Below are 72,089 nucleotides of genomic sequence, written 5' to 3'. Positions count from 1 at the left end.
GTATGAGGAAGTCAGGTGTAGCTGAAAAGTATGTTAGGGTGGTGCAGGACATGTATGAGGATAGTGAGACAGTGGTGAGGTGTGCAGTTGGAGTGACAAATGGTTTCAAGGTGAAGGTAGGGTTACATCGGGGATCAGCTTTGAGCCCCTTCTTGTTTGCAATGGGGATGGAAAGGTTGACAGATGAGGTCAGGCAGGAGGCTCCATGGACCATGATGTTTGCAGATGACATTGTAATCTGTGGTGAGAGTAGAGTGTAGGTGGAAGAGAATCTGGAGAGGTGGAGGTTTGCACTGGAGAGGAGAGGAATGAAAATCAGTAGAGACAAGACAGAATACATGTGTCTGAATGAGAGGGAGGCAGGTGGAAAGGTAAAGATGCAAGGAGTAGAGGTCGTAAAGGTGGATGACTTCAAATATCTTGGGTCAACCATCCAGAGCAATGGACAGTGTAGAAAAGAGGTGAAGAAGAGGGTGCAGGCAGGATGGAGTGGGTGGAGACGGGTGTCAGGGCTGATGTGTGACAGAAAGATAGCAGCAAGAGTGAAAGGGAAGGTTTACAAGACAGTAGTGCATCCTGCTATGATGTATGGTTTGGAGACTGTGGCTCTGTCTAAAAGACAGGAGGCTGAGCTGGAGGTGGCGGAGATGAAGATGCTGAGATTTTTGTTGGGAGTGACAAGGATGGACAAGATTAGAAATGAGCAGATCAGAGGGACAGTGAAGGTGGAGCAGTTTGGAGATAAACCTCAGAGGTAGACCTCAGAGAAGGTTTATGGATGTAGTGAAGGTGGACATGGAGATGGTTGGTGTAAAAGTAGAGGAGGCAGTGGATAGGGCAAGATGGAGGCAGATGATCCGCTGTGGCAACCCCTAAAGGGAGCAGCTGAAAGAAGAAGTCTGAGTGTCACCATAGATGTCATTAAGTACCATTATGAGGAACTATTTATTCTTGTCAGCTGTCAAAATGCATGATTAATCCTCCATCAGTCTCTTCAAATTGCTGCTAGTGACTTACAGTAGAGTGTAAAAGTCTGTTTTATATGAATGTAGAAGAATAGAAAAGGTCTATTACATCTAGTATATCAACTGTGTGGTGCTGACAGGGATATGCTTGGTTTGATTGGAAAGATATTGGCTATCCTGTTTCCTGCAGACAAAATACCATCATGATGCTGAGAAACTGTAGATATTTACCACAGCTTTAAACATGGAGCCAGCATAGCTCATGCCACAGGGCACTGTGACAAATATAATAACGCCCCATTTACCTTCTCTGTGTAAATAAATATGGTTTGCAGAAGCAGAACCTCTGCACTCACTGTATTGGATCATATGTCTGTGTTTTGAGTACACAAAATATTATCTTAAACTCAGAAATTTGGGATGCAAATGGAGGTTTAGAGACAATCAAAATCAACAATCAAATGATTCAGTTGATTTTGATAAAACTACACATCAAGCAAACATCCTAATGTCATTTTGCAAGACTTGTTTACACCAACTGCTGTTCTAGAGAAGAAGCTGCTACCACTGTTATCAGTGGTTTGGGAAACAAATTCCCTCATGCCATCAATGGCCATTTTTAAAATCCTGTTTAGGTCCTTTCAAAAATAAGTCAGTTGAATCTGATGCTTCAATATTTTCTATTTTAAGTGTGAATCCAATCAAATTTCTTTGAAACCCTCAATAATATTTTGTTTTTTGAAAGCTATTGTTTGGGAACCGTATGTAACTAGAACAACAAGCACAGACATGGAGGGTATAGGGATAAATCAGTGGTGTTTGTGTCAAATCAGAGACTGCATCTTGCCTCTCTGTTTGAATGAGAGGCATGAAAAGTCTCTTTTGAGGTGAATGGATCCCAGATACCACACCATTCTATTGCTTTCAGTTTTTCAAAGACATCTGCAGGGATATTTTTCCATGCCTTTTGTAAACACCACCAAGGTTCAATCTTAGAAGATGGTTACATGTTCTGCTTCCCATGATCCAAGAAATCTCAATTACAAATTAGCTCTCATCAGTCCATGAAACGTTATACATTTCATTTTGGTATTATAGTGCCAATTTTCTATTTCCTTTTCTTAGTGTCAGCTTCTTGACAGCTACAGACCCTTTCAGTGTTGAGTTGCCTTCTCACAGTGGAAAGATGGATAGAAGCATCCATGGAATTTTTTAGATCAGAATCTGGATTTTATATGATCTGTCAAAATTACTGTATAAGTATCTTTTAACTTAACCTAGTTAGTTTAGTTTAATTTTTATTTAATTTGTTTATTTATCTGATGGTGGCAGCCAATCACAATCATGATTGTTTTCACTAAGATAAATGATAAGACTCAAATGACTGGAAGCTACCGTGTTAAGTCCCTTACACTGTTAGAAGTAGAGATACTTAAGAGACACAAATTTTATTTTAATTTTATTTCACTGTTTGTATTATACTGTTACCCCGGACTCTGTATTTTTGTTTATTTTTGTATTTTTTATATTATGGCAAATAATGTAAAACCCAATAAACAGTTGATAAAAAAAAGAAGTTGAGATACTTTATAGGTATATTTTTCATCGGGCTACAAATAATACCTCCACAAGCACAGGTAACAGCTGCAATTCACTTGGACTGGACAAGTTTCTATATGTAGGTGACATCAGTGTTCAGTCATTCTTGCATCAAAGAATTGCAGTTTGCCGGATTTCGTGGTGTCTTACTCATTGTTTTCAAGAAGATTCAAATCTGGGGATTTTGCAGGCCAGTCCAGATGTGTGAATGCTCCTGAATGCTCATCATGCCAATCAGTCACATTTGCAGCTTTGTGAACATGAGAATTCTAATGAACAAGACCATTCACAAACAAGCAGAAACGAGATTCATCTGACCAGATCACACGTTTCCAGTCATGAACAGTCCAATTTTTGTGTCTTGTGTGCCACTCTGCCCCATATGTTCATGGTGAAATTGTTCATGGTGAAATTGGTTGTGAAGGACCTGTGTTGACTTCTAGAAGTAATTCTTGCCTGGAAGTGAAGCAGTTTTTATTTACAAGCTGACAGCCCCTGTCCATCCATTTTGTCTTTTGGCCAGAATTCTGACGAGAATTTCCTGTAGACTGGGATTTTTTCCACTGCCAGTAGACCCGTATGACCATACGCATCGATGCACCCGCACATTCAGCTGCATCACTCCTTTTAGTCAATCATTAATATCTGCTTTGAAATCCATTTTCCACACAGTAAACGAGACATTCACTGCACTGTACCACCTCTTCACAATCTATGAATCATGTCGCACAACCTGCAGGTATTTACATCCTTGTGCAACCATCTGGAAGTTTATACCACTTTAAACACGCAAGGTGACTAACTTTTTGTCCAGGGAGCTTACGTTAATAGGTACTGCATAAGATTGTGCCAGAAAAAAGGTACACATTTTTGAATCTTTTCTTAACCTAATGTTTTAAAACAGAGCAATAAAATGAAAAGTCTGGAGACGAGGTGGGGTATGTGGAGTCAATACAACTTAAAAATGTTATTCTAGTGGAATGTGGTATAATATGGTGACAGTTTTATACCTTTTTTCCTGAGAATGTAGAAAGGGCAGCAGCAGTTGGAACCATGGACTAGCAGACCATCATAGGGCCTCTATTAAAGCAAAATGGTTGCTGCTGGTCTGGCCAATGATGTGCCACTGCACCCAAGCCCAGTTGTCTGGAACATCTAACAGGGAAAACCACTGAAGGTGGTAGTTTGACCATATGCTGTCGAACAGTTCAACCAAAGCTGTCCTATTTTGTCTGAAACACCTCACACTCACCATTGTACTTGCTTTGAGAGTGACTCCATCACCTGGTGGAGTGACTCCCATCACCTTTGTGTCCACGCCTTTTCCTTTGTTAAAATAGTTTTGCCACCTTTCATTATCCAAGGCTCTCTACTTGTTTCCAAGGCTCTGCCATTTTTGTCACCTATATTTATTGTGTAGTCCCTCCCATTAGTCATTTTTCCCAGTTTCCTTTCACACCTTGAGGTGTTTCTTTGTATTTGTTCCTAACCATTAATCCCATTTCCTTCCTTTTTATTCCCTTTTTCCCAGAGGATCCTTCTGTGAATCATGGGAGTTGTGCCAGCACCTATATGACATGCCCAATAAAGATTTTAGGAGGCTTGCTCGCCATGGGCCTGAGTGTGGTTGCCTCTCTGCCCCCTCATAGTTACATCACTGAGACAGACAATGGCAATAACCAATCATGTATAGCAAAACTACAAAACAAACAGGATGAGGACATCAATCAAATAAAACCTCACTTGCAGCAAATAAATTCACAACACAAATTAATGCACTTCAAGTAAGAGAAGTCCAAAATGTCTCAAGGCCGTATGGCAATGCTTAGTGAAGAATATGGCTTCTAGATCCTTAACTTTTAGACCCTTAGTCACACCCTTTCCTCTGGAGTTTTTGCCTGCCTTCCCAAGGTAATTTCCAATACATACATTAGGACATTTTTTTTTCTAGTAACCTGGCTCAACCTGTAGTTATGTGCGGTTATGTACGCATGTGCGGAGGTAAGCGACTTTTATTGAGGGCAAATCCGGGTTCATGGTCAAGACAGTCTTGGATAGATTGAGGTTCAGACATGACAAACAGCCAAATGCAACAAACCAAGCAAACTTACAGAAACACAATGACCAAACAATGACCAGCGAAGACAAAGGGCAAACACAGGGCTTAAATACACAGGGATAACGAGGGACAGGTGCAAACAATCAGGGGCGGAGTTACAAAACCAAAACAAATGCACATGGCCAGAACTGGAAGGGGCCAATCGTGACACATATAATGATTAAAGTCTGGCCATCTTTTCGTCTTGGAAATGGAAAATCTGGACTGGACTGTACTAAATCTTTCTTTTGGATATTGAATTCATTGAATTCATTTGGACAAAACCAGACAGAACAGATAGTCAGTCCTCTGGATGAAGTACAGGTGTTCTGTATGGGGGATGATTTAGTTGTAGCTCACTGTGAGAGACATACTTGGGTCTTGAGAGGGACATGGTTAGAATCTCTTCATCTCCATAATAGTTTCAGCACTGAATGGTGAATAAATTACAGTTCAAAATCTATAAGGACTGTTTAGGACAGAGCTTCAAACAAACAAAAAAACAAAAGGTTAATAATGTGCTATTCCTGAGGCCTTCAAATGAAAAGTGGAAATGTTAGAGTGGGCTTCCTGGACAGCTGTGGATCTCTACTGCACAAGAACTTTTCATGGAAATCCCAACACCAAAGATATTAGGCTTATTATAGAAAGAGGATTTTCGTGTGGTCCACGACATGGCAGACCTCAGTCATGAGGTCAGCTTTTTTTCATTGAACCCTCACAGCGTAGGCTGTCTTAGCTTTTTATGGCTGAGGTTACTCTATGCCACACAAAGAGCAGCTTTGTCACCTTACCTGAAGGCAGCACTACAAGCTCACCGCAGTGCATGGACCTCCCTATTCATCCCTGGCTTCTGGTCTGACCATGTTCTGATGGTTTTGATGACTATTACACCATCAACGATATAGGTAGTGACAGACATACAGTATTCATATTGTGCAGGCTAAACTACTTGTCAGGTCTGTATTTCACTGCGATAAATTATCTTTTAATTTTATGTATGAGAATTTGTAACTGACCAAATAAAATAAACACTGTATATATACCCAGCAAACTCATGACATTTAGTACATTATTACAGCAGGTAATCATTACACTGATGATAGAGTCAAAAAACTGGAAATAAATTGTCACTGGGGTGGTACCCATCATATCGCTGGGGTAACATAATTGCACCACATTCCATTGCAAGCAAATATTTTTGTAAGTTGTCAGTTGCACTGACCCCATACACCCCATTTTATCTTGCGGTTTTTTATTTTACTTTACTAATTTAAAATTTTAAGCTATGAAAATATACAAATGGCCCTGGATAAGGTAATATATGTACATTTAAAGTACACAGATTGACATTAAGACTATAAGTACATCAGGGGTGTCCAATCTCATCTACAAAGTGCCAGTGTGGCTGCAGGTTTTCATTCCAAGCAAGCAGGAGCACACCGGATTTCACTTCTTTAATCAGTTGGACTCAGTTGGTCTTCAACAGTTGATCAGGTGTGCTCCTGCTTTGTTGCAATGAAAACCCACAGCCACACCAGCCCTTTACAGATAAGACTGGACACCTCAGTGTATCTCAGTATTTTCTTGCAGAGCTAATGAAGCCCTTGAAGCAGACCAGCTTTACAGTAGTCGTTCAGATCAAGTTGCTAAATTGTGCCTACATCCTTACTTTTTAAACAGCCTAAGATTAAGTTGACACAACCATTATTTCATACTGCTGAACCAAAATCGTTGTCAAAGCCAAAGTAGTTTAATTTGAGAAGAGCATTCTTGGTTAAATGGGCTGATTGTTAATAACAAGATGATTGGATGGCATGGTTCACAGAGCCACAGAGGCAGGGCCCATTTTTATTTTAGTACCTTTACACTATAATATGTAATTCCCTAACTCATTATCTACTTTCCTCTCAGACTCTCAAATACCTCTGTCTTTTTCCCTTCCCATTTCTTCTGACCTTCCCTGTACTGCTTGCATCTTCATAATTGAGGTCACGTCTGAAACAAAAGCAAAATTATGGGTCTGGTTTGGCTTGGTGCAAGAGGAGTGACCCTGGCATGCGGTTGCATGAGCCAGACCAGGGAGAGGTGAGGTGGAGAGAGGAATTTGTGTGAATCTACTCAGTATTTGAAGAAAGCCCAACCACAGCTAAATTAAATGTGTTATTAACAGAAGGTTGATCTAAACTGGTTCTGGCAGAGAACTAGGGAAAAGCCACATATTCCTAAAGACATCCCCTGTTTTTCCTCCTTTGTTGAGAGATTCATAGGGCAGTGGTGAGGAACCCTCCTATCCCTTGCACATACACTGTACTTAACACATCATAATTTTTTTACGCTTTACTCATCAAGCTCATAGAATTACTGTACACTAATAGGGTCATTACTCCAGTTACTGCTATTGCTGTCTATTGGAAACAACTCACTAAGACATTTTACAGGGATGACAAGCGTACCACATATTTGAGATGCCATTTTGAGCAGGAATGTAATCCGTTCTGGAAAGCAGCAAGGTCGTAGCCACAAAAGAGCATCCCATGCGATTAGTGACAGAAATAGATACGACTTGAAAACACTGAGAATTCACAGTGCTCAACTAAAAAAAGCTTGTATTTGATTTACTGACAGAAGACATGGTAGAGATCCTTATCACACTGTTCAGTGATTTAAAAATGCACACTCACTCTCTAACACACACACACAGATGTGTAATGTCAGATGGTAAGGTCTTCAGATCCTATTTGTATCCTGTGGGTGACCACAGCTCAATTAGCTCACTACACATAATACAGAAGGAAACCAGTGAAATTCCCAGTGGATGGAATACCCTCCGCATGTTTACATCTGTCCAGGAAAACCATCTGATCCCCAAGGTTTTGGGGTGATTGCACGATATGAATAGTATCAAGATCTTACCACGTGACAGTGATGTTTAGGTGCTTTAAGTGCAGCCACATTTGTGGAAAGACTTCTTTCTAGCACGACTAGAGGCTAAGAATAGGTTTGTTAAAGTTGAGCCCACTGTACAATTTATTTCATTGAACTGTACATCTTTTACACAGTGTAAAAATAGAATCCAGGTGCTGGCGTATTACAGTCATTTGCTGGGGTTTAGGGATTCACACAAATGTAGTGATGACAAGCAACCTCATCTTTGTCATTCATGGTTAGTATATTATTGAATAGGGGTGTGGAGGAAACTCGATTCTTTGAAGCACTGGGATGCGGATGTGGACAATTCTGAATCGATTCACAAATGTCAAAAATTGATTTTCTATATTTCAAATGATAACGTAATGTTGACAGAACATAAAAGGTGGAACTTGGAAATGCAGTGCCCAGACAGTCTGTGGCGGCACATAGCAAAAACACAACTGGATGAGCGAGACAGGTCAGGAGTCACAATCCAAATGTTAAGAAGAGTCATTTTGTCCTTTTAACAAAAATCAAACCATCTTCGGAGCCACAACATTTTATGTCCAGTATGTCTCAGTAACGTAGATTTACTTACTAGTAGGCTTAGCTCAGGGGTTGGCAACTGAAATGTTAAGAGGAGCCATTATGTCCTTTCAACAAAAATGAACCCACCTTGGGAGCCACAACATTATATCTCCGTTTTACCATTTTGGTTGTAAATAAGTCCCAGTGTGTGCTAATATCCTAGTACTGCTGTACTCTGCTGTAAGCTTTAGCTCAGTTATAGCTGCTTTCCTCCCCTTTCTGACAGGAAAATTCTCCTCAAAAGTTGAAGAGTTCTTGTAAAATGTCTCTCAAAGTTCGACTGTTTTATGAAGCTGAAGTTTCTTCTCGTTCTCCAGCTTCTTGTTCTAATTTTCCCGTTCCACCTTAAATTCTGCCTGAGGCACCAAATGTAATCATGGAAGCATTTAAGATAAACCAGGAAAATTCAAAAGAGAAGCCTATATCTTCACAACTTCTTAGTGTTTGACCGTTTCTCATTGCAGATGTAACGTATGAGGAAACCAACTGCACTGCTTATAATTGCAAATAAGTCCATTTCCAACATTCTCCAAATGTTCAAGCAACCGTTGTCAAAAGTTCCACCCAAATTGGAAGTGAATTACAAACTCTGCTGCAACTTGCACTGCGAAGGATTAGGGTCTGTTCTGCATCGTTGAGAACCAGGGCTTTTGCACTATGCTGTCCACTTTGGACCTGACATACCCCCCCAGTTATGTACAACAAAACCAAAACTGAAAAATCACTGAATTAAATAATGAATAGGATGGCTGTAATGTGATGTGCGGACATCCACTGTATTTGACTGTAACTGAGCATAAGCATAAGCAGATAAGTGGCAGCAGCGTCTCATGCTCCAAACAAGAGCAGCAAATGAGAGTCTCCCGTTCATTTGCCACATCACTTCCATTTGTTTTATTAATAAAACATATTGGAATTAAATTGATTAGGTACTATTACAAATACTTTGCTTTGAAAGTACAATGTTGCATGCTTAAATTTGTAAGATACAGAGATGTTAACAAATTAATATATTAAGGCCACATGACCATGAGAAACTTAACTCATGGCTTTAATATATATCGGCTCGTGGTCTAAATATATTGTGCTCCCAAGAATCAGTGTGGCATCATTACATGCATGATCTTTTCAGTGGCATCCTTTTCCATACGCCTTTCAAAGTTGTTAATCATAGAAATGGCAGCCTTATCAACTGGGAATTCAGACCATAGTGGATGTTGTTACATGTGAGTCTAGTGAGGCATTTACATTTTAAGAGCTGGCAGAAGCAGAAGACCAAACGTTTAATTTTGAGGCAACCATAAAGCCATATCATTTTAAACCATAGACTGGCAGAGTTTAGCCTGGTTTGTATTTGATGTGTCATGACCATCACAAAAATCTCCATGGATTGAAAAATTGTTCTATCAGCATTTAAGGAATTGGGGTGGTTGTCAAGTTATATAAAACAGAAAACCTGATTCAAACTTAAAAAATAAGGAACCTTATTACCTTTAGAACAAAGTTATGTTTATAATTGTAGTTTATTTTGCATTCTGAAACATTTGAACAGCAGAGAGACATTATCAGAGGACAAGCTAACTAACCAGAGGTTGGATTCTCAAAGCTATTTGGAGGTAACTAATGATCTAATGGACTTATCACTCTCTTAACCTAGTACCATTTTGTGAAAAAAGAGAAGGAGAACATTTATTTTACATAATTGTTGATGGTTTATGTGAACGGCTATTTAAATGCGAATGCATGATTGTTTCTGTTACTGCAAATACAGTATATGCATAAATAAAGGGAAAAAGTTGATGTGAACTGGTCATTTTTACAAGCAGGCCTTTGACAGATCATTTATTATCATCTGTTATTTTAATTCCTTTCTTTTTAAAAGGGGCTTCATTAACTGTGCTCTTTAAAAAGTCATATGTAATTACAACTTCTTGGTCCTCCTGTTTATCTTACTGCAAATAAGCAAATTCAACGTTAAGATAAATTCTCAAATTGTTCTTTAAAGTTTTTTTATAAAGACTTTTCATTTGAATTTTTCATAGTTTTATTTAATCAAAACTGGTCTAAGGTGAAATTTTATTTCTGTCACAGTCACAGATATAACAGATGATGTGACACTAAGGAACCTGAAATGTTTTGAAAACAACTTAGTTAAGTTCAAGGTTCTGGAGATACAATGGTCCTGATGTGTTATGACTGTCCTAAGTGGTTTGCTGCTAGCTAATGTTAGCTGCTTCTGCAATTTTGACCACCTTGTGAATAGCAGAAAATTACTGCATCACTTAAAAAACCCATAAAATTCTGTATTATATACTGTAGGCTAATGTCAAAGTTTGCAAATATTTGATTCTATGCCTATGTGGAATTGAAAGACTGGCCAAGCAAAGCTTTGAGTAAGGCTGACCTATAGTAGTTCTGATGTGGAAAAAGTAAGACAAGGTGGCTTCATAGTGTTATTCTATGAGTTGAACAGAATCTCTTCTCTAGAAGCAGGAGAGAAGCAGCCTTGCTTGCCAGGTTGAGTCTTTTAGTGGTATGTGATGAAGTGGCATGTGATGGCTTTGCTTCCTGCACACTCTCCAAAATAAGTTAATATTGACAAAAAAAAAGCTTCCTGCAGATTGGCAAGGCTAAGTTACTGACTCACAGTAGGTGAGAATCCAGTAGTCCTGTGGGCTTATTTGGGTAAATTGGGTGCATGGCTATATTTGTGCCATGTCAGCTGTTATTATAATCTATTATTTTAAGGTTTAAGAATTTACATAACCCTGCACTGATCAGTTAGCACCTCATATAGTGGTAAGATGTTTTGCCATACTTGCATTAGTGCCGCAATGACATGGACATGATTATTTTGTGGGAGCAAGGCAGCTTCCAGAACCAGATGTTGCAGTTATTTTTAATGGACTGTGCAACCCGAAAGATAGCTTGCTGTTAACAGAGCTTAGTCCTCATTGTCTAAATGCATTGCTTACATCCATATGCCATGATGCATTGCTTTTATCAAATTATTGTGGTCTCAGTTATCTCAGTTATCAAAGGAGTAAACACTCCTTTGTCCTTTGACAGACCTCCTTAAAACAGTCTGCAGTGAGAACGGCGCTGGTAGTAAATTAGTCAGAATTATGAGGTTAAGAAATGATGCAAAGGTGTTACTGAGAAACTCTTTTGATTTCATTACTGAAGTTTTTGACTAATAATGTTTTGTACTATATTCTGTGGAAGACCACGCTCAGTGTCAGCATTACTGAAAGGCAGACTTTCCTGGCTCAAGGTAAGCTAAATTTTATCTGAGTAACTGTATTTGTTAAAAATAATTTGTCTAATGACAAATAACATTACAGACAAATGTTAAGATCAGTTAGTAAACTAGGTAGATTTTCATAATTTATTTGCCAACAGTTATCTTAATAAATCAGTCAATTCACGTAGGAATTCACAGCACTTACAATTGTGATTAAAGACATAGTGTGTAAATATTAGTGCACTTCTACGCATGGCATTCTTTTTATTGTTTCATTAAGCTTGCTGAAAGACCTTGAGGAAGAACTCATTCTCCCAGCATGCATATTCATGTGGTTTATGTGAGTGATGAATAGAACATTGCAATTGTGAAATGGAAGATATAGTTCATTAGCTGGCTGGCATCGGTTTTGACATTTTGTTTTACTGGTGTTTTGACCTCAGTAGAAAAAGAGCAAAATTTGTTTAACTAGGTTTAGTTTAATTAGGCTTAGTATAGCGCAGTAGGTAAAACATTGAAGAACATCATCATAAGTTATTTTTGAAAAATGTATTTTTTAGAAATTTGTTTTAAAAAGGAACACCACTGAGGCTTTTTGTCTAGTCCATCTAAACCTCAGAGAAGTGAAATATCATAGTGCTGATCATGTATTATGAAAATGTCTCCAAATATCACAATGCTATATTTTTGCTATATCTCCCACCTCAGGAGATTTTTTCAGAATTTTGCAATCAATTGTGCATCAGCGAGCCCTGAAGACGAGTTTTCAAATATCAGTGATATCAGGATCTCATCTGCTTGTTCGAAACAGTTCAAATTGGAGGTCTGACTGTATTTCTTCCCTCTTCCTGCATTTAACCCTCAAAAAGAAGTTTTGAATGACATTTTAGATTAGAGACATCACTTTTCAAAGTTAAATCTGATATCAAATTTGAAATTGAATTCCAAATGAATCCAAAACAAATGTGATTCCTATCTATCTGTAATACAAAGTGAAGTCCATTATTTGAATTTGTTGTTAGTCTGGTATCCTTGTCGGTAAATTTACAGTCTGTGGATCATTAGTTGTTCTTTAAGGGATTTTCTGTCCTAGCTCGAAGGATTGTTTTGGCTGAGTTGTTGGTGTTGGCTGAGCCGGACAGCCTGAGAGTGACCAGTAAGCTTTAACTGCTCACCACTGTCCCTCATGCTGGTCTGGTTCTGGCCAGTGAGCACGGGCCAGAACGTGCCTAGAGCAGGGTGATGTGTGTGGTCTTTACTGGTCCAAGGTCAGTGGAGGCCTTGGGCCAAATATGCAGCAAGATTCCAGAAGTAATGACACTTTCTCGAGTTCAGAAATCATAATTTAGCGGAGCCATGTGAAAAACATAAAGATTTTTCAGCTGGTTTTATGAAAAGATGAGACCACAGACTATAATTATCCAGGCCTGTGTTTGCACCTCGACATACCCTGACCTGTGTGACATGGTCTGACATTACGCTTTAAATATTACCACTTGTTAGACCTGACCAAAGACTTAAATTTCTGATGCAGAGTCTTTGAATGTTTTCATAGGCAGTAGATCTTAGGGCTTTCATCAGATAAAGAAGAATATTCCATATAAGACTTAATAACCAAACTCTATTCATCTTGATGCATCTTAATGAAAAGTTTATGGTTAGTAGTTACATAATTGCTTAACCATTCTATGAACCAGCCCTCAGGATGTCAGCAACTTGTGCAGTCTGGGAGACAAAACCAGCCTGCGCTCAATTGTGGTGAAGAAGAACTGGTGCAAGTTTCTTTCTTCTGAAACAAAAAAGAGGCTACAGTAGTTTAGGCAGACAGGATTTTCCAGCCACAGAGCAGAACTCTACTCAGAATCATTGTCCGGGAATTTGAGAAATACCAAAAACCCCCGAGTAGTTTTAGAGGACTCATCTACACGGACAAACAGATACAGAAAAACAATCATTCTCTTTAATTGAGATGGCAGATGTTTCTACTATAGCTGAGACTTTCAAGGACAGTCATGGACAGTCTGAAAGACAAAGCGTCTGGGAACAGACCATGACTCTCCTGCGTTGGTGTTCTCATTTTAAAATGGGGGCCTGGGGTAGAAACCCACAACACTCAACACAGGCCCTGAATGGGTCTGAAGTGGGTCATACATGCAGCTGGTGTGCAGCCATCTTCAGGGTCATGTTCTGTTTTTCATTTGTTAGTGTTTTATGTGATTTTCTTCCTGCCATAAGACAAACAGGACATAAGATTTAATGCCTATCCTAAAGACAGCGTTATAAATTAAAATTAATTTACTTGGAATAATCAGCATTGTGTTCACAAAACCATAACCATGGCAACAGTAATAACAACTAACTCTTATTATGTGTTGCAAATGTTTAGATCACTCTAAACATATTTTTCTCAGTACCTGTAAGTTGTAGTAACATAGTGAGCACAGTTTAACTGAGTTTTCATTTTTTTAACTAAAGTAAACTAAGTCCATACATTGTGAGGCTCCCTAGGTAAGGGTGGCTTCATTCAGAGCTGATTACTTTGTTCCTTTGTCTGAGGGGGTGAAGGAATGTGGTTGCTCCAAAGCCACTCTGAGTCAACAGAGTGGACGGTCAGAGTCCTACTGCCAGACGACAGGGAGGAAGTGATGGAGGTCTTGGCCCCAGTGAGTTCTAATAATAAGGTTATGCATTAACTAGTCTGCCTCTGTGCAAACTGGTACCAAAACAAAAACATATTGATGGATATCATTCGGGTGCAAGACAACAAAAGAAACCAGCACCGTTTTTCAAAAGCCAATTGCAGTATATCAATAATCTTTGGCCATGGCATGCCAAGTCTTTGTTTTGGTGAAGCAATTACTCATGGCTGTTTGTTGGCTTCAAGGGGCCTGGAGTCACATATAGCAAAGGACAGCCCTTGCCTCTGTCTCTGTGTGGTGGTTGGAGGTACCAATAAAGACAAGGTTATGCATAAACCAGCCAAAGCTGCAGCAATTAAGCAGGAAGAGAGAGAGAGAGAGAGAGAGAGAGAGAGAGAGAGAGAGAGAAAGACTGAGTGAGTGAGTGAGTGAGTGAGTGAGTGAGAGAACTACAAATACCAAAAATTCTACCTCTGACACAGGCTGTTCACTTAGGTTTCTGTCAGGGTACCAGCATTGCTACATTGGACAGCTTTCTCTCTCAGCATTCTCAGCCAGCCTGAACTCTTTTTGAGCTCCAGCTCTTGAGTTGAATTCAGAGACAGTGGTATGAAATATATTACTTTCAACTTTCAATGACTGCGTATCCTTGGCTGAATAGCTCTGCATGCATTATACCTTTCAGTGCAGAGTAATATTTGGAAGACAGCGCTCTGTTTCTTCTATCCCAGTTTGAATTCTTCATTTTTTGCATCCAAACTACACTCTCTAAAATGAGCAATTAATACATGAGAGCTGTCTTTGTTGCAGAAGAGATTTGATTAATTAATACACATTTAAGAAGGTCTTAAGTGTAGTTTTAAGTTAACTGGCAGACTAGAGTTAATCGGGTGAATAGTTTGTCTTACATGTGTGATTTTTCCATGTGTTTCTTTGTCATATGCTGATAATTCCTGACTAGAGCTGACAAAAGATTCAAATAAAGATTGTATATTGCAATTAGTTGCATTTGGTTTAATTCAGGCGTGTCAAACTGGGGACCTTCTGGGCCAAACTACTGTGGAAATTGGGGCTTACCATGATGGTAATGGTCTGAATTCAGTTTGAGTGGCCAAATTAAATTCCAACGGAATGTATTTATAGCTTTCAGTAATTCTGTTTCATGAACCAGAACATGAAAATCATATGATTTTTACCAGTTTTCCAATTTTCACCACTGACTGCATGTTTAAACTCCTGTGCTAATGCAACTGATATTTTTGGCATCACTGCTGTGTTTTGCTTACTGAACACTCAATGTACTGCCATTCTTGACATGGCAGTAGCTGGAAACAACGAGGATACAGTCATAGAGTCACAGCAACTGCATGTGAACAGCTTTGTTTCACCATGGAACTATGGATGATTTGAATGGTCAAAATATAAAAATGCATTACTGCAGTAAAAAAAGCACGTGCAGATCTGTGAAGTAAAATGGTATCATTCCAACCTTGTAAGGGTTGTTAAAATATTCATAATTGCATGATTTGGGTCTGCTCACAAATAGGCTTTTCTTCATGTAATGACTCCCATTAATATAGCATGTCCTCAGATAACACATCAGAAGAGAAATTTAATCAAAATCACCCAATAAAACATGACAATGATTTTATTATTACAAAAATCCCCTTCACAGGAAATATGGATGTTCTACAGCATTAATTAACTTGTCCAATGCCACAACCTGTGCCCATCACAAAAGAAAAAAACTCCTTGAGCACATGCAATAGTCCTCACCACACAGCAAGTTTTATTGTAAATAAGTGGCAGATCTATCCACGCCAGCAGGAAGTACTCAGCAGCTGTCCTTACAAGCTTGCAAAGAAACCACAGTAAAGTAGCGAACACTGAACAATTAGCCGACCTCTTTAAACATGGAATGGAGAAAAAATAAACAGCTAATATAAGTAAAATAGAACAAAAAGAAAAATAACTATTAACATTCAATATAAATATCTTTAATCTGTAACTGGCATGATTCTTGTAAGTTACATGTCCACTTTGAGAATTGAGAGGCATATAATAGTATATAATTATTTAAATATAAATACCCACAACCTTCCAATCTGCTATCTCTTGCTGCCAGGGATGACATGCAATGAAACTATTTTGCTTGTCAGATAGCTGGCTAATATTAGTGTTAACCCAACTCCCTATCATCCAGCTATACTGACCATAATTTGCCATAAATTAATATTGTAAGTGGGTACTTTCATTCTGTAACTACTTACTGTTTCACTGTGTATATTTTACATTTTGAACCACTTTAGCGGTTGCCAATTATTTTGCAGATCAAGTAAAACCAGGAACCCTCTCCTAGGTCTGACATGATTGGCTTACAACTTATGAGGTCTGATATGAATCGCTCAGCCAGGGGTTCCACTTTTCATTATATGTTAGTAAATCTCTGGTAGCACAGCAGAGGCAGAGCTGCATTAGATGGATGGCTGTCAGCAGTATGTCCTCCAGGTTGTAACCTGCTATCACATTACTTTGAAAGAATTTGAAGATGTGAAGGCTCAGCTGAATAATAAAGAATGATTGAGAATAAACTGTAGATCATTTGAACCAGTGATGAAGACTTATTTGGGTAAACCCCCCCCTAAAACTGATCTAGTGACTGCCATGCGTGTTGCTACATAAATGATGGATTGACTCATTTTACTTATAATCAAATGGCAAAAAATTAACGTGAAGCCGTAATATTTTTATGACAAGAGAAATAGGAAGAGGTGGCAAATGATGTACTGGCAAACTCAAGAATGTTTCACCAGGTAAATAATCTGGTGCAGTGGTTCCATACTCTGGTCCTGGTTGACCCCCTGCCCTGCACATTTTAGTGTCTTACTCCCAACATGCCTGGTCCAACTAATCCGCTTATTAACACACAGTTGAAGTGGGTGTGTTTTGTCAGAAAAACACAAAAAATGTGCAGGGCTGGGGGTCTATGAGGACCAGGGTTGGGAACTACCAGTCTGATGAACACATGTTCCTCACCTGCTCATGGTCAAGAATTAACTCCTAACTTCAAGAACTAACTACTTAACTGCAGTAAGTTATTTGCTGGAATTCATCATATTTAGAAGACTGAAATCTTGGTTAATGAGGTTTTGAATGATAAATGCTATTGTCAGTTTGAATCTAAGTCAAAGCCAGTGCTTATGAAAGTGGAAAAGGCAGCCCTTTGTAAACTCTTATCTTTGTTATCTGATGAAAAATTCACACTTGCTCCTGGGTTCAGCTGTTTGCTCTTGCTAGTAATTGTTTTGGATGTGTAATGGATAACTTGATGCCATTTCACTCACTCATTGCACCAACTGCAAAAGGGTAAGCACAAAGTCACTTTAAAACAATTTCACGCCTGACATCAAATATCAAAACACACTGTATGTAATAGAAACTGAAACGTCTGAACATGTACATGCTGCATGGTTGCACTCTCTTATTCAACCTAGGCCCCTGCTTTCTTACAACTGAAAACTGAGGACACAACACCTCCTGAGATACGACACACCACCCATGGGAAGACAACTGGGTGTGTGTTTACCGGTGCAGACAAAACAACACTCTCACACTGTTAAGTTTTCTTTTCACACAAGGAAAACTAAAACTGTTGGGTCAAGAGGTCTGGTGATGTCAGTATAGTTGAGAAGGAGAAAGACTAACAGCAAGGGTGGGTCTCCAACACATTACTGAAATCCTACAGAGTCTTCTGCTTTTTCCAGCATGTACAGACAGACAGAATATTACTGCAATTAAATCTAGATGAGGCTTTCTTTATCTATGGAATTTATAACATAATTGACAATAACTGCAGCTACAGTGGAATAAAAAGAAATACTTTGGGAGACATCCAGTCATTATTCTAAACAGACACCCTCTTTGTATCTTTTGAAGTGTCAATTCCATTATTGCAAATTTACAAACCTTTTCAGCCAGCTTGTCATTTGGAGCATGATTTTCTTCAGCAAGCAATGTGCTTTTCATTCATTTAACAAACACATTTGTTTTGAATGTTACCCTAAGTCATAAAAGCCAAATAAATATGTCATAAATAAAGTAATTCTAAAGCCATTCATCCTCAAATGAAAAGCAACTTTTACAATCTGATGTCACTCTCTATTTCTAGACACTTGTGACTGTGTGAGGTGGAAGGCCTCTTCTTTCCATTTGATTATTCAATATTCATCCACAGTGACCTCAGGGATGTAAAAAAGTGTCCTGTGAAATTAAGGGCCAGCACTCTGGCCTTCTATTCAGAGTCTGCAGGAACATCAAAAGAAACCCTTCACTCTGAACACTTTGAATTTTCATGAGTGTGGGCTATGTCCCAGTAGCCCTTGCCGCCACTCTTGATGGGTCTAGTGTATACTCTGGCACGGGTTTCAAGCAGAGAACTGGTTAGAGCTGGTTAGAGTTGGTTAGAGTTGGAGCTTTAAGTTATGTAGAGGCACAAGTCTTGTTGGAGTGGACTGCTTTTGGGTCAAGGTGGAGCCCCTGGTCAGAGTTCTCTCCATCAATCGTAGAAACCTCAATGAATTTCACTGATCACATAAAGGGCAATATTGGGACTGTCTGTTAGGTTTGCCCTGAATTGACTTTGGGAAAATATGTGTAAAAAGGCTTTTACACAGAATGTTAGTTTTTAGTGCTTAGTTGTTGAGATCCTTTATCACTGCTCTTAAGGGCCAGCGATGTCAAAGGAAAGACCTAATGCTGTGTATGTCTGCCACCTATTGGACTGCTGTGAAATATCAGCACTCGTCCAAAGACTTGCATGACATCCCTGTTGAAAAAGGACTATTAAAAAACATTAGAATTAAAACTTGATGGCTTTGCTAATGGTTTTCAGTAGAGACCACTACCTTACTGTAGAACTCCATTAGATCCCATTAGGACACCATCAAATGCATTTAGAATCAGCCATTGGTTAGCCACCTGTTAAATCATTAGGATCCCTTACAGTGTGATATCTCAACCCATCGAAAAAGCCAAAACACATTACAAAACCATTAGGAAGCAAAAGAAACACTTAATCATTTCTATGTTTTTTTTAGCAGGGGTATTATCTCTACATAATTAAGTGAGATTTCTAGTATATCCCCAATACTGCCCCTTGCTCTTGACTCATAATGCACAAAAATGGAAATATACCAGATACACCTTCTTGAGAAAGGAAACGAGGTCTGTATGATTATTTGTAAAAAAAAATGAACAGACATTAAAGTTTTTTGGCCTACAGACTACTAAGTGAACAATATTTGTTGTCCTGTAGTCTAGATTTTGCCAAAAAATGCATTTGTGGTTACTCCAAAAGTTTAGGAGCAATGTTTCTCCAATAGTGATTGCAAGGACCTTAGGTATTTTGCCTTCTATGGAGCATCAAATCATTAAAAGATATAAAGAAATTTCTGTGCAAAAAGAACAAGGCCAAAAACCACAATTGAATGCCTGTGACCTTGGCATGCTTCTAAACTAGTATGCTTCTATGATGGATATAATGTCATGAGGTCTAGAATACGCTGACAAACAATTAAACATATTTATCGCTGCTTCCACAAAGCTTAAGACTGTACTATGAACAGCAGAAGCCATACATTAACAATGTCTAGAAACACAGTTGACTTCTCTGGGCTCAGCTTGTCTGAAATGGACTGATTCATAGTGTAAACATATGTTGTGGTCTAAAGAGCCAGTCTTTTAGATTGTTCATGGAAATAATGCATACTTTGTTCTCTGAATCAAAGAAGGAAAGGACCATTCAGATTGTTACTAGCGTCTGTCATGGTTTGGGGGTTGATTATCGCCCATGGCATGGATAGCTTGCACATCTGTGAAGGAACTACTAACGCTGGATAATATGCACTCGTTGAGGAGCAAGATATGCTGCCTTCTAGACAATGCCTTTTTCAGCAATGTGCATGCTTATTTTAACATGACAACACCAAGCCACATTCTGCAAGTGTTACAACAGCATGGCAACAGCGTGCAGATGTTAGACTGACCTGAGTGCAGTCCCAAACTGTCTGCCATTGAAAATGTACTGTATGAAAATGTGTAGAAGGGCAAAGGCAAAGGAGTTGTGCAGCTAAAAACCAGATAAATTGTTGTTGATTCAAATGATTACCAAGTGTTATTAAAACAAAATGTGCTGTAACACAGTGATAAACATGCTCCAGACCTAATTGTTTTGGAAGGTGTTGCAGGCATCAAATGTGGAATGACTGTGTAGTACATAAATGAATGAATGAAATACATTTCATAAAATACAATATTAATTAATACTTTCTTCTACTTAAAACAAGTCAAACAGAACTTGTGTTCTAGCGAATTCTGTGCTAAACGCTGCTTTCTGCTTTTATTAACATCCTTCTTTTTTATTATGAACAATGCAACTTACAGTTATCCAGAAAGGATGGGCATTAGAATATAGCCCTGTTAGACACTTTGTTTACCTTTGATCTGGACAGAATCAATCATTCTACTCCAATTCCAAAAGAGAACTGTACAATAGTAAACTGATCTAAAACAAGGTTTGGATATACAAACTTTTGCTATCAATGGCCATCTATTTAGGTTTTTCCATGTTTAAAGAACATACCTGTGACATCATTTCTAAAGTATTGGTCAGGCAGGGCACACCAGAGCTGCATGTGTCTGAAGTATTGCCCTAAAGGCTACATTTTTGTGTTCAGCATAATGAGAAACAATGGTTAGTAAAACCAGAGAGGAGAAATACCCCCACATTTGTATTAAAAGAACTCACTTATATCTTAAAACATGTGTTGCGGTAGAGGGCAGGGGTTCTGGCCAGGAAAAAGCACAGGGCAAGGAGTGTGAATGTGTTTGGGGAATGTGTATGTGTATAACTCAAACGACCCTCACAGTCTGCCTGCTCTAGGACTGGGCCTTTTTCCCAAGGGACCCTGGCAGGACTGGACCTTGCTCACCGTTATCCCTCCTTTCCTCTCTCTCTTCACTCTATCTCTCTTTCCTTTCACCTCTCTCCACAGCCAGAGAGCCTCCTTTTCTCCAGGATTCTGACCAACACCCTGCCACAGCACAGTCCAAACACACACACACACACACACACACACACACACACGCCTACCCACACATGCCCTAACCACTATCTGGCCACAGCGTAGTCCCAAAACACAAACATGCACACACGTGCACCCAGCAGGTTTAGCTGCGCTGCAGTTACATTTCTCCTACTCTGATCCAGCGACAATTTGATTCTCCCCGTGGCAGCTTCCAGAGGCTTGAGGCATGGCAGAAGGAAGGAGAATTTGGCTCTGTTTTACTCCTCATGTGGTCTTTTTTTCTTTTTGGTGGTGGTGCTGGTGGCAGTGGGGGGAGGTATTCACTTTCTGCTGGCTGAGGTCATATGCATTTGTGGTTTACTGTTTAGTGTCACGTTACAGATGTAAGAGACAAGAGATTCTTATAAGAGGAAATCTGCACACAATATAGCATAACTGCATCAGAAAGATCTTAAAACACATGTCTCTTTATCTCTCACTCTCACAATGATAGAAAATACAAATTGCTGCTGTCATGTCAAAACCTCATAGGTTTTTTCCACCAGCAGCCCTTTACCACTCTTTACCCATGAACATTTTATGATGGACAATAGGACAGATAGAAATGATACAAAATTACAGGGAACATATAATTTAATGTACATTAAATTACATTTTCTGTGGCAACACTGTGACACAGTAACACTCTGCTACACAACTTTGACATAACAATGCCATTGGCATGTCATATTCTGTCATGTTACCATACTGCTAACTGTCATGATCTGCCCTGATGTTTGACATCATGACAGATAACTACAGTACAGCAAAGATTAGTATGTGACATTAGCTGTCATCACATCAAACATTATGGCATCTGTCATGGTAGTTACTAGTAATGTAATGTGACACTGTTATATTGCTGGACAAAACCTGTCATATACCATCTGCCATGCTGTATTTATGTCAGTGTTATGTAGTAGGGTCCAAAAAAAATGTTCTCCTTCTCCTGTAAAATTACCATTTAGCAGATGTGATAACTGTTATCACATGGTTGTTAGTTAGACTTTCTGAAAAAAGGTACTTTTTGGCATTCTTTTCTTCTGAGCACAGTTAGACCCTGTACAGTACTGAGGACTTCATTCCATTGTCTTTAAAGGGCTGGTCAGCAATGTTTTTGTCCCAACCACAGTGATGATTAACCAGCCATGGTTCAGGCCAGTCCCTCCATCTGCTCGAATGAGCTGGAGCTGCTTGCCTCGTGTCCCCTGACATTGAGAAAAGACAGTTTCGGTTCAGTGGCCCCCGGTGGAAGGGATGTGGTCGTGCATAAGCTTTCTGACCCTTCTGTACCGTATGCATTTTCCAGCTCAGAAATGAACACTACTTCATAATGTCAATTATCATAGCATGCCTGAATCGCATTCAGTTTATGCACAACAGGAGCTAATGAACTTGTGCTGGCATGACTGTATGTCTTAAACTGACCCTTGAGAAAAAAAGGCCTTTTATTTGTGGAGGCGACCAAGCCAAGTTACATGGAAGTTATGATTTGAAACAACCAAAGTAATGATTTGATACAACCAAACTAAATTATGGTCAAATCATAAGCATGCAAAATAATTGAATTACTTATTTCTACCAGTGAAACTAATACTATAAGGGCACTTTTGGGTTTGAGTTTCACCGTACTGTGTCAGTAGCTTACATGCAGGCATATTTTAGCTTAAAGAAAACAGCTTGGAAATAAAACTTGTTTTTAATGAAAAACTTTGTGTAACATACATAATGAGAAGAAAAGTTATTGTGTACACAAGAGTACAATCAGTGAATGTGTAATCAATGATGTGTTCATTCAAAGGTCGTCTCGGATCCACCTTCCAGAAAGGTGAACTCTCTATCAACTCTCAGTGCCTTCAGTCTAACCCACAAAGGCAACTGCAGCAAAGACATGCATGGAATACAAAAATAATAAAAAATGTGCTTTTTGATCATACAATAAAAAGCAACAGAGCAGCAAAGTGGTGTTTCGTCACCAACAAAGATTAAAACATGGTGGTTTCTATGACAGGATGAAACTGAGTGCATGCAAAGTTCATTTCTGACCTGCATTCATGTTCTTTATGCAAAAATGTATGCGTGTGTGTGTGTGTGTGTATGACTTTGTGAGTGTGTTTGTGAAGGTGTGTGTGAGTTTGTGTGTGTGTGTGTTTGTGTGTGTGTGTGTGTGTGTGTGTGTGTATGCATTTGTGTGTGTGTATGTGTGTGTGTGTGTATGTGTGTGAGTTTGAGTGTGTTTGTGTGTGCGTGAGTGTGTTTGTGAGTTTGTGAGTGTGTGTTTATTTGGTCAAAAGTGATTTTTTGTCTTTTAGGTATCCATTTACATATCAGCAACAGGATTACCCACATAACCAGCAACCAAGGAATAAGTGGAGGACTTAATGACCTATAGCTATACATTATACCACCCTATGGCATGCAAACAATTGCCATTAGACATAGTGTAAATGCATACCTGTGTATAGTTAAAGCTTTATAAATGGACACCTAAAATGATGACTGATAGGTCTAGTTTATTTGTTAGTCTGGTTTATTTAAAACCAGAACTCAGAGACGTAGATGTGAACGTTGATGATGTTCCGATGAGAGACGACTCCATTTGTGACGTAATTCATAGCCAGCTTCAGAACTGAGCTCACTGGGCCAACCAGCGGCTTCACCTGTCTGACAACACCTGAGAAGAACAAAGTCATATGGTTAAACAGTGAAACAAAAAGGAACTTCAAACTAACACATACAAAAGGAGCATCTTGGATAAATATTAAAATCAATGTTTGAATTGAGGGAGGTAGGGGCAGGGACAGTTCCATAACTACCTTAAGAATAAATGGCCCCTCACATAAGAGGTACAAAATTGAATGTGGGGTGTATCTGCATTATTTTCTTGAACAAATTTTCTTGTGGCTGTTTTCTTCAACATTAGATTGTTCTTACTAGATAAACTATAAACTCATTCAGCCTGAATTCCTAACATAACTATACCATCAAGAGCACTGATCCACTTTGCTCAGATTTAAAGCTCATGCTCTAAGACTGAACAAGCAACAATAACATCAAATTCAGATCTTATTAAAATATGTCATGCTTGCAGACTCTAATGTGGTCTGGACTAAATCTACACTTTCCACACAGTTTCTCCACTTGTTTCAGTGAACTACGAGTCAAAGATCATTCATTTCAAACTACAGCTTCAGTTAGCTCTATGGTTAAGCTGTGCTCTTTGCTCTTTGTTGTGGCCTGAGGAAAATGTTTTGCATTCCACTATAGATCACAAAATAAATGCTGTTACCAGCCATGCCATAAGCTAAAAAATGCTTTTGATGACAGAGTTCATGTTGTAGTCCATTCAAGAACATGAGAACGTTTTTGTGCAACGGCCATCATGTGACCAGGATTTTACCCAAACTGAATATAATTTGGCTTTATTTCTTATGGGACCCATAAAACCTGCCTGGTTACAGCTAAATGAATGCTTTTACTACCTATATAACATATTTTAGTTAGATGCCTGAGACAAAGTAGGCTACTAGACCTACTTGCCATGTATTCTTGACAGGGTAAAAGTCATTTGTATTGATACAGATATGAAGTTAAAAGATTCCTGCTTAGTAATGCTTGCGAAAAAAAATGCAGGGGTAAACCTTGCAAAAACATATACAATATATGTCACCTCATTGTCAGACTCTCCACCATGGAACCCCAACAAGCCCTCCACCACAATTTGAACCTTGATTAAAATATATTGTTGCTGTCATAACAATACCTTTCCACACTACTAACTTATAAGAGAATGAAGAAAAAAAATAAAAATAATAATATATATATATATATATATATATATATATATATATATATATATATATATATTTATATATATACACACCTCCCCCTCCCTCCATTCCCACCTATAAGAGAAAACCCTCAGAGACCCCCTTCTCTAAATTTCACTAAATAATTATGATACTGAAGGAAAATGTGTTATGATTTCTGACTCATGCTAACTTTAATGTGTCTTAATTAACAAGATTTACAAATGAACTAGATGCCAAGCAAGATGAGTGATTTCAGACTATTTTAATTGGTCCATTCATCATGAAATGCTTGCATAGTGTAGAGGGCAGCCAGCATTTTCAAATTGTTTAGCAAAAACTAGAAATGCACAGAAATAAAGGCTTTTGATGAGGCTTTGATATAACATTTACATTTTGGAAAATGTTCAATTGGATGTCAGGACCACACCGTAATGAATAGTTATATTGCAGCTGTAATGTAGGGGCTTTTAAAACTGATAAGACAGTTTATAATATAGGCTTTCATCAAGGCTATGTGATATAAGTGAGCCTTAAGTACATTATTATTACAACAAATGCAAAGACCTTTCTTCCCTGAGGACACTAGACACCCTACATTACAGAAAAGAGAACACACCCTTTCGGAGGATGACCAAATGTGCCAAGAATGTGATGGAAAATCTTTTTTAAGTGAACATGCGATTACAAGGAGGGGAAAATGCACTGTTTATACAGGCTGTCAGCAACTCCTCTCTTTGTGGACGACTGGTGACACTATATACCCCCGTCCTGTTTGCACAGACTTCATCACTCTACACGGAGCAGCCAGGGAGCAAACTCCCCACTTTTTTCTCCAGATTCTCTCCCTCTCCACCCCGTCCATGCATTCTGCTCTGAACAAAAAGGTCTATTGTGAAAAAGTGAAATGGAAACTGCTGGCTGTAACGTCCACCACACAGTACCGAATCTGCTCAATAATTACAGCAACTAGCAAAGATAGTAAATAAATCAAGGTGCCACTATTTGGTCATCAAAATGAAGTAGCTCAAAGGCAGCTAGCATGTTAGCATACTGGAAGGCAGATCCTCATAGTGCTTCCCTGGCATCAGCCCTGCTGTTTATGGAAGAGCAGGGTAAATGAGGCCCATCTGTCGCAGTCACGCGATGCACTCATGCAGGCATTCCTCCCCGTTGTCATCGTCAATTCTAAATCTTTACTGAGCTGTGAACGAGCACACTTAACAAAGCACATGCCTAACAACAACCTTAAGTTTGAAGTTCACAGATTGGAATCTTCAACTCTGTGAATGTGGTGCTCATATGCAGCAATTCACAATCATTATAACACTCAACAGCGATTCATAAGGCAATATGTCATGTATTCTTTTTGCTCTGTCATTTATGGAAGAGCTTAGATCAGGATTGTTTCCAGTATGTATAAAGTTATTCTGATTCTCTGCCTGATCAGCACTGTGTGCAGTTCACATTGCACTGTGACTGTGGACGTGGCAACAAAAACAACCCCATGGCAACAGGCTTTTTTCATGTTTTTAATTTCTTTTGTTTTCTGGCAGTGGTCAGAATTTGAATCGATGTAAGGTATCTGATTTCTGAGGTCATTTGTTCAACTAGGAGAGACTAGGGGGGGGAAATTTGGATAATCATCCACACACTGTTAGCTTTTGCTAAAGTATGGCACTCTGGCTAGGTGGCTACGATAGATAGCAAATCTGCTTTATCTCTTTTCTTGACTGTGAAAACATGTACACAGAATGGTGACATAGTCCAAAAAACAAAGTGTGCATTAACACTGTGTGATATCAGTTAGTTAGCCAGGAAAACTTAAAATGCCATGAATCTTTGTCAGGTTTTGATAAACCTAGACCCTCAAAGCTCATCATCTTGATATTAGTATCAAAGTATATTGCTTTTATAATGCAGATGTTATGTTATGATATATTTTCATTGCCATACAGAAAAATCAAGAGCAGACTTACCAGCTGTGAAATGTAAGCTAACTGGTGAGCATTTTATCATATCCACTGGAGCATCATATGTCATAAACTGAATGTGGCAGGCAAAAAACGTTGGGTATGAGAAGCAGCAGCACTGTGCTATCATCATGGTGTTTTAAAGCCCTTTTATAAATTTACAGATGCAAAAAAAAGGTGTCCTCCAGGGACAGCAAAGGTTTTGCACAGTGGCAAATGAAGCATTTAGAGCTTATCAAAAAGGTACTGCTAAATTTCAGACAAATATGCATGCCAGTGAAAGACAATGAGGGAATATTTCTGAGGCAAAACTCTTATGTAGTACACAATTAAAAATGATGGTTCTCTATTTAATAAAGAAAATGGTTCTATAGAACCATGAACAGTCATGAATAACTTTGCATGAATAAAGGGTTCTTTTCATTGTGAAAGGGTTCTTAGGACTAATAGAGAATGTGTTGTAGATGGTTCTGTATAGCACCTTTTTGAAAAGGGTCATTTATAGCACCAAAAGAGTTCTTCTATTGATACAAGCTTGACATTGTAACAATAGCAGAACCCTTTTTGGTGCTATATAGAACCCCAAAATATATGTGGGTGAGAATTATTCAATGATGCAGTTATGTTGTACTTCATTGATATGAGATTAGAGTACTGTAGGGATTGTGTAAATTTACTGCACTGTGCACACTACATGTATATGAGAGGAACTATGATGTTTGGATCAACATATATATATCACTACAATGGGGAAGAAGAACAAATAAAGTGATGACTATAACCAGTCACAGTTGGATGGAGGTCTCAGAATGAATGATTCATGGCTGAATCATTTGAAGTATACTGCTATAGTACTTCAGCAGAATTAACATAATTTCATACTCTAATGTTAGACAGTTTAGCTCGTAAGATTATTCCAGTTGCATACATTTTGTAAGCTGTCTAGCTCATTTATTTTGCTGGCTTGTTGCTATGCAAAAGGTAGGCTAGCTATCAGCTATACTGACTGGATACAGATAGAACCTTATAACATCAACTTAGTGTGCAATTATCAAGAAGGAACCTTTTACCTTGCAAAAATACTGAGACTACCACTGCTTACTTAAAAAAAGAGTCACCTCAGCCCTAGCTGATTAACTGTGTATATCAAGAACATTGCTAACCCTATGATGTTCATTTGTAAGAGGACAAGCCTATTCAGCCTTCATTAATATGTTTCTCTTATGATCAATATTAGTAAGAGTGACCAAATTGACTCTAGAAATATATTTTCATTTTTTTGTTGAAACTTGCAGGCCTGTATCTGTTTTGATTTTGGCCTGTAAAAGCACCTTTATGAGCAGCTATATTCTACTCTTAAATTATATCTGTGTGGTTATACCAGTGGACAGTCCTGTAAAGTGATATCAAACAATTCACCCAACACTTGATTCCTGTTCAAACTGCAGTTTTATGGAAATAGAAAGTTGTAGTTATAATGTTTGGTCATGAAATGACCTTAAGCTTAAGTTAAATGTGAAGGATGAGCTTAAAGCTTAGTTGGACCACATCAGTGTTGGCTTTCTGAACCACAAAACGGTCAGGGATCAGAGGGATGAAAGGATGGCCATAGAGGGACAAAAACAAACCTCGAAACCTCTAAGGATTTTTCCTCTGACCAAATCAAACCTCATAAAAAGGTCAAACTGTGAGTCTGAAACCGTAAACTACATGTTTAATGTTTTGAAATGACCCCTTAATAGTCAGTCGTCAAGTGGGTCTCTGACCTGATGTGACAGTAGCATCAATCCTTCTTTGATGAGCATTTAGCCAGTTTCTTCAGCTGGTGGTTTAATAACAATGTTGAGTCCATCTTCATGTTGAAGATGCCCAAATGGTTGGTATATCACCTTATCATTGGGATTATATAATGCAGAGCCTATGCCATTATTTCCTCTCAATTAATGAACAAAAAACGTCAAGTCATATGGAGAAGCAACTAATGTAATTTGTGCAGGGTTTGGCAAGCTCAAATGAAATAGTTCTATGTAATTAATGGTGTAGTCATTTTTTAAGGCTATTAGCCTCTATTTTATATATTTGATATAGCGTTTAGGTCAGTTGATGCAAATCAGTGTTCACACAATTTGTTTTTCATGCAGTGTGTGTATTGTCTTGCTTAGCCCACAATGCCACGGAGAGCATAGATAAAATAGTGCACGGCTGTAGTATAAAATACTCACCACAAAACAAAATCAGGTGAATGCCAGCAAGCATTTATCATTCCCAATGGCTAAACAGGCTTCATTATTGAAGGGTTACAAGGAAGCAGTACAATTTCTGGTTTTATGGTTACACCAGCTAAGGGAAGAAGTGTATGACAGGGTCTGTAATGAGAAGGTTTAACACTAGGGACAAATGCAAAGTATGAGTCGCCTGACCGCAGTATTGGATAATGATACGCTAGCCAACGTGTTATCCACTAAAGGGCGTTGGAAATAGCCCAGATGGCAAATACCATGGCTCAGTCTACAATAGGAAGCCCAGTAAGCTTACCCCCAGTGGGACACCGCAGTAGGGTACAGAAGGTCTGACTAGCCGGACTATGGGCAGCGTGGCTGCCTTAGACAAACACCCCTCAGCAACTGTAGAGAGGACATAACTTTTGCCTGTTCTGCCTGAAATTCCAGAGGTGTGGTTTGGTGTCTCAAGCTTAATTAGCAATGAACTATCATGCCCAGCTGCACAATCAGAGTGTTTGCTCACAACAGTGTTCAGACTACACTATGCAGTTTTATGATTCATCTTTGAAACTGATAAAGCTGAAAAGCTTATGTGGGAATGGAAAAATAAGATAAGTTGTCAGTTAGACATTTTCTCTCAAAATGACAATGTTTCTTCACATGCAACTCTACAAACCTTGTACCATCTAGTATACCTGTGGTCATAGGCTATTGCGGTTCCTGAAGTTCTGAATTATAAAGCTAGCTGATGAAATTATGAAATCACAGATTTCCAATAGCATGTGATCAGATCATTTGTTCCCTTGTAGGAGCTGAAACATAAATAAAGCTTCCTGTCCTTCTTGCGGCCACCACCCCTGGATACGCCGCAGCAGATGATACATCAGCTGTGATGGATTGCCCTGGCTCCCTGGCTGAGCAATGTCAGTGAATGATATGTGTCTGTGGACCACCGGAGTAGTGAAACCCCACTTTAATTATTTACAGTAGTCCTGACAGGCAGAGGAGGCTTCATGGTCTTGGCCCTTATTGAATGCCTAATGATGCCATTTTGTGATTCATTCTGTATTGCTCAGCATCCAGAGACTGATATGACAGCCTGCTCAAGTCTAGCTTCAGGGAGGCATCCAATTCCATCGGTTATCAGTGAAATGGAAGGAGCCTTTTCATTTTAGTGAAAGCGGAGCATGTTTCCAGTAGAAGTCAATCTTCTACTCAATCAGCAAACCACAGCGATATGACAAGACAGGATTTACTGTTGTAAGACATCTTCATGCATGGCGTGGGCAACAAATCAGTTTAACTCTTCTTACTGTATCAAATCCAGACTTCATTACAGAACACATGACAGCTGGAAGCAAAACTAGTGTAAACCTGAAACTGTAGGGGTACCAAAAATGTTCTTTTCTCAAACAGCATATAAAGCATGGGTATCCTGTCACGGGTATTGTTTCAATTACTTTTCCTGTCATGCTTTAAACGTTACCATATTTTATGTCTTCCACAAAGAAAAGCCGAAGGTAGCAGCAGATACAAGGAAATACCCCACACACCACCCACAAACTCAAACAGCCTGACACACCTAGCTAAAATTCCTCTGGTGTGTGTGAAGGACAGTAGCCACTGCCAGCGACACATACCTGAACACAGACAAACTGTCTCTTCTTTCGTTTTTCACTACGATGCCAACTGAATCATAGCAAATTATTTCATTTTTTGGAGTCATTTCAGACCACAGGTGCATATTCCAACCAGATGTTTCAAGTAGTTGGAATTTTTTTACTTACTTTTTTTAATCTTGGTTTTCTAAACTGAATCCAGGTTGTGTTGTAGCCAAATTGGGAATCACTCAAGCAAAGATGCCACTGCTTTAATTTTTCCAATTGCTCTTTCGTAAGTTGGCAAATCCCCCCTCATTGCAGTGAAGGGAAACACCACAGTACACGGTTTTCTTCAGGCCTGCATTTTTGCTGAGGTTACGTCACTGGGGCATCCAGCCAGAGCTTCATTCCGGCCACCAAAGTGTGATATGAGCGCCATCTCTTAGCCTATGTGAAGAAGGTCTGATGCAACTGTTACTGCCTCAAAAGCCTGTATTTCTTAGGTAGTTTTAGAGGGGGTGCTGTTGAGCAAAGACATTTTAAAACTTATCCTTAAGCAGCAGCACACTTCTCTTGTATATATACCAGACAAACTGATTGTAGAGAGATACATATGATGATATAAGAAGATTTGTCCAAATTATATATGGTGCTATATATTGAGTGAGTGTGTGAGTGAGTGAGTGTTTCAGAGGCTGCTCACTGCTTTCTTTTACCCTTTAAAACATTGTCGACATAAAAAGAATGTAGGATATGAGTGTGAATGTATACATTAAAGAGCTTAAGCTAACCTCATCTGGTCCCTCAATTCAAAGCTTTAATGTTGGTACCTCAGCAAGACTGAAGACTGCTGTGTTTGTTCTGACGATTTATGCTGCCAGTGTTTTCACTCAGACGTGAGTGCCATGAGAAACCTTCTCGTGGACAGTGATGGATGCGAGAAGAAAACTGATGCTTTCTCTCCCTCTGGGTGCTGCTCAGCATGGGGAAAACCCAAACAAACAAAGAAGCAGAATGCCTCTCAGCCACATCCATTTGTGACCAAGAATTCCCATCACATGAATTCCTATATGAGGGTCTTTCAGATTAATGCTGTGAACAGGATATAACGTTCCAGTATTTCATATTAATACTTTATTACATAATGAGACAGTTGTTACTGTCTAATTATGTAACAAAGTATTAAATAACATACAGAGTTACAAAATTTCTACAAAATTACATTTACATTTAATTTATCATGCTGTATCGACAGGTTCAAATCTGCATTTTCTTCATTTTTCTGTTTGTTTTGAAGTTAAGTAATGATGAAACATGGTAAAATATGAAGGATATTTTCTTCTGCAAAACAAGAATGTACAGTCACTGCCATTTTACCATTGTGGTGGCAAATGGTGTCCCACAACTTTGAAGCCATGAAAATAAGTTCAAAATGACAATTAACCACAGAAAGTTGTTGTCCATGTCCTGTTTGTTCTACTCCTAAATTAACCAACAAAAACTATTATAATTCTTCTTCATTTTTTTTTATTTTAGTGTTTTTTTGCTGCTGTACATGAAAATCATAATTGTCACAGAAGTGATTTCACAGATGCTGAAGTTTTAGTTTCATGTAATTTTGTACCATATTTTATTCACAAAGAACATAGAACACATGTTGAAAGTGAGATATTCTACCATTTCATGAAAAATATTTGGTACTTAATTGCAGCAACACATCTCAAAAAAGTTGAGACAGGGTCATGTCTACCATTGTGTAGCATCCCCTCTTTAACAACTGGAATGTGAGGAGACCAGTTGCTGGAGTTTTGGGAAAGGAACTTCCCATTCTTGTCTGATGTTGGATTCTAGCTGTTCAACAGTCCTGGGTCCTCTTTGCTGGATTTTTCATTTTATGATGCACAATGTTTTCTAGTGGTGAAAGGTCTGAACTGCAGGTGGCCAGTTCAGCACCCAGACTCTTCTTCTACAAAGCCATGCTGTTATGATAGATACAGTATGTGGTTTAGCATTGTCTTGCTGAATTATGCAAGGCCTTCTCTGAAATAGACGTTGTCTGGATGGAAGCATATGTTGTTCTAAAACCTATATGTACTGTTTAGCATTGATAGTGCCTTTCCAGATGTGTAACCTGCCCACACCATAGGCATTAATGCAACCTCATACCATGAGAGATGCAGGCTTTTGAGCTGTGCACTGATAACAAGCTGGATTGTCCTGCTCCTTTTGAGTCTGCAGGACATGGAGCCCGTGGTTTCCAAAAAGGATTTCAAATTCTTATTCATCTGACCACAGAACAGGTTTCCATTTTGCCTCAGTCCATTTTAAATGAGCTTTGGCCCAGAGAAGACGGTGGCGTTTCTGGATTGTGTTGACACGTGTCTTCTTCTGTGTATGATACAGGTTTAACTTGCATTTGTGGATTACACAGTGAACTGTGTTCACAGACAATGATTTCTGGAAGTGTCCCTGAGCACATTCAGTGATTTCCAGTACCGATGCCTGTTTTTAACGCAGTGCCACCTGAGAGTCTGAAGATCACAAGCATCCAATACAGACCATCAGCCTTGTCCCTTGCATACAGGGATCTTTGCAATTTTACATTGAAGAACATTTTTCTGAAAGTGTTCCACAATTTTTTGCAGACTGGTGAACTGCCTCTCTAAAATTAGTTAGTTAGTTAGTTAGTTGCAAATTGCAAATTGCTCCTCTGGCTGCTTTTTATTAGTACCACTTACTTTTCCAGCCCTGTCCCAACTTTTTTGAGATATGTTGCTGCAATCAAGTTCTAAATGAGTTAATGTTTTTTCATGAAATGGTAAAATGTCTCACTCTCAACATCTGTCCTCTGTTCTACTGTGAATAAAAAATGGGTCTATGAGATTTGCAAATCATTGCATTCTGTTTTTATTTACATTTATTTACATTTCACACAGGTCTGTAGTGTTACAACTTTACTTGTTGAAAATCAGACTGTTTTACAGTTGAATTACAAGTTTCCATGCCTTGTTTGTCACTGCAATGGTACAATGACCCACTCGCTAACTATTCATAATAAAATAGCTCCTCTTCTAACTGTTACTACAAATACAGAAATTAGTATGATTGGAAGTTTAGAATCTGTACTTCTGGCATATTTTTCAGCTTTTTTCAAGAAATAGTTAAAATCAAATTATGCCATGCTTTTGTTGTTGGTGATGATAACTGTGACTTCTAAAGGTAACCTAGCCTATGTGCAGATGTACAAGTACAACTGGAAAAAGAAAATTCCAGCAACCACAATTATCTTGACTTAGTCAACTCATCTGCTAATTATCCAGGCCTTGCAGATTTGAGTCATGTTTGTCCGAACAGACACAATGCTTAGCTGTCATGTGCTGTGGCCATTTGAGAACATAGGCTTAGATTAATTACAACAAACAAAGTTGTCTTCATTTAAACGACCATATTTCAACAAGTGCAATTTTAATAAGATTGTGCAAGAATTGCAGTGACTAATTGCCATGTCAGTAGAAAATAATTTCATGCATCTCTTTGTCTGACATTTTGGAAACATTCTACTTTTTTCCAAATTACCCAAGCAGCCCATTCACATCTGAGTATGAACAAGCATTGTCTTTACAGTGACACAACTCATAAATGAGATTAAGTCCTTAGTCTCCTCAAATACCCAAGAGATATGGGATGGAAGACTTTCTGTGCAAGCTTGCAAATTTATTCCAGATGCTTTCTCATGACTTATCCTTTTCAGTTGTTTTAGTGCTGGGCAGTGTCTGACTCGCTGATGCCTCTCTCTATGCTTTGGCCACTGCAGGTCTACCGCCTCATCGTGACAAAGGGCCGCAGCTCGCTCTACATTAGCCCTGGGACTCTGCATGTGGGAACGGTTCTGGAAGAGTCGTCTTCAGCTAATGAGGAGCTCTTTGCAATGAAGACAGAAAGTGCTTTCATGTGGTACCAAATTTTACAGCTCTAGTGCCAAGGCAGACACAACTGAGGACTGGAGAGAACAATATGTAACAATGAGCAACTGCGTGAATCATCAGTGTGGATGTTTCATGAACACACACACACACACACACACACACACTCATATATATATCATGACATGATGTTAGCATTCCATAGAACCACGTCTGCCTGCTGTCTGCAGTACTCGTGGGGTGATGGTTTGAAAAGACACTTCTACCTCCAAGCGTACAGTTCACAACACTCTTGTCCAAACACCACAAGAACACAGAGAGCACAGTATCTGTATACTGATGTTTTTGGAAATTCTCTCCACCTGGACCGAAACCAGATTCATTAAATGTAGTGATTCTGACTGAATCAATGTTGCCACTAAACAGGAAATCAAGGAAATCAAATACAATATTCAGTATTTAACGTAAAAGGCACTAAAGCAGCCATGGTTTCTACACTACATTCCGAACAGCTTAATACAGTGACAGCTATACAGCTGTAGTTAGCCATATGTAAACACACACACACACACACACACACACACACACACACACACACACCTAAACAAGATGGTTCTTTAAAGTCATTTACTAAAGACAATGGTTTGTCTTTTGTCTATTTAGAACCATGAGTTTTATATAGAACCACGTCATGCTTTAATGGTTCTCTGCATGGTGAAATGGTTATACAGATTGATTGAGAATGTGTTGTATATGCTTCTCTATAGAACCTTTTTTGAAAATACTTCAAAATAGCACCAAAAAGGGTTCTATTCTTACAAGCTTGACATCTGCACAATTCCCTATTAGACAAATAGTGCGGTACTTGGATTTAAAAGCCTGAGTTTCATAAATGACATAGCACACTAGGGAGTAGGAAGCCATTTGAAATTTAGTCCTAATATCATGGGGAAACCATAAGAAAAAGTGTTTGTGGGGAACACTTAACAGAGTGGGAACAAAAGTGTGAAATTTCTAATCGAATGCTTTATGAAGTAAGCATTATCTCTTGCAAGGCAAAAACAGTTCTGTTAGCCAACAATAACATTTCCCTAGCTAGATTGTTTGCTTGTGTTATGTATCACTCCAGGCGTTAAAAGAGCATGGACTAGAGGAATTTGGGATCATTTGTTTGGAGCAGATTTTTGTTGCAATCCAGCATTAAAAGTTGTTCCCAGATATGCATGTTCTTCACAAGATCACGTCTGGCCCCACAAGACTATTCATTAGCGGAGCAAGGAAATATTAATAGTGCAAAACTATGTATGGTCCCAAAATGGGATTTGTTAAACAGCAAAAAGAAGCTTAAGCTAAACAAAGGTCTTATTTGAAAACGTTTATGTATGATATGCTCAGACGTCTTAATGACAGCTTGTATTACACAACTTGCTTAGCTAGCTAATTAACTCACTTGAACCCTGCTAGAATAACCAGCACAGATCAGCATAGCTAATCACCAACAAAGCCAGCACATGGAATTAATGCTGGTTTATGCTGTTTTTTCAGCAAGAAAGTTAGCCTAGCTGAGGGCCCTTTGAAGTTCCCTGGAAAAGCCAGCCCCTCTTCCTCTTGTGCTCCGAGCGACGATCTACATTGTACATGTTATGCATTTCTGTGCTATGAGGTGAAGTTCACAAAGGCATGTTAAAACCAGTATTAAAAAGAAGGGCTAACCAAATCTCCAGCTTATGGTGAAGAAATACAAAAATGTGGTGCCAGATCAGCATGAAAACTCAAATCAAAGCTCTTGTGGACTCTTCATGAAACAGTGGCACTCCGATAATGGTTCCAACTAACTCTTGAGGTGCATATGTATAAAGGTTCTCTGAAATTAGTCAGCTTTCTGAAACAAACACTGACTCATATGCTACAAGCTCAAGTGTCCATGTCTTCTGGGTTTTTCTTTTCAGCCTCAACCACGTTCACCTCAGTACGCTTAGTACTGTTAGCCCTTCCAATTCCTCTTGTACGAAGACATAACAACAATAACCTTTTGGTCACTGAAAACCTTTCTGTGATCTTTCCAAACAGCCCAGGATAAATAAAGCAAGTAGACATAGAGTCAAGTGAAGTCAGTTCTGCCACAAGAGAGAAAAAATAAGTCCATATACTTAGTGAGTGAAAAAAAAGGCTCATTCATCTAAAAGGATGAACAGAACATGAACAGCTTTCCTCCAGAAGGGCCATGTAAAGGCTGAGACAACCACAAAAGATGCAAGAGACTCTTAAAGGCTATCATCAACTGAACCAACATTGGAAGACTGGTGTCACAAACACCTAAGTGGAATAAGCATCTACACGCAGTTTCCAAGTTTTCCAGTCTTGTCTTCCTTCTCTCCCACACAGAGACACACATGCAACTGGTTTGTTAAAAATGAAAAAAAAAAGGCGGGAGAATCTTTCGTAACGCAAAATTAGGTCAGAAAACCACTTGAGGCAAATTCAATTTTCAGAGAATGAGGCCCCAGGGTTCAGTCTGTGTTCCCTAGGCATTGTTAGCCAGACACCAGAGTGTACTTACCCACAACCATGCCATGCTCAGAACGCTTAATGATGTCAAAGGAGTTTTGGACGTTTCCTTCAAGAATGTCATAGATAATTTCTGGGGAGTCCATGTGTGGATGATGAGATGGGGGTACAGATCTCAGGAAAACAATTTCTGTAGACGAAAATAAGAGAAAAAAAAAAGCATACAACAATGAATTCTTTGCATTTGGTTTGAAAGTCATTTTTGGCATATACATAAACCGAATCCTTTGAAACAATTTTGTCAGAGGAAATATATGCAGTATAATATTATTATTTTAAATCACATAGCACCTCATGGACCTGATTTGTAACTCAATCACTCACTCATGTTTAGCAGGCTGAAAATCCTCCACAAAGGGGACTTATTAGCACTCAAGTAGCTTTTGTTGCTTCATAAATGTGTCACATCAATGACAATTTGTGTACGTGTTTGTATTCCTGTACATACAGTGACTAACAATCAGTCTAATACTTTATGCCCTTGTAGAAAACATTGTAGACATAACATTGTAGATAGGCATTTATAACAAGATAAGTAGGGTAGGGTATAATCAACTAAGTGGGGCACTTTTTGCTAGATGCACCAGGAGCTCAAACTATGACAACATCCAAAATGACATGGCCAATGAAAACAAATGCTAAATGATAAAGGTAATTATTCATGATAGGTACATTTATTTTGCTCTTGTTGCTCCAAGAGCAATGAAATTTACATCTCTAAACTCATCTTAATTATTATCCAGAATAATTCTGGGTGAAATAGATACTGTACCCTCTGGTTTGGTGAACTCTCTAAAGGTGGGCAGGGAGATGACAGTGTGTGAAATGGAGTGAACAGGGTCCAGCACACATGAGATGTCGTTGGGCTGACAGGACTTTATACAGCGGATGGTGTCAGAGCGATCAACCCTTGCTCTGCTGAAAGAAAAGGAGAAAAAGCATGCCTTCACAATGCATTGCACTGGACAAATGCTGAGCTAACACAGATTCTTACTCTGTCATTATCAATCTTGGTTATTCGCTACAACATTCGAGAACACAATTCCTGATGGCAGCTTGTAACGGAATTAAAAAAAAAATCCTTTCAAAACTGGGGGCACACAACAACGGGGAGCCTTCCAGTGCAACTTACCACAGAACCCAATGCCCAGCAGGCGAGTGAAATGTCCACTACATAAATATTATTTGCACAAATAGTGTGCATTCTTAAAATGGGACCTGCAAGTTAGACAATCATGTTTTGGGGGTAGGAATCAGAATAGAGTCAAGCAAGAGGCCAAAAATCACACCAGGAAAGAGACTTTGGTGGTCAAGTTTCCTGTTAGCCACTCATAGTTTCAATGCATTTTGCCTGTCAGGGTGAAGCTCTGACACTGATCTAAAGCCTGTTCAAGAAAATATTTGGTTTTGTGGAGCGGTCCCAGCGTTCATATCCAATAATCTCATGTGTAGGATTTATGGGCAGAGGGAGTTTTATATCCTTGGAGAGCCTGACTAGACAACTCCCCTGTCTTTGTAGGCCTGTGCAATGGGCTTATTTAAGACTTTGTTTGTGTCTCTGGATAATCGGAGGCAGCTCTAGTAGAAAGCCGGGACAATGTGAGTGAAAACGGCCATGTTCCCTATATGATTTTCTCCCTGGAATAGGAGTCCTACTTATGACAATGGAGTCTTAAAGTGAGACATTGCATCTTTAAGGTCACTTCTGTTCTCAGAATTGTATTAGTGAAGATGTAAAAGTGTAAAATGCATAATCTTTTTTCAAAAACATGACGTTCTTAAACAACTATCCTGCTTGTTTCCAAGACACACCTGCATCATTTGTTTGTTGATTTACCCCATGTGCCATACATGCATAGCAAATGATTGCAAGCTGATTCCATACAGAAATTAGATGAGCTTGTATGAGCCAGCCTGATGCGATTACTGACATGTACAGACTATTACTGGATTTCTTTACCAACTACTGTTCAACGATTTCATTCTATTTGTGAACAACACTAACGCACACACATAAAAGGGGTGACTATTTGGCCTCTAATTCGCAAAAGAAAGTGCACAGTGTTCCAGTGGTGTTAGGACTGTGATCTCTCTGAGCCACTGTGATTAGTTATCCTTCCATTGCTGCTTTCTTTCATCGGGCTCTAGAAGCTGGAGCTAAACCCCAAGGCCTGGATTAGGTTACGGGCCTTCTTTCATGCTGAGAGGGGAGAAGCCCCTGACAGAAAAGTCAAGCCACCACTGGGCATGGACTTGTAATTAGCAATTAGCGGGCGGGTCCACGTTTTGCTTAGAGCGGAGCCAAAACCACAAGATGTTCTCCTCACTTATAATAGCACGCCTCGTGCACGGCACGCACAGGAGAGCCCAGTGGGTTCTCGGGCGGGAAACGTCATGACGGACCACGAGCTGGATTCATGAGGACATAAAACCCTGAGGTGAACTGCCACTTTAAAGTCGACATCTAGTGACATCAAACGTGGACATCAAAGGCAGGTCAAGCATATGGGGGCTTGATTGCGGCTTGGGATGCTGCATGAGGCCATCAAAGTTATCATGCACTGCAGTCACGTGGCCAAAAGCAAGAACTCTCCATTTCTAGAAGAAAAAAAAAACACTTTTTTTGGACAGGAGTCCTTATGGTCAAGCACAAGTTCTTTTTTTTCTTTCCCTCACTGGTAATTATTATTTATAGTCAGAGTGTTGATAAAGCCCCAACACAAACTCTGCGGGCCCTCATTCTTGGTGTGCAGTGGTGATGCTGCTGCGCCACAAATTGGTGCAGACCACCGTCCAGAACCCAGAGGCCCATAACTCACTGTCAGAAAGTAAGCAGGGGGAAAAAAGAGGAGCATGGCCATGCTTTTTAAAAGCTGGATTTTGAGGACATGGCCCTGGCTGACAGTGAGGAGAAGTGCACCTCTCGCGGTGTAATCGCCCTACGCCCCGAAGAACCTGAACGCTGATTTGATTTATGGCGTTCAAAACTCAGTCTCAGCTCTTTTCACTCAACAGTTCTTTCGAGTACTCCATCACTTGAGACAGGCTTTTCCTGCTCTATTATCATGGATGAGTACAATCAGTACTGCTGAATCGATTCAGTTTCGTCCAATAAGAGTCCATCTTATTGGACTAGACTTTAACTTTCTTCCCTTGATTTTTTATGTTGGAAAATGTCAATGGTTAGGTCATTGAATGCAGTTTTATTGAATTTACATTAACCCTGTATGAACAGGATCTCTCAGTTTTTTCTTTAAAGTGGTATGCAACACAAGATATCCACAGCTGCCATTATCTCCATATGAATCGACAACACTGGACTTGCTTTTCCCAAAAGCTCCATCTAGTGGCTCAAAGGCTATCAACATAGTGTAATGGACATAATTTAAAGTAGGCCTTAAAAAAACTAACACTATCACTGACACTACATAGAGACAGAATGAGACGACCCTATTCAGAGATATGGGAGAGTAGGTCACTAACACACATCTAGTTAACCAGATTTAAGCCGAACGTCACCTTTGTACATTCCCAAAGCACTGTCATATGCAAATTTTGACAGCAATAAAACAAGATTCAGTCTGTTTTTGTACCTTTTTTTGTGTGTGTGTTTTTGATTGCTGAACTGTGTATAAGATACAGATTCACTTCTATTTTATAGCATAACACTAACAATAACACTCTTGGGGGATGTAATATAGCAGTGTTTTGAACACAGTGTGTGCTAGTCAGGCTAAAGTACAGGTGCTACACTGCGCAGTTGTTACAGTGTTACAACAAAGCCTCCCAATGTAAATGAGGAGAAAAGTCCAAATCGCTACTGTTGGAACAAAAACTTGTATCTCCAAAATTACAAGTATACAAGAGAAAGAAAAAACACCTTTACTTCTGATGTAAGTCTATGTAACCAGGCCTTTTTCCAACTCACTTTGGGCTGTTTTTTCTGGTCCATTCATCATGAAATTTATCCACAATGCAAAGAGTAAGATGCATTTTTAAACTATGTGAAAAACTGTGACAAAAACATGGATTGAGATTTGTTCCGATAGCAGCGATATCCTCCCACATATTTTATTAACAAATTAGTCAAAAATGTACCACAGATGTCATGAAAATATATATCTTTTTATATATCTTTTCACTAATCAAATGTATTTTGTTGCAGATATTCAACATATTTAGAATGGAAAGCTTATCTGGCTCAACAATTATTAAAATTATTATTCAAAGGCCAAAATGTGTTAGGTTGTGCGCTGCTCTCCCCTACTGCTAATAGAATTCAGAAATCTTTTTCACGCCTGTGTGCTTGGACTATATATGTGTTAAAGAGAAAAAATAGCTAGAAGAAATACATTTTATTTAAAAAATGGAATGGTACATAAATGGGACAACACAGACAGTAAAAGAATCAAAGCACTAAATGTTCTTCTCAGAAATCCCCTTAGAAATATATGATCTATCATCACACACTGCCTTAATATGAAGACACTATGGAAAACTCACCTATTTTAATTTTGTATTATTCAACACAATTGTACCACTATTCTTCGTCTACTACTGCAACACTACTCAAAAGTTCTTGTCTAACGGTAACCCTACCAGTGACTCTAACACGTTTAACAGCACATGAGTTGTAGCTATCAATTTGTGCAGTATATGGGGAATTTCGGTACTAAACCTCTTAATCCAGATAATCAGAATGATTACTAATAGTTTTTTCCTCATTTCACTCATGGATTAAATTGCTAAGGTCTTCTTGTGTTACAAACACTCGTATTTTGGACAGGTAGGTGCTGAGACTTCCATAGCGCCACAGTTTCATTTCCAGTGAGATCTCAAAGTCCTGAGGCACAGTGATGGGCTTCTGAACCACTATCACGCCTCCATTCTCTACCCTCTCTGCAGCAAAGTAGCCTGCCTCGTTCCCATCCACTATGGCCACCTGGAGGTTGTCGCTGAGCATAGTAGTGGAGGGGCCCATGCGGAAGATGTTGGTGGGTACGGGGATGTTGGTGGGAAAAGTGAGGTGGTAGTAGGTTATTCTCAGAGGCAAGGCCAGACACTCATTACTCTGATTGCAAGGCAAGCGTTCACAGCGACTGCAAATGGGAGACAAAGAGATGGAGAGAAGAGGGGGAAGGAGAGGAGACAGGGAAGAGTTAGGGCGATGCAGTGCTTGACATGCGGTGAAGGAAGGGGGTGAGGGGAGTGGCACACACAGTGACTTTGAAGTATCCTGCCTAATGCTTGTCATTTCAAGGCAGGGCTCTTAATTGATTTATTCATGCTTTGCTCACAAATGCATTCTGTTGTTGCAACTGGCCAAATTTTACAGAACACTGTGAAAAATCCCATTCAGCGAAAAGAGACGACTTCCAGCCTAGCTTTGATTAGCTACATCGACAAAAGTCCTACTCAGCAGTGTAGTGTTTTAAGCTGGATGCTTAATGTTAGGCAGCCATTCTAAAGAAAGACTAACTAGATTGAATGGATTGTTTGCTGCACAATAGTCACTATGAAAGAACACATTTGTGAGCAGAGCAAGAATAGGTCAAATAACACTTAATGCTAAGGAGCACAGTATATTATGTCTTGCATGTAAATCTTGTGCTTTATTAATTTATGTATTACTTAGCATGCTTAAGATTGGCAGATTTCTTGAACTGTATTAAAGTCCAAGTTTTCCAGTTTCTAGCTTTAAAGCTAGAGTTACACAGGCTACATGTAAGGCATTGTTACTCCATTCCATGCAGTGTTCCAATGTACAAAACAAATGCACTGCAGTCAGACCTCAAATATATTATTATGAGTATTCAATCATTTAAAACATACAGCAGGCCCAAAAGGCATTTAGACATTTGTGCTACGTTTGATAATGTATTATGTTAATTATGTTGTGAAACAAAATGTCAAATCAAGAGGCATTTATTTTAAATAGAGCATTCTTCTTGGCAAATAATTCTCAAGAATTATTCTGATCAAAAGATGCTTATTATTTGGCCAGTTTATTTGCAGACATCTGCAGGTTTGCCATTAAATATGCCTTCTAAGGTCATGATCCCATCATGGAACACAAGCTCACCAACACCACTGGAAGAATAACAGCCCTTGGCTTTGACTTTTCGGTTTGAATTCTTCTCCAGGTTTTCTCCACACAACGAGTCTACCATCAAAGAGTTTTTCCTCTGAAACTAATATTGTTTTGATAAACATTTTATGAAACAACCAAAAAGATTACCAATGGTCAAACTGTCCAAATACTTTCTGGGGCCACTGTATGTGCAATCATCTGAGGCCACATCACATATGGCAGCAAATTCATTGTACTTACGTTTCGCCTGAGCGCCTGTAATTAGGAGGACATTCGAAGCTCAGGCATCGTAACCCTCCCTGAACATTAAAGCAGCTCTCTGTCTCTGAGCAAGTGTGTGTCCCTGTCACACACTCATCAACATCTGTTTATGAGTAAGAGACAGACCAAATCAACAGTATTAACAGTCTCCTTATTCATCATACAGTTTAATCAGTGATATGAGAAAACAGAGTGCTAAAGGAACAGGAGCTGAATTGTTTGAGGTAAGCACTGATAATGTCTGCTGTACTGGTGAAAGTCAAGTTCATACATGTACGTCGTATGCAAAAGTTTGGGTACGTGTGGTCAAATTCCGTTTTTTTAGGATTTTATATGTGAGAATAAGTTAAAACATTCTCCACAGAGAACATACTTCTGTACATTGTAATGCACAGTTACTGTTTTTTATTTGCTGAATGTAACATATAATAAAATGTCAAATGTGGCCTGTGCAAAAGTTACAGCACATTTGGTATGCTACTTCTCTATGGCACTTATATGTTACTTCTTATATGTTACTTCTATTTTAATTATTTAAAATTTTTTGCATTAAAATTTACTCAAAATGTGAAAATAAGTTAATGCATCCTATACATGCATTACACACATTTGCACATTGTAATGTACAACTACTGCTTATTTGCTGAATGTAACATATTTGGAAAATAATAAATCATAAAATGTGCAAAAGTTATGGCACATTTTATATGTTATGTCATTTTTTTCCCATTTTTTGCCTTAAAATTTAGACAAATTCCATATTTTAAGTATGTTATTATTATTATTATTATTGTATATTTTTCCTTTAGAGGATGTTAACTTATTTGTGCTTAGAAAATCAACAAAACTAGTCATTTAAATAGTTATTATAGGTTCTATACCCTGGCAGCTACGTCCATTAAGGGCGAGGGTGTAGCCTTTAGCTGGGCATGTGCAGTGGAAACTGCCTGGTGTATTGTGGCATCGGTAGGAACATATATGTCCACCAGTGGGCAGAGCACACTCATCAATGTCTGAGGGAAGAGACAACATTGCTGTTAAATTCATATGTCTGTATGTACAAAGTCATACATTAAAATCGATGTTTAATCTCTCATATAATACAAATTCATGGACTGAAAGTAACATATGACCTCTTCTACACACCTTCACATGTAATTCCATCCACGTCACTGAGTTGGTAGCCTCGACGGCAGTAGCACTGGTACGATCCATAAACATTGGCACACTCTTGACTGCAGGGGTTACTTTCACACTCATTAAGGTCTGCATGTTAATCAGAGGGAGAGAATGGTTATCATTTTGACCTTCAATAATGTGTTTTTATTCAAAGCCTCAATGATCTCCTGGTCTGTAAAGCAGGTAACCTGACAGGTTTAGTTCTATTTTAACCTATTACACTTGATACATCTAACCAGCACCTTATCTGAATATTAGAGTCACAAAACTCTGCAATGAGTGAATCCCCAGGAACAGGGCTAAGTCTTTCCTTACCATCACAATTCCTGCCATCACTGGCCAGCTTGAAACCTGTTGTGCAACTGCACTTATAGGAGCCCAAAACGTTTTCACACTTGTGTGCACATAGACGACCAGGATAATGTCGGCACTCGTTAATATCTGTATTCCAGAAAAAGGGAGAACACACATGGTAGTCCAGTAAAAACAGAATGAAGAAGAAAAGCAGAAAATAGTGTTTACAGATGACTATAAAACCTGCTCACAGTGTGAAAACCTTAACACCATTCTGTGCTGTAGGTCACATAATATGTTGCTGGTATTACATTGTGTGCCTTTGGCTGTGTCTCCTTTACTTTAAAATTAAAATCTGTGCCTGAAGTAGTTAGGCCAGGTGAATGTTGACACTGGGCAGTAAAATGGATCAGCACATGGAACTGGAGCATTCTGTGTTGTTAAAGAAGCACAATGATACATTTATTGTCGGATGCACTGTGACAGTTTAAGAATGGAATTCAGATTGAGGGCTTATTTTGGATTTGTTTCACCAGAGTAACATGCATGTTAACCATTAGGGACAGTAAACCTTATATTCACAGGTTTAGAAAGTTATCTGTACACACTCACACCACGTTTATTTCCTGGCTTTTTTTTCTAATGTGCACAAATATATGCTTTCTCACTGTACAGCTAAAGAATTTCACACAAATCAGTACCACCAACAGTCCAATTAAATACATTTTTACACTCGTTAGTCTAATAAAACAGCAAGTGAAAAACAAATCTGACAGGATTATTGATGTTAATGGTTCAAAGTTTATGGGCAAAGCTGTATTACTACATTTCCTGTATACCAGCCTTATATGAAGAAAATATATGTTAGTAACAGAGATTGATTGACACTAACTGAAGTACAGTGATACTTGAAAGTTTGTGAAGCCTTTAGGATTTTCTATATTTCTGCGTAAATACGACCTAAAACATCATCAGATTTTCACACAAGTCCTAAAAGTAGATAAAGAGAACCAAATTAAACAAATGAGACAAAAATATTATACTTTTTGTTTGAATGAACATGAACATTTGTTAATTGAGGAGAATTATCCAATATTACATATATGTGAGTGGCAAAAGTATATGAACCTGTAGGATTAGCAGTTAATTTGAAGGTGAAATTAGAGTCAGGTGTTTTCAATCAATGGGATGACAATCAGGTGTGAGTGGGCACCCTGTTTTATTTAAAGAACAGGGATCTATAAAAGTCTGCTCTTCGCAACACATGACTATGTAAGCGTATCATGGCCTGAACAAAGGAGATTTCTGAGGACCTCAGAAAAAGAGTTGTCGATGCTCATCAGGTTGGAAAAGGTTACAAAACCATCTCTAAAGAGTTTGGACTCCACCAATCCACATTCAGGCAGATTGTGTAGAAATGGAGGAAATTCCAGACCATTGTTACCCTCCCCAGGAGTCACACAGGACCCCAGGGTAACTTCTAAGCAAGTGAAGGCCTCTCTCACATTGTCTAATGTTAATGTTCATGTGAACACCATCAGGAGAACACTGAACAACAATGGTATGCATGGCAGGGTTGCAAGGAGAAAGCCACTGCTCTACAAAAAGAACATTGCTGCTCGTCTGCAGTTTGCTAAAGGTCACATGGACAAGCCAGAAGGCTTTTGGAAGAATATTTTGTGGATGGATGAGACCAAAATAGAACTTTTTGGTTTAAATGAAAAGCGTTATTTGGAGAAAGGAAAACACTGCATTCCTGTATATGAACCTTATCCCATCTGTGAAACATGGTGGTGGTAGTATCATGGTTTGGGCCTGTTTTGCTGCATGATGAAACAATGAATTCTGAATTATACCAAAGAATTCTAAAGGAAAATGTCAGGACATCTGTCCATGAACTGAATCTCAAGAGAAGGTGGGTCATGCAGCAAGACAACGACCCTAAGCACACAAGTCATTCTACCAAAGAATAGTTAAAGAAGAATAAAGATAATCTTTTGGAATGGCCAAGTCAAAGTCCTGACCTTAAACCCATCGAAATGTTGTGGAAGGCCCTGAAGCGAGCAGTTAATGTGTGGAAACCCACCAACATCCCAGAATGGAAGCTGTTCTGTACGGAGAAATGGGCTAAAATTCCGCCAAGCCGGTGTGCAGTTACAACAGTTACCGGAAACATTTAGTTGCAGTTATTGCATACTGAAAGCAAAGGTTCACTTTTTATATATTTAATATGTAATATTGGATCATTTTCCTTAATAAACAAACGACCAAGCATAATATTTTTGTGTTATTTGTTTAACTGGGTTCTCTTTGTCTACTTTTAGGACTTTTGTTTTAGGTCATATTTATGCAGAAATATAGAAAATTCAAAAGCGTTCACAAACTTTCCAGCACCACTGTATATACACTATATATCTTAAATTATGCAGACATTCCTTCTAATGAGTAAATTCAGATACTTTAACATTGACCTTAAAGCTGACACAGGGGGTTAATTACACACATACAGCTCATATAATCTCCGTAGAACACCATTACTACTAATGGGCTGTACATGAGCCTAGGTCCCTATTCCCATTGTCACACATTAGCTAGAGGGGTATAATGCCCCCCCAGCACTGGGCTGTGGAGCAGTGACAGGGTGCTCTCTACAGTGATGGAAGTCTGTGATCCAGTACTAATCATCCAGCATCAGGACCTGACCTCACATATGCTTTTGTGGCCGAATACAATCAAATCCTCACAGCAATGTATAGTAGTAGTGTTATGCAGATGCTATATTAAAGAAAGTAATGTTGTTTTATCATATGGTTGCCTTTAACATATGGTTAAACTTTTCATACTGGAGGGGCAGTGAGTCTTGAAATAGAGAGAGAAAGAGAAAGAATGTTGTGAACTGCATGGACTCTCACCCTCACAAACCCTGCTGATGCTGTTGAAAGTAAAGCCACTTTTGCATTCACAGCGGTAAGAGCCCAGCACATTAACACAGCCATGACCAGCACACGCATTATCTGGCAATGCACACTCATCAATATCTGAGGAACACACACAAAATACAACACGGCTGAGCTTTCATTTTACAGGAACAGAATGGCTCAAAAAAATGTGTAAATTTTACATTTATGTAATAATCAAGAAGCGAATTAATCTACTGATATTTTTTGCCGTACCAACGCATCGTGTGCCCTCCTCATTAAGGTGGTAGCCACGACCACAGCTGAGAGAGTTCCTCTGGCAGGTGTACGAGCCAACAGTGTTGAAACACACCTGGCCAGGTGGACAGGGCCCTGAAGCACTCAGACACTCATTTATATCTGAGGCAGACATAAGAGAGAAATTAGAGACCTTATAGAATAGTCTTGGATTGTTAAACATAATATATACAATGTATATTACTGATCCTCCATTAAAGAGAAGATGGTATTTCTATCACTCTAAGACTGTTGCTGTTCATAACAGATTATCTGCTTGGTTGCTAAGAGATAAAGTGGGAAATCCAGACTAAATCTAGCATTTAATATGCAATGTTATGAAAGTATTTTACAGCACATTAGTGCACACAGCATTTGGACAGAGTTCATGATGTTGCATAATTTTCCTCGTTTTGTCCGTGTTCTCTCATTACCATACTCAACCACTGGAAATTTCTACAGCAGGACTACTAGCCGCACATCTAGAGGCTAAGAAATACGTCTGTGGCACTACCTATCATTTTTGATATAGGACTAACCTCAAAAAGTTGTGAAACTTTTTTCTTTGTTAAAGAAATAATTCAGTTGGAGAATTAACCAACTATCGAAACAAATTACAAACAGTCAGCTCCCAAGTATCCACTGCAAAACACTTGTAGGATTTCAAAACTTACTACAACCTTCAATATACATCATCATATGAATTATGACTCCTTCATGCCACAATCAACCTGCATGTAAACATTTAAAGCTAATATTCACCATCACAGTCATAGATTTGTAAATTAGGTTTTGTTATAATGTTTGCAAGAAAGTTATACTGCTGTGTTTTATTCAATTAGTACAGTTTAAAACAGCAATAACATAAACAGATTTAATGTGTAGCTTTAATATTTTATTCTTAGTGTGGCTTTATGAGGTTAACTCATGCATGCTTCCTTGGGTGTTCAGGACATGCTCACTCTTGTTCTGAAATCTCTGAGAGTGACCTTAGTTTTGTTATTATATGTAAACCTTTAACACATTAATAAGACAGTTGTAAACATGAACCAATCATCACCGATGCAGCTGCCCAGGGCATCCTGTATGAATCCTGCACGGCACTGCACTTTGGGCCGGCAGCGAAAGGAGCCTGGGATGTTCTGGCATGCAAAGTCCTGAGGACAGTTATGAGTGCCTGTCTCACACTCATCAATATCTAAAAAACAGAAAAGAACACTTGATTTAAAGCACATTTCTGTCTTCTGTTTCTTTTAAGGCTAAGGTGAGAGATTTTGCTGAAACAAGTGAAATCAGATTATGCAAACAGTCTGAATGTAAGGGGCATTTTTAATATACTGTCATTTAATCCTTGCAGATGTATTCAGTTATTTATCTTAAGCCTTAAAGGATTAAGATGAAGACATGTATATATAATTATTTAAACAGAATTCCATAATTCTCATAAAGAGTTACATTTATAATTTGAATCTTAATAAAATGTCTCATACATACAAACACAAATATGACATTGACAGTTTTGAATCTGCAGTTTCGGCCACTTGCTCAAATGAGCTGAAGTGTATAGTATGAAATAGTGTGAAAGTAAAATAACTGAAATCAAATTACAACATGCTGATAACAGTGAGCTCTGCAGGGTTAATCAGCAATTACTGTATGATGCCATAAGTTATACAACAGTTAATTCTGATGACATGGTCTGATTGCTTGAGAGTCATTGTAGCCAAGCTGATATCTGTAATAACAAAACATTTCTTTCACAATAACTGCATTCCACTTAACACTGGTTGCTAAGTAGACTCCTTTTATGCAGCAGCTAATTGTTACTACATTTCTGCTTTAGCATATATAAAATCAGAAAATGGATACATTAAATAACTACTAGAAGATAATAATGAATTAATTAAGATAAGTCAAAATTATAAGGTAGCCCAGTAGCTAACTTCTTTAAGTTAAAACACCAATGTTTTTTACAGTATGCAGCCTGTTTGGTCAGATTCTGAGGAAAATTCCAAACCTTTTAATGCCCTTAAACAAGCTGTACAGCCAGCATCCTTTACCACATGCATTAGACCAACTCGGGATGTTGTGTGCAATCTATTACTTAGCCCCTTAAAATCCCAGGCTTATTACATACTGAGGCTTATTTTTCAGCAAATACAGGGACTGTAATGCAAACTGGCTGATCTATTCTTAGGTTATAGAGTGTGTAATAAAACTTTAAGTACCTAAAATGGAACTAACAAGTTATATATTTAAGAGACACTGATGGAAGCCCATATACTGATGTAACTGATCTTTTTTACTTAAGTTAAAACTTAAACTTTCAGAAAAGCTTTTGGTAACACTGAATGCTACTACAAAACAGTGACATAACTGAGCTGTGTTGATAGATTATGTCCAGTAGTATGACAGCATAATGTTGTAATTACCGGTAATTGTAATGACAGATGCATTAGTCAGAACCTTTCCTTCCAAAAAAGCTACTATTTTGGAGATACTTGTTATGTTTTCTTTCCTTTGTTTGGACATCAATGACATCACATCTTCAATTACATGTTTATTGGAAAGCACACTGTTATCCATTTATATATACTTTACTATACTATATATAACATTTTCAAATCATATGTCTGAACATTCACAGCATAGTTAAATGGGTAATGGTGCATGTCACCTTTGCAGCTGTTGCTGTCAGTGAGCTCGTAGCCTGTGCCACAGCTGACCACCCTCTGGCAGCGGAATGACCCCAGAGTGTTAATACAGCGCTCACCAGGTTGACAGTGATGAGAGCCCAGCAAACACTCATTAATGTCTACAGAGAGAGTAAAGTGATCAAGTGAGAGTGCACAGAGAAGAGTCATATCTTTTGATTACACTGCAACGAATCTTCTAAACAGATGTATGTAGGATATATGAATAATCATTTATGCTTGCATTGGCTTTTCTGAAAGATTTTAGTGTTTGACAATCAATGTGCAAACTGGATGAAGTGAGATTATTTGTGTTAGCCCTACCATCACAGTTTTTTCCATCTGGTTTGAGTTTGTACCCACGAAAACAGACACAGGCAACTCCTTCACAACGCTGAGCACAGTTCCCAGGTCCAACTGCTCATATACATACATACAGAGTCAATATTTTCACATAAATCTCTTTTGAATTATGATGCATGTGAAACTATCATGCACGGTACGAACAAGAGGGTGACTTAGCACTCACCTTTGCACTTCTCACTAGGATTGGACTGTGCCGCATCACTAGAGCTTCCCTCTGGAGATGATATAAATAAACACTTAAAATGGGTAAATTAAAAAATGCGACTTCTGTCTGCAGAAGAAAGGAAGACTTTCAATAATCTTCAGGTACAGAGCTACTGAGAGACCACTAGAGGGCAGCAGAGTTCTTACTGATTGGTAACTTTCCCGTCTCAGACTGTAGTGTCAGTGCAGGACAGCAGTTCCTAGCCCTGGTCCTAAAGTATCCCTGTCTTGCTAATTTTCTATTTTTCAGACACATCCTTTTCAGCTCAGGAACAGCAAATTAGTTAGAGAAGGTATATTAGAGGGGAGAAAGCCCCAAAATTAGTAGAGCAAGCCTACTGTACAACTAATGTTCTCATTGCCCTCTCTCTGTAAATGATAATTGCTGTATCCCCTTGTTTGCTATGTAACTGAATCAAGGCCAATTGTAGCATGTAAAGACTGCATGAAGCCTTGTTTTATACTCTTCTCAGATGTTGAATTGGTTGAAAGAGTAAAATATGTCTCCTTTAAAACATTTTATTCACTCTCTCGTATATACAATCCATTTATGGAAACTAAGTTGCAAAATCAGCTTATTTTAAATTCAATATCTTTGTAATCTCACAAAACCAACACATTTACACATTTACACCTACTCAGCCTTCAGCAGGTCGATTCACACTGAAGTTCTAAAGAGTGAAGTAAACAGCTATGTAATCCATTAATGGATTTATATCAATACATTCTGTTGAGTAGAGATGTACTGAACATCAATTTTTTTGGGATTTTTACCCGATTTTTCTCCCCAATTTAGTTGTTTCCAATTCCACCCGCTAGTTAGGACTCCCCCAATCACTACTACAAACTACTAGGTACTACCAACACTAGGAGAATGAAGGCTATCACAGGCTTCCTCTGTAAAACCAACCACCGCTTCTTTATGAACTGCCGCTCACGCAACATCACAGCCAAACGTGCTCGGAGGAAAGCGCCAAGCACCAGATCGGTTACGTCAGCTAACAGACACCTGCGCTGACTAGCGTTGAGTGATGGGGGAAGAAGGAGGGGACATCTTACCCACCCAGAGAGAGCAAAGTCTATTGTGCTCTCTTGGACTCCTGGCTACGGGTGGCTGTAGCATAACCAGGGATCGAACTCATGATCTCCTGATTATAGGGCCAATGCTTAAGATGGTTGTGCCACTCGGGAGCCGTCCGAACATCAATTTTTATGCCCAATTTTGATTTCTTGACAACCAAATTAGCTGAATAATTATGAACCAGTAGCTCACACTGTGTGGGCTAAGTACTAGTAGTTTGTATTAGCCAAAAATGCAATATAAGTAAGAGGCAGCTGACTGTTTAGTACAATGAGTCATTGCACAATTATGCTGCAACATTTTGGTAAAGGTGTTGTGGCAGCATTTAACTACAGCATGAGTACACTTACCTGACTCAAAAATCCAAATAATAAACTGACCTGCTGATTGCTTGTTTTACGCAGTAGTCATCAGATTCCAGTTTTGGCCATTTTTAAACCATTTATTGTTAAGGATATATAGCTAACAGTGTATAACTATATGCCAAACCTCAGTTCATCTGGCACTAAAATCTCTTGATTGATCCATCCTCTAATTATGCACTACAACAATATTTTGTCACTGAAAGAAAGCAAAAATAACTTTCAAACAACCAATCCATTTTTCATCAATCCAAATCCATCCAAACACTTTAAATTAACCTCTGCTTGTTTCTGTTTCACACTGTATAGGCACAGCAACCATTTGTGCTAACCTTGTGTGGAGTTCTCTGGTGTTTTGTCCACACAGCAGGCTCGGGACACCAGGCCACACTGATAGCTGACAGAGAGGCTGAACTCACAGGACAGGCCCCGCTCCTCTGCTGCCCTGCCCAGCAAACAGCACTCACAACACACCTGCACAGCAACAGAACAAACGGGAAGAGAGGAAGTTCAGCTTGAAACCCTTTATCTACAAGGATCCACAATGTAATCTCTCAATTTCTCAATGACATACTTTACATAATAGTAGTTACGTATGGTCGCTGTTGGGATAAAACTTCTATCCATGGCTTTGTTGTTTTTCTTTTCTTTTTTTTTTGGAAACAGTAGTTATCCTTCATACTATATTAAAACTCAGTGATGAATGGACAAGCAGAAATGGTCCAACAAATAATTTCTCCATTAACTTCCATTAAATGCTAATGTTTTTGTCTTCCCCTGTAAAAGGTTTTCATTCGACAGCAACGATACAGCAGCTACTGAAAAATACACACTGAACAATGTATCTTAAAGGGGTAATATCATTAGAAAGCAAATTTACCTCACTTTTTGGCACATTTTCCTGTATAGAAGGCATGTATTAACGACTGATATGACTGTCACTTTTTCCTCACTCGAGTAAGTGAGGCATATCATTACCAGACTCAGTAATATTCAGATAGGATGTCACTTTGAATCATTACTAAAACAGCCAACATCCAAACAACACCAGCCAAGATGAAACATGATACTTAAATGTCTATGATTTTTAAAATATCTGCTTTTAATCTCGAGAGCAGATGTACATATAAATGTATACTACGTTAACATCATGCTATCATGACATTGAACTGAAATTCCCATGGGATGGTAATGAAAATTAGCATTATCTTGGCAAATGAGTAAAAAAAAATCCCATTGAAGTATAAGGAGTAAACATAAGGCACAGTGCAGAGCAGCCAATCAGATCAGAGATCATTTACCTCAGGCACAGTATCAAAAACAGCCTGTTTAAACATGAGGGTTGAGGAGAAGTTGTGAAAAATGCTGTGTAAAAATTAATTATTGAAGTTTTTCGTACATAAATGTCCCATTTGAAATACAAGGCAAATGTAGAATTAGTAACTGGAAAAATAAGCCTCCAGTTTAAGAGGTTAAAACATGCAACTACCCCACTGTGGCCTTTTTACCTTGCCTGAGGATTCCAGCAAGGTGAAATATAATGCTTTTAGCCAAAAATGCGTGAGGAAAGACATACATAAATCTTGATTCATGTTATCTGATCCACTACAGTTGTAACACGCAAGAACAGACAAGCACAGGACAATCTGCTGGTGACGTCACATGACCTTTTGTACCTTTAAAAATCTTCAGTAAAAGAAGAGTGAGGAGGTACTGTTTTTACACAATTAATGAACTTTTTCTCCATTTTTGAACACAGTTGTATATCATAGAATGTCAGAAATGACATAAGCAAATCTCTCTGAGATTACTTTAAAATTTCAGGCATGTAGTTTGCTAACTGTTGGGCTATAGGCTTCCATTGCTTATGTAGTTATATTAGCTACTTTAGGTGTATTAGTCACATTGCTCCTGTGCAAAACTAAAGATAAAATTCAGACCCCAAATATGATCAACTACATCTGGGGTCAGGAGAAAAATGTATAGTTTTTTGTCAATCCTAAGATTATAAAAGAAGCCAGAAAACCTGTGCCCAAATGGATGAATGTGAGTGCAGCAATTATAAAATAATGTAATTATGAAAACAACCATTAAAATATCCTTTATCGAATAGCAGGTCATGCATTATCTTTTCAGATGAGCTGCAAAAAACTACAGGATAGATTAGCGTTCAGTCTGAAGTCAAGGGCGGACGTGGATCTAAAACTCAAAACTGGAATGTAATGATCTAAGTAATAAAATATTGCTTTGTCTTTTTTCTGACCACATTTGGTTCACAGCCTTTTCAGTGAAAGACTTCTCCTCCATTTCTAGTACATTCAATACATGCCCAGTAATTGCTTAACGTTTATTATGAAATATTTCAATACCTCAAATTATTACTCTTGACAGGAGTTTATTGGACTTCTGACAGCTGTTGAAAGCATGCTGACACTTTCTGTGAATGCTCAATGAAACAAACACCTGCTGAGCATTGAAATGCACTCAGGCGTGTATGGGCTGTTGTTCTGTAACAAATCTATCATGAGTCTGTGGATGGCATTACGCTTGTGGAAATAATCCACAAGCAGCATGGTGCATTCATCTTAACTCTTTCCCTGCCTTTCTCTCTACAGCACCAATCAAGCTTAATTTGTTTCATCAACGTTTTATTATCTGAATCTGCAATGCAATTCTGGAATGAATTTGACTGGTTGTTACAGACAGAAAAAGTTGAATTTTCCCAAATTCCCACAGATAGTCTAGATTAAAACATCAAAGACTGCATGTACAAATCAGTGATATGCAACTATATGTACAACTGTACAACACTCTATAGCAACAACACAGCATAGGTATGAGTACAAGGAGGCACAGTATTACAATACTATGAGGTAAATTTGAACAGAACTATTAACTATTATAAACTAAGCATTTTGCAGATTTGTAGTGGATAAAAATGATGGCTTCCAGAGATTTTAATCACCTAAAACGTAGTTCTTTGTCAAGTAAAACTAAAGACCTTCAGTCAATTTGATTCAGCTGAACTCACCTGAAACAAGGAAAGGAGGATAAAGCAAGTGGTCTGTTTTGATATGGTATGCTCTCTACACACCAGTCATATATGTATAAAAATGCAGATACAGAAGCACTGCACATACAGCACCTTAGCAGTTTTAGTCTCACAGGTGCTCCCAGAGAGAAGGGTGTCACAGGTGCCCTGGTCTTTGGCCATATTGATACCATTAGTACAGCTGTTGTCCTCCAATACTGCAGCACAGCACTGCTCCTGGGCTATCCTATTTGACAGAACATGGAAAGATGAGAATGAAAAGAAGATCTTAAAAATGCTAAAGCCTTAAACTAACTCTGTAAATGTGTTAATCAACTCTAATGCATTCTGAACTTTTCCACATTAAATTTCCATTTAAAAATAAAATAATTATTTTACAACATGTAGTTTACTGCTGCCTGGTCATAAACATTCTGAGGATGGCAAGAAACATCAAAATAGGGCCTCACATTCATTAGTAAACTTCTGGAAATTTGCAGTCTAGTCACTGCCACTTGGATTGCACAAGACTCTCGTATTTATTTTCTTACGAACTTGCTCTTCACTTCATCACTCCCTCCCCTGAGACCGTCAGAACCACAGACTGCTGCTTAAGAGCGAGCGAAGTTACTGATGGTGGTCTCTCAAGCACTCTTTCAGACCATTTATCACTTATTACACCAGACATCTCCAGTTCTCTCTGAGCTTTGCCAGACTTTTGGGACAGTTGCACAAGGCTGCGTTTACAGTAAGACACACACACTGTGTGAGTGCACAGATAGAAAGGAAAGAGAGAGAGAGATAGAGACAGAAAGTGAGAGAGTCACCCTCATTCCCTTAAGTCATCCCCCTTAATTCATTCCCCTTACAGGAAACTACTCTATTTTACTCTGCTCTCTTCTCCCATCATCCACCACTGCAGCGCCTTTTAAGGGCACATACGCTCTCCTTTCTCTCTCTTTACTTGGGTGTTTCCTTTTTTCTTTTGGTGTCTGAAATAATCCACAGATTTCCTGTTATTCCTCCTCTTTTCTTCTGCGTCTGACTATAGTTTCACCTCAGTGGTATTTCCTGGATTTGGAAATACCCCCTTGCCTAAGCTCCCCATCTCCCCTCCAACACCCTCTCCCCAAACCTAAACCATCTCTGCCTTCTCGCACTCTCTAATTTGAACAAATTCTGGATCTCCTGGCTTGCCAAAACAAATGCATTTGCCTCTGGAAGGGCAGATGGAGTAACCCATATGGTTTTGAATGGCACTGAATGTACAACAGCACACCTCCTACCATTACGTTATTGTTATTGTTGCTGCCACTGCCTCTCTGGCAAGTGGTCAGTGCTATCTTTCTCAGAGAATCTGACACAACCACTGGACTATGCCTTTATGAATTTCTGTCTGAGACAGATCCATTTTGCCAATAGTAATATAGAAAATTGACTAATCCCTTAAAGTTCTTCTCCAAATATACTTTAATTTTTCCCCAAATTTAGCTATGGTCAAGTCACTTTGTAGTAACTGTAAGTCTAGCACTGTCTCCGTCGATTAATCTTTTCAAACTGTCAGCCACGTCACATTGCCAAACCCTTCTGGCTGCTTGAAGGACAAGGCTAATAAGTGGTTCACTCTGCCATGCGACTATGCAGGCACCCTTCTGGCTGGAGGAGCGAGATTCTGCCATTTGCATTACCAGTTACATTCCTCTGATCATGAGTTACACAGCACAGCCAGAACCAGAACAGAAAACCAAAGAATAAGAACTCAGTCAAAACAAATTGTAGCATTTTCTAAGGCATTTAGACATAATGGCACACATGTACTGCACAAGGCACAGTTGGAATGATGATACATGTAGTTAATGGAAGTGAGATAAAGTGCATTGTAACCTGCAGGTGGTGGATTCTGAAATGAGAGGGAGTCTTGTGCAGTCCTGGAACTCCAGGCCTTTCTCTTTGCCATCCTTGCAGCAGTCATCCAGTGAGATTGGATCTGTGGTTTCTGTGGAATAAACACAGTTACACCATTGAAAAATGTGCAAATAAAAAGCTGCTTTGCTAAATCTAATTCTGGCTTACAGCAGATCAAATATGCAGGTACAGGGCAGGACTTGCCCAGCATGACAAATCCCAAAAATATCACAAGAAACAATCTCTGGTTCTCTGGTTAGAGGGTCTGGGCATACATACAAAACACTAGACCAGTCCCACACTTTCTCATAAAACATTACCACAGAACAAATATTTACTGTGGGATAAATATTTAACTTTCCCCAAAACCCTTGTGGAGAATTCTTTATTCTGCTACAACATTCTATTAGAATGTTGCTTTACAACATTGCGCTAAAATAACTTAACTATTACCACAGAGCATATTTCAGGTGCTCAAAGCACTTTAAGGCCTTGATCCACACTAAAAATGGTGTTGTAACTTTAAAAAGTTAGTAACTGGGTTCACCAAACTTTTACAGTGCAACATTCTGCATAAAAACTCCAACAATATAATGTTGGTAGGTGGTTTAATCTTATTCTGAAATAAGAACCAAATGGACCAGTGTGAATGGATAGAACATTGGGCTATAGAGCCATGTGATTGTCACAAAGTCTCTAGATCTGGAGTCTGTTTATAATGTTGCACATAGATTTACATCAATTTATATTTATATGAAGTGGAGTAATATAGATCAGTTCTCCCAGCGGTGCTGTATAACAGCTTGCATGCAGATTAAGAATGGAAAATTTGTTTTAATGAGATCTTTTTAATTTGTTTTAATGAGATCTTCTTTTTAACATATGAATTGACTGATTTCAGACTACTACCTATGCACATGTAAAGGATAAGATTATATCAAATAGGAGCACCTGGATAAATAATTGGAATGTTATGTCTATCTACTGTAAGAAATGAGAAAAACATGAGGTCTGTGGTGATCATCATGAGTCACGCAATGACGTCTGGTTTCAAGAAATCTGGAAGAGAATCTAGTGGAATCTGATTGTCCAAATATCCACACCCGTAGAACAGTGTGCAAAAACGCTTGATCACTCTGTGGTTGGTGCAAGCAAATATTTGCTCTTTCCCTTCAGCCAGCAGAAAGTGTTAGCAGAAACATCTGACAGCAAGGGACAGTTCTAACCAGTGAAAGTTCTATTATTTACTTCAATAAAAACTACTTAGAAATTCTCTTTATAATTAAAAGGTGATTGATGATTCTGCAGTGGTTGTGCAGCAGATCCAGATGATTATGGTTGTGTGTCCACTGTAACCATGAAGGACAATATCAAACGAAGTACATGAAATGAGAGATGTTGTATTGGTAATAAGGTGGTCTTTTTGCTGCGGACAGCTGGGAGGCTGTTGAAGTAAATGGTACATACAGGCACATTAGACAAGTGAAAAATTACGGCAATTCTGATAGATTTTGTGACAAAGTGACTTCAGCCTGCAAGAGTTTGTCATAATCAATAAAATAGCCCAACCTGGACTGTGAACTTCTTGCCTTTGTCCTCTGTCTTGCTAATGCAACAATAGGATCAGATAAGATTGCAGTGGTACACAACAAAATTCAAAGTCCTGAATTTATACCAGGAGACTTGAATGAACACCTATAGCAGTGATGTATAGGATTAATATACACCAAAAGAGCGTATTCCACTTCATTTTTTCTTTTAAACACAATTTTGTAAAATGAAAAGATGAAAGATGCTTACATGACATGGACAGAGACAGAGGGCTCTGAGATTGCATGACTTCATGAATACCATTTAAAACATTGCATTCAAGCTTAATGACTCATACGTCATTACCAGTTTGTGTCACTGATGCAAATTTCATAAGAACTGCATCTTCCTGTAAAATGTTTCATCTGGTCAAGATCAGTATCAGGCAATTTGTCCTTCCCAAGAGACTACACATTTCCTAAATTATTCAGTGGATATCGTGGCACTTGTTATTTGGGTTGTTTTTCTAATTGTGACTATCTGCTTCAGTACTGTCTTATTTCTTCCACCAGTATTAGAAGCTGTTCAGACACTTTAAGATCATTGTTGACAGGCAGGCAGTCAACACAGCAGGGTCTGGCTGTCCCACTAAATACAATTTTTAAGATATCTAAACAATGACTGGCTGTCTCAATTTGATCAAATACATTCATTTCCTTGTGGTTTGCTTGTTCTGCCAAACATGAAATACCTTTGGCAGTCAACACTTTTGGCCTTCTTTCCTTCAGGCTTTAGTATGTAGCAAACTGCCAAGCTGTTTTTATGCATGCTAATTCTTTTAAATGAAGACCAGGGCCAGAAGATTTTTGTTTACTAGACATGATGAAATATAGGAGACACTGACAAGGCTAGCAGTTATAGGGATTAAAGTGCTTTCAAGCTGAATTTTACCTTTAAAACAGAAACTGAAACTTAATTCACAAAATGTTACATAAAGACTTATTTATAACATCTACTATATACCCACTAAGGCCTGAACTCCAAAGATGGTCAGTAATGGTGTATGGTTTCAGCAGTTAGTGCCAGGACACCAAATAATTCTTCCTTTCTTGTCCCATTATAAAATTTATGAGACAAAATATCCATTAACTACTCCACAGATAATGTAAATGTGAAGTATCTCTGGTTATCTTCAAGCAGTATTTATCATTTATTCAGATGAAAAGTAGTTTTGCAAGAACATGACTGTGTCTAGAAAGCAAGGTAATGTACAGCAAGATCCCCTTTTTCACATGGGCAATCAGACACCTTCTTCTGTCCTATTAGTAGCTTCTATGGCCTGCCAGGGCATGCCAAGGCCTAGAAAGGCCCTACTGTGATTCACATAATGGTTCCAAAACCTACTATGAGAGAGATGTAGAGCAACATGCAGCAGGCAGAAAACTAGGCAGGCAATCAGGAAGACAGCTTTTTCTGGCTGAATAGTAAAACTTTTACCACTTGGGTCCACTTTTACTGTGCTTTCCTTTAGCTGATAAGTAAAACGACCCTAGTTTTCCTAATCCTACCTTACTCTGCCTGTCAAACTCTGCTTCCCTCTCCCTGCTGTGACAATCCACAGCCATGCGCAATTACACAAGGAGGCCAGCTTTAAAAAACATCTATGCTCCTGTTATTTTATCAGTACAGACACTTCATCCAGGCCCAATGGCTCTCCCAGGCCTCCCCTCCACAGCACTTTGTCTCCCTCTCTTAAAGACTGATTGCCGTCTTGGAACACAGTGGTGTCTGGGGGAGAACTGAGGACTGAGCCCAAAGAACGTAAACCAGGCTCGCTGAACACCAGCACCACTGCAGCCCGGGCTCTGTAAGCGACCCTCCAAATCGGCAGATAAAAGCACGCAATCACAGAGCCAGAGCCAGATCAACAGAGCCAGTCACTTCAGGATGTTTATATTTTACCCTTTCACCACTGGACAGAGGGCTAGACGGAAGGTACAGAAAGGTAGTTCTTAAGCTCTGGAACTGATAATATGCCTGACATGCAAGTACTGGCAAAGAGTGAATCAGCAATTCAGTCAGCCAGGCTAAATTACAGAGGTGGCTTTTAAAATTACAGGGTTTTTTTAATCAAAAGTGCACTAGAGTCTCTAAGGAAATCATGGCAATTAAAGAACAGCTCTGAAATGTACTGAATCACTCTTGCTGATAATGTATCAATCAGTAATGAAATACAATCTGTTACCACATCTGTTGGAACAAAACCATTTTATTTATAACACTTTTTGTCATTTTATTATTTTATTCACATAACTTGAAAATGCAAGCTGCCATTGACATGAGGAACATGGACTGATAGAAATGATTCAATAATCACTTGGGGGAAAATCTTCCATTATTGTTTTTCCTTCTCCTGTAAAGTTACCATTTTGGAGAAATGTGGTTTTCTTCTGACAGAGACTAAGATATTATATATATACACACACACACACACACAAACATACACACTTAAAAAGATGGTTCTTCAAGGGATCATTAGTAAAGAAAATAGATCTTTGTAGAATCATTATCACTCAAAGAACCCTTTGCATGATTTAAGGGTTCTTTACATTGTGAAAGAATTTGATGGAGAATGTGCTGCACACATAGAAGAACCCTTTTTGGTGCTATATATTATTATTATTATTATAAAATATATTATTAGGCATGATATATATGTTTGTGTGTATATATATATATATATATATATATATATATATATATATATATATGTGTGTGTGTGTGTGTGTGTGTGTGTGTATACACACACACACACACACACATATATATATATATATATTCACACACATACATATATATCATGCCTAATAATATATTTATAATATATATATATATCCTTACTGTTCATGAGGCTACATGACACAACTTGTCATGATGACAACTGACACAACTCTCCATACAAATGTTTATAAATGCTTCATCTGCCATAAAGGCTAATTTAGCTAACCGTGATCAAATTGGCAAATGTAACCCTAGTAGCAATTCATAAACATTTCTGTGGGGTTATGTCAGTTGTTATGACAATCTTATGTAGGTCTCATGTAGCCTTATGAACGATACCTACAATACAGCGTTACCAAAAAGTTTTCTAATTATTCACTGGACACAAGAGCACCTTCCAAACATGCAGTTTCTCAAACTGACCATTTTAATGTGTCACATACGGAAACCTATGGATGCTTCTCCATGTGTGGTTAGCCTCTCCAGCCATCATGCCTCTCCAGCTCCTACCTTCCAGTTTAAATCAGAAAATCATCGAGCTGAGCTAAACACCAAAAACGTGGCCAGAGGCTTCATTTCAGCCTCAGTCCACAGTTATTAGGCTGTAACAACTTAGAGTTTTGTCTCTAACTCATTTCCCACCAAATCCCCACCAGAAGGGAGTGCAGCGTCATAGACCTTTAATGACGCTCTCACCACAGCAGGTTTAGTCTCTGGAGCCCTCTGATCTGTTTAAACTCATCACGGGTCTCTGCTAACGCATGGAACACTTCTGTGCCCACAAGCTGTTCAAAGCGAACATTCTTCAAAATAAATCCTGACGCTGAGCAGATTCATTCGTCGTGGCGGTCTGCTGTGAAATGGTCACTTACCTTGGCTGTGCACGAAGCCGCACAAAGAGAAGAGGATGACCAGAGTAGGACCCATGGCGCTGCGCGCTTCAAAAACGTGCTCAGAGGCTTTGATGGAACAGATTCAAGATCAGAGAGAGTCTGGCTGAGCAGCAGTCTGAGAGGTGCTGCTGGAGCCTCGCTTCAGAAAAGCCCGTCCAATTAGCGCGGTTAAGCGTGTTGGGGCAGAGCGCGTGGAGGGGGGCGGGCAGCACGAGCGACACGGACCCTGCACTCCTGTCCCATCCGTTCACAGCTCAGAGCAAACACTGACCGCTGAGTAGGCTATCAGCGCGGGCTCACAGAGGCAGTGGCTCTGAAATACCGCCTTAATACCGCTCTTGATTGAACATGTTAAAGCGAGGTCATGCGTCATGTACGTGAGCGTTCAAAGGGGTGTTTTTAACGTGGGTTAATTTGGTGCTGTCTCTTGGGGGCTTCCGTAGAGCAGCACGCTGCCGTTTCCCCCTCAGAACAGTCTAAAGGTTTCTCTGAAACAGTGAGTTAGGTGAAGTCTGCAGATTCCTGATGTTTACAGCGGCTCTTGTGCAAGAGCTCTGGCGAAAGTGGCCACTGGGGAAACCGAGTGAGTTTATAGGACCCTGCCAGACGTCGCTGCGGTGAGCTTCTGGTTTCGCTGAACCAAATGGCAAAACAAAAGGTTTTTTTCTGCAGACGTGTGGGAGAAAGGGGGTTTTAGGCTCCTATCCCACGTTCTCCATTTTAGTAAGCGTTTTCTAGTGTGGGAGGAGAGTCACCTCAACCTCTGAGCGTACTTTCAGAAACAACAACAACAACAGGCTAGCGGTGAGATAAGCAAGAAATGTGGCTGCGTCCGAGTTTAGGGGCTTAGTTTGCTAAAAAAAAAAAGGCTCCACCGCAGGCAGCCACTGATCCACTCTTCCTAAGCCTCCTCCTTCCTCCTTTCTCTCACACCAGGCTAATTTCCTAAAATTAGTGTCTATGGGGAAAAATAATTGCCAGACGACACAACTTTTCTGTGCCAGGCGAGGCCTTCTGCAGTTTCAATCACGGCTCTGCTGCTGGGCAGAGTCAGAGAGGTAAAAGAGCCACTAATCAAAGCCACATGTCCTCTCCAAGAAGAAGCCACTCTGGAGAGATGTCCATTAAAGGGGAGCTCCACCAAAGTTTCAAAAATGTTCCATAATTAAGTGATTAAGATGTATACACAGAGTAGTTTGGTGTGAAGTGCCGAGTTAAAATTATTCACAGTAGTGGTGATCGGAACCAGACGTCTGAAGAGTTTTACGCCTCTGAAAGTTCCTTCACTGAAATTTATAACATGAAATGGCTGTAAATTCACTGCCTGATTCCTGAGACATCATTTTCACCATACGTTATGATCAAGGCCTAGCATGTTTCGTTAATTCATTTATTTGAATCCATTCATGGCAGAGTGGTACATGCAGAGTGTTGTCGGGGCAAAAGAAAATGTTCCCCCCACCCAAATGTTCCACTATATTACCATCATCAACAAAACATGTAGACACACAGACGTGTGTAGGTTTATTGATGGTTTTGAGAAGTAAATGACATCACAACCCCAGGTCCTACCATTTCAACTGTTTGACTGTTGCATGACAGAATTATGCAAATATTTTGAAAAATCTGTGAAATTTCTTTTTAATTAACTGTGCGCCCAGAGGACATAGGACTGCCGGATTTATCAGGATCTCGTTTCTTATGCCTGAGAAATATTTTTTTGTACACCCTTAAAAAGATGGTGCTTCAAAGGTTCTTCTGTAAAAATATTATTTTATATAAGACTATGGAATACTTGAAGAACCATTTGCCTGATTAAATGGTTCTTTGCATCATGAAAGCGTTTTTAGATTGATGGAGAATGTGCTGTAGAGGGTTTTACATAGAACCTTCTTGAAAATGGCTCTGAAGCACCAAAAAGGATTCCACTATTGTTACAAACCAAAGAACCCTTTTTGGTACTACAACCCCAATTCCAATGAAGTTGGGATGTTGTGTAAAACATAAAAACAGAATACGATGATTTGCAAATTCTTCTCAACCTATATTCAACTGAATACACTACAAATACAAGATATTTAATGTTCAAATGGATAAGCTTTATTGCTTTTTGCAAATATTCACTCATTTTAAATTTGATGCCTGCAACACGTTCCAAAGACATTGGGACAGGGGCAACAAAAGACTGGGAAAGTTGAGGAATGCTCAAAAAACACGTGTTTGGAACATTCCACAGGTGAACAGGTTAATTGGAAACAGGTGAGTGTCATTATTGGGTATTAAGGGAGCATCCCTCTAAGGCTCAGTCATTCGCAAGCAAGAATGGGTTGAGGTTAACCACTTTGTGAATGACTGCATGAGCAAATAGTCCATCAGTTTAAGAACAACGTTTCTCAATGTGCAGTTGCAAGGAATTTAGGGATTTCATCATCTACAGTCCACAATATGATCAAAAGATTCAGAGAATCTGAAGAAATTTCTGCAAGTAAGCGGCAAGGCAGAAAACCAACATTGAATGCCTGTGACCTTCGATCCCTCAGGCGGCGCTGCATTAAAAACTGACATCATTCTGTAATGGATATTACCACATGGGCTCAGGAACACTTCAGAAAACCTTTATCAGTGAACACAGTTCGTCGCTCCATCTACAAGTGCAAGTTAAAACTCTGCCATGCAAAGCGAAAGCCATATATCAACAACACCCAGAAACGCCACCGGCTTCTCTGGGCCTGAGCTCATCTGAGATGGACTGACGCAAAGTGGAAAAATGTCCTGTGGTCTGACGAGCCCACGTTTCAAATTGTTTTTGGAAATCATGGACGTTGTGTCTTCCAGACCAAAGAGGAAAAGGACTGTCCAGATTGTTATCAGCGCAAAGTTCAAAAGCCAACATCTCTGATGGTATGGGGGTGTGTCTGTGCCCATGGCATGGGTAACTTGCACATCTGTGAAGGCACCATTAATGCTGAAAGGTACATACAGGTTTTGGAGCAACATATGTTGCCATCCAAGCAATGTGTTTTTCAGGGACGTCCCTGCTTATTTCAGCAAGACAATGCCAAGCCACATTCTGCACGTGTTACAACAGCGTCGCTTCGTAGTAAAAGAGTGCAGGTACTAGACTGGCCTGCCTGCAGTCCAGACCTGTCTCAAGTTGTACATCAAACAAGAATGGGAAAGAATTCCACCTACAAAGCTTCAACAATTAGTGTCCTCAGTTCCCAAACATTTATAGAGTGTTGTTAAAAGGAAAGGTGATGTAACACAGTGGTAAACATGCCCCTGTCCCAACTTCTTTGGAACGTGTTGCAGGCATCAAATTCAAAATGAGTGAATATTTGCAAAAAGCAATAAAGTTTATCCGTTTGAACATTAAATATCTTGTCTTTGTAGTGTATTCAATTGAATATAGGTTGAAAAGGATTTGCAAATCATCGTATTCTGTTTTTATTTATGTTTTATCCAATGTCCCAACTTAATTGGAATTGGGGTTATATAAAGAACCCCTTTTGCTCAGAATGTAGGTGTTAATACCAAAAGAGAATACATTTGGGCAACAGTGTAAGCTCTGTAAATGTAGCAGTTTACATTGTCAGACAATAGGACACTGTATAGGAACATTTTTGTCTCCCAAGGTAGAAATGATGTTCATGCCTTCAAAAGTGCCTTCAAAAGTACAACAGTGGTCTTAAAGTCTGATCCTTAAATGAGTTTTAACATAAACATTAACATTATTCGCTATAGAAAAATAGAAAAAATAGAAATATTCGCAAATAGAAAAATAAACGTTATAATAGAAAGTCTGGAATCAAGACAGCATGTATAGAGTCACTCTATACAAAAGCACTAAATATGTACCACCCCAGTGACAGTGTTTGGACCCTGAAATGTACACTTTAGTAACTATTTTTCTGGAAGTGTACAAAGTTGTTGCCTTGTTCTGCTGGAAGGTGGTGTGCATGTTTGATGGGGATTAGTTCAAGGGACAGATGCTGCCTTATAAGGTCCCCTAAAGATGGCTAGTAATGGGAAACAGATTAAGTTGCCTCCCCAACTTAAGGACTAATTTATGCATGTGGACGTCTCAATCAGTACTTTCTACCTACTATCTCTCCTCTTCTCTTCCCCTCAGTCCTTCTCTATTAAGGGTTTAACAAGAAGCAGAGAGAACCAATCTGCCTGAGGGAAAGGAAATTACTGGTACAGAGGGCATCTTAATGACCGTAATCTTCCAGTGGGCACTTACTTTCCTTTTGAACTCAGAGCTGCCTCGTCCTGTCTTGACTGTGTTACTTAGTAGTGGGCTGCTAAGAATCACTCCATGAAGGGTCTTACACACTGATGTCTTAAAAGACGCCCCGCAGTATTGCCTGAGGTATAAAGGGCTGGTCTTGGCTAGTCCGGTCATCCTCTTTAAGAGACTATTTAACACCAGCACAGTTACAATAGAAACTCAAAAGTACTATCTATAATTACAGTAAATTGTATGTGTTACTTCTTGTATTTACAGAGAATCCTAGCAAAAATAATCAGTAGCAAATACATTGAAAATTCTGAAGAAATATAGAAATATTAGATCTTAAAGCATATGATTTGAATCAGTCAAATGCACTGACAACTAAAGGATTTTCATCATTGTTTGTATATGTGTGTTAATATGTTTTAACTGTATTTGGTCACTTGTGCAGGTACTACAGGGTGAAGATTTTTTGGTCACTTTGTACCACCACATTGAAAGGTAATAATGGTTTGTTTACATTTCCTCATTTGGTCTGCATTATAGTGCCTAGATCAATGGTTACTAACCCTGGCCCTGGAGATGTACCTTCCTGTAGAGTCCACTTCCAACCACAATCAGATACATTAGTGTTAGAGGAGGCAGCACTTCAAATCCAGATTAGGTGCAGGAAAGGAGGAGGGTTGGGACCATTATACAAGATAATTAGTGCCACAGTAGCTATGTTTCCATTTCTGCACAAACAGAAAGTGATAAAATGAGAATGCATTACAAATGTTTGCCTTTTTTGCTGCCCAGCATCTTGTTTACATCAACCTGACTGTTAGAAACAAAAATGCATTGCATAATCATTTCCTGCAAAAAAAATGTCATATAAGTTTTGGCAACATTTCAGGTGTCAATAAAGAGCTTTTATCTAAAGAAATAGAAAAGTTTTGCCAATATTACTGAAAAATTTTGTTTTCATAGCTTACACTGACAAACTTTTCTAAGCAGTAAACCATACCATTTTCCACAGCTATGTTGACAAACTTTTCGCAGCATTAAAAGTTTTTGTTTTGGATGGAAACACAGCTAATGTGGAAAACCCTGTCTTCATTCTGAAAGTGTTTGTGTAAATGATGTCCTGTGAGGCTACAGAATATTGATTCCATAAAACTGACACCTCCATCCATCCATCCATCCATCCATCCATTATCTTCTGCTTCTCCGGGGTTCGGCTCGCGGGGGCAGCATCCTAAGCAATGAGGCCAAGACCTCCCTTTCCCCAGCCACTTCCACTAGCTCTCCAAGGGGGATTCTGAGCATGTCCTGGGTCTTCTCCAGGGTCTCCTCCCAGGTGGACTTGCCTGTGACACCTCCCGAGGGAGGCGTCCAGGAGGCATCCTAACCAGATGCCCGAACCACCTCAGCAGGCTTCTCTTGACGGGAAGAAGCAGCGGCTCTACTCCGAGTCCCTCCCGGATGACCGAACTTCTCACCCTATCTCTAAGGGAGAGTCCAGACACCCTGCGGAGGAAACTCATTTCGGCCGCTTGTATTCGCAATCTTATTCTTTCGCTCATGACCATAGGTGAGGGTGGGAACGTAGATCGACCAGTAAATCGAGAGCCTTGCCTTATGGCTCAGCTCTTTCTTTACCACAACAGACCGGTAAAGAGCCCGCATCACTGCTGACCCAGCACCAATCCGCCTGTCAATCTCCCGCTCCCTTGTACTATCACTCGTGAACAAGACCCCGAGATACTTGAACTCCTCCACTTGAGGCAAGAGCCTATCCCCGACCCAGCGAGGGCTCTCCGCCCTTTTCCGCCTGAGAACCATTGTCTCGGATTTAGAGGTACTGATTCTCATCCCAGCCGCTTCAAACTCTGCTGCAAACCGATCCAGCAAAAGCTGAAGTTCACGGCCTGATGTCCCCAATAGGACCAACAGGAACGAGTCTGACTTACTGCCGGTTACTGCGAAACAAACTCGAGCTTTGTTTGTATAGGGCCTGAATGGCTCGTAGCAAAGAGCCATGTACCCCGTACTCCCGAAGCACCTCCCACAGAATACCCTGGGGAACACAGTCGAATGCCTTCTCCAGATCCACAAAGCACATGTGGACTGGTTGGGCAAACTCCCATGAACCCTCCAGAACCTGGAGAGGGTGAAGAGTTGGTCCAGTGTTCCACGACCAGGGCACTGCTCCTCCTGGATCCGAGGTGCGACTATAAGCTGGACTCTCTTCTCCAGTACCCCTGCATAGACCTTACCAGGGAGGCTGAGGAGTGTGATTCCCCTGTAGTTGGAACCCACCCTCCGGTTCCCTTTTTTAAAAAGAGGCACCACCACCCCAGTCTGCCAATCCAGTGGCACCGCCCCCGATGTCCACGCAATGTTGAAAAGGCATGTCAGCCAAGACAGCCCCACAACATCCATCCATGTCGGTGGGATTGAGGAGGTCCTCAAAGTATACCTTCCACCGCCCAATGACGTCTTCAGTTGAAGTCAGCAGCACACCATTTCCACTATATACAGTGCTAGTGGCACACTGCGTTCCCCTTCTGAGTCGCCTGACAGTTTGCCAGAATCTTTTCGGAGCCAACTTAGTCACTTTCCAAGGCCTCACCAAACTCCTCCCACACAATTTTTTGCCTTGGCGACGACTGAAGCCGCAGATCGCTTGGCCTGTCGATACCTGCCAGCTGCCTCTGATGTCCCACAGGCCAACCATGCCTGGTAGGACTCCTTCTTCAGCTTGACGGCATCTCTCACCTGGGTTGTCCACCACCGGGTTCGAGGATTACCGCCCCGACAGGCACCAACTACCTTACGGCCACAGCTACAGTCAGCCACTTCAACAATGGAAGAGCAGAACATGGCCCATTCTGAGTCAATGTCCCCCACCTCCCCCGATATCTGGTCAAAGTTCTGACGGAGGTGTGAGTTGAAGATCAATATGACAGGTTCTTCTGCCAGACGTTCCCAGCAAACCCTCACTATACGTTTGGGCTTCCCTGGTCTGACCGGCATCTTCCCCCACCACCTGATCCAACTCACCACCAGGTGGTGATCAGTTGACAGCTCAGCTCCTCTCTTTACCTGAGTGTCCAAAACACATGGCTGCAAGTCCGATGACATGACTACAAAGTCAATCATTGAACTGCGGCCTAGGGTGTCCTGGTGCCATGTGCACTTATGGACATCCTTGTGTTCAAACATGGTGTTTGTGATGGACAAACTGTGGTTTGCACAGAAGTCCAAAAACTGAACACCACTCGGGTTCAGATCAGAGAGGCCATTCCTCCCAATCACACCCCTCCAGGTCTCACTGTCATTGCCCACATGAGCGTTAAAGTCCCCCAGTAGGACAATAGAGTCTCCAGGAGACTCTGACACCTGAGTGTGCCAAAGCAGTGCCTTATAACTTGCTACAGAGTGGCAGCAAAGTCTTGCGAATAGGTGTATTGTTTACTTTAGTTCATATTTCATTAGTTATCAACAGAAAATCAGGATATTTTCTTAATCTGAGTTGATATATTAGGAATGTCAGTAATATTGTTCATAAATTTTAATTTGCATAGATTCTTTAAGATAAGATAAAGAAGAAAAGTTGGGGGGCATCTTCTCTTTTCTCTTTACACTAGGATCCGATCCTTCCTCACCCAAGAGGCCGCCCAGGTGCTAGTGCAGTCACTTGTCATCTCAAGGCTTGGTCTTCCCATGCAGGCCATCAAGCCTCTGCAACTCATCCAGAATGCGGCAGCACGGCTCATCTTCAATCTGCCCAAGTTCAGCCACGTCACCCCACTGCTGCGCTCCCTCCACTGGCTTCCTGTAGCTGCACGCATCAGATTTAAAACCCTAATGCTTGCCTACAAAGCCAAAAATGGACCAGCTCCTACCTACTTGATGGCAATGGTGAAATCTCAAACTGTACCACGAGCCCTTCGAGCTTCGAGTACAGCTCGGCTTGACACGCCATCCTTCAAGGCACATGGAAGACAAGCGTCGAGAATGTTCTCTGTACCGGCACCCAGGTGGTGGAATGAACTCCCACTGGCTGTCCGAACAGCAGAGTCTCTTGCTGTCTTCAAACGTAGACTGAAGACTCATCTCTTTACACAGCACTTAAATGAGCACTGAATTATAAGCTGCACTTATATATATTTTATTGTATTGCACTGTGTATTGTAGTTTATTGTATTGTATTTTATTGTAATTTTATTGCATTGAATGGCACAGAGTTCTGCGTTCAACTCTTCCTTTTTCTCTCGGTGTCTGCAGTGACATTTTGTTTCTAGCAGGACCTGAGCTCAGGACTCTTTTCTCTAAGCTATTGGTAGCTAGCAAAGATACTTTCTTTAGATTGACAAACACTTCTTGTAAGTCACTCTGGATAAGAGCCTCTGCTAAATGCTGTAAATGTAAATGTAAATCTTCTGTTAAAGAAACCTGCTGGAGAAATTCTAAAAGAGCACATTTTCCATGATTTTTCGAGATGTTCCTATTTATTCTGTGATTGCATTGGATTGGTTCTAATTGTAGATCTGAGTGCCACCGAAATGGTTTTGTTATTCAGTGCTGTATTTAGACTTTTCATAATTCCATTTTAATTATATAGTATTGTAGTGTACAAAACTCATCATTGTCACATTTTTACCAATACGAATAACGCTTAACAGTACTACTTGAACCATGACTGTAGTAAGGAATAAAGAGTAAGAAATTCATGT

The 72,089-nt window shown here is 39.4% G+C and overlaps 1 protein-coding gene and 1 long non-coding RNA gene across 4 annotated transcripts; one reads left to right on the top strand and one right to left on the bottom strand.

Annotated features, from left to right (window-relative positions):
- Positions 1–22,850: 22,850 nt before the first annotated feature.
- Positions 22,851–63,626, bottom strand: fbln1 (fibulin 1). 3 transcript variants are annotated; one of them, XM_017701184.2, is made up of 17 exons: positions 63,111–63,626; positions 57,907–58,018; positions 56,137–56,269; positions 53,324–53,465; positions 51,508–51,558; positions 51,303–51,395; positions 50,963–51,100; positions 49,346–49,483; positions 48,265–48,408; positions 48,004–48,129; positions 45,113–45,238; positions 44,765–44,884; positions 44,500–44,631; positions 43,598–43,721; positions 38,039–38,184; positions 37,259–37,396; positions 22,851–23,844 (listed from the first exon to the last, which is right to left on the bottom strand). In XM_017701184.2, exons 1-17 carry the CDS (start codon positions 63,163–63,165, stop codon positions 23,705–23,707), a joined length of 2,058 nt encoding a protein of 685 aa, XP_017556673.1. In that variant the 5' UTR covers positions 63,166–63,626; the 3' UTR covers positions 22,851–23,704. The 3 variants fall into 3 exon arrangements, with proteins under 3 accessions (XP_017556673.1, XP_017556674.1, XP_017556675.1); XM_017701185.2 differs by having other exon boundaries at positions 38,039–38,181; XM_017701186.2 differs by lacking the exons at positions 22,851–23,844; positions 37,259–37,396; positions 38,039–38,184 and adding an exon at positions 41,607–42,365.
- LOC108429450 lies at positions 63,606–71,099 on the top strand. Its single transcript, XR_001858008.2, has 3 exons — positions 63,606–63,748; positions 67,820–67,869; positions 71,001–71,099. It is a non-coding gene; the product is annotated as an uncharacterized LOC108429450 (long non-coding RNA).
- Positions 71,100–72,089: the final 990 nt, after the last annotated feature.

Source organism: Pygocentrus nattereri, chromosome 11 (assembly GCF_015220715.1).
Source record: "Pygocentrus nattereri isolate fPygNat1 chromosome 11, fPygNat1.pri, whole genome shotgun sequence".
NCBI classification, from domain to species: Eukaryota; Metazoa; Chordata; class Actinopteri; order Characiformes; family Serrasalmidae; genus Pygocentrus; species Pygocentrus nattereri.
This window is presented reverse-complemented; position numbering and strand designations above follow the sequence as displayed.

Coding starts and splice junctions, on each gene's coding strand:
- fbln1 (XM_017701184.2), bottom strand. CDS start 63,165: ATGGGTCCTACTCTGGTCATCCTCTTCTCTTTGTGCGGCTTCGTGCAC. Junction 48,409..49,345: donor TGCCCTGGGCAGCTGCATCG/GTGATGATTGGT, acceptor TGTCTGCCTCAG/ATATAAATGAGTGTCTGAGT. Junction 38,185..43,597: donor TACAGGCGCTCAGGCGAAAC/GTAAGTACAATG, acceptor CTTTTCTTTCAG/CAGAGCAAGGGTTGATCGCT.